This window comes from Mastigoproctus giganteus, chromosome 10 (assembly GCF_048544385.1).
Source record: "Mastigoproctus giganteus isolate SK-2022 chromosome 10, ASM4854438v1, whole genome shotgun sequence".
In the NCBI taxonomy this organism is placed as follows: Eukaryota; Metazoa; Arthropoda; class Arachnida; order Uropygi; family Thelyphonidae; genus Mastigoproctus; species Mastigoproctus giganteus.
The window spans coordinates 35,706,145-35,772,185 of NC_143584.1; the positions used below are offsets into that span (position 1 = coordinate 35,706,145).

Here is a 66,041-nt window from a genome sequence, read left to right on the forward strand (position 1 = left end):
TTTCCATTCAAAGTTCATTTTAAGGGGCGGTCCATAAAGGATATGGGCTTCATCAATCGGCATGAAATGCCATAAGAATACTTTAAGTGGGTTTTGAAGTCTGAAAATGATCGGAGCTTCTGCTATAAATTTAATGGTGGAAGAGAAACTAGGGTCTGTGGAACAGTAATTGGACCTGAAATCTCCCTTGTGAGTGACCAACAAAATATGAGCTGAAAACTCGATGTTGATCAGACTTTTCTTTATCGAGTAATATCCAAAAAAAAGAGAATTTCTATTGATTCGACTTTAATGAAATTTATGCTGGTTGGACAACCCTTTCGAAAAAACCGAGATCTAAAAATTCAGGGAAAGTTTTCCTCTGGGAGTTGAGTTCGTTTCAAGAGCAGACATGCTGGAAACAATATATGCTGTACGAAGACCCATAAAAAGCAATATTTTTTTTCATTCCATTTCATTTTAATAATAAATATCGGAAAAATTGTTAGGGACCATACTCAGACAAAGCGCATTTCCAAAGTTCGAGATAGATCAAGAGGGAAGATGAATAATTACTTTCCATCTTTCTTCTTGTTCTCACAATAAACAGCAGAGACAGCTTTTCTTGTTAATGTGAAAAAAAATTCAGTATTATTAGTATATTTATTGGAAGCTTATGAGAAAATTAAAAAAACATTAATCTAAGGAATCGTGGCACAGGTTTTTTAGTAGAAAATTAATCAACATTAAAAATATCATTGGCTGATAAAATGGCACCAGACGCTATACTTTCTTAAGTACGCCTCTGGAGGCTACTTCTTTGGTATCTATGGTAGACGTTGGCGCAATATTTTATTTACTGTAGTGGAGGTAATTTACAATTTTTTCCATAATTCTCTTTTTGCATCTTTAAACATGCAAATAGAGAATTTAAAATTGCCTGCGTGTGCATTTTTTTATATAGGAACCATAACAAGAGAGTGAAGTTGCTGTTTTTAGTTTTATGTTCCATAATCTCGGGTGATAATTTTCGTGAAAGGAAGCAGACTATAATATTGTTTTTCTGCATGGGGAGTATCTGTTCTCTGTTTTTCTATTGATTGAAGAGACACAGCAGTTGTTTACGGTTTGGTGATGATGATGCTTCTGAAGGATCTGACTTCTTACCGTCCGCTGGAATCCATAATTTTGATTGAGTTTTTTTCTGTAGAGGCCGTATCCTTTTTTATATTAAAATGGTACAATTTTGATCGAAACTTAAGTTTACACTAAGAATGAGTCTCAAGTCTTTGTGAAGTGACATTTGGTACTGGCTTATGGTGGATTAAAATATCCAGCGAGTTCGCTTGTTGACTCTAGTAAGCAGATATACGCTTAATGGACAAGTCACGGGGTTACAGTGAGATTCTTTATGGTTTAATAGTAAAGATATCCTCGTTGGACTTGATAGCAATAAAACTTTTTATGTCATCTGCACAGGAGATAATGTTCGATTTGTTTTGAAGGAGCAACTCTATTGTTGCTGAAAAAATGCATACAGTATACTTTCTTGAGATACACCATTGGAAGCTACTTCTTTGGGATCTATGGTAGATGTTGGTACAATGTTTTATTTACTGTAGTTGAGATAATTTATGATTTTTCCATTACTCTTGAAATGCGCTTGCAGATTTTAAGGCTTTATTGAGGATAAAGTTGCCATAGCAGCCTGCACTTATATCAAAATATACCTCAGGCGGGTATCGCGTGGATTTTTTTCCCAGGAATTCGAGTTTTTCTTCTCTCAAATAGCGACTGCCTTCAGAGGAGTTCCACAGGTTTTGTCAGCAGCACTGTTTTCAGCTGCTTAGGAACCTCTGCTGGCAAATTTCCAAAACATAATATCGTACGCCGACGATCCACGATCTGAAGCTTTTGTCTGCGCGGTAGTACAGTGGTATCGTCACCGTCCTCCCCCACACCGGGTGGAAAAGCCCAGGTTCGAATCTCGTCGATGACGCGAGGAACTTTAATGGGCTTTTTTTCACTCCGTGGCTGAGGTAATCGGTCTCAGGCATAGATGGCAAGGTTTCCCCTCAGAAACTGGGGTTTTTCGTCCAGCAAAACAGACAAATCGACCAGAGAACCCACTCAATTTACAGACATAAGACACACAGCGCGGCAAATGAATTTAATTATTCGGGTGGCCTAAAAATAATAGTTTGTTTTTTTGGATCAGCCAGAACAAGCATTCTCAGTCCAAAGAGCTGCAACAAAACGAATCTCTGAAATAAACACCTTTTCTCAATACATTTGACTCGAGCTAAATGCAGAAAAATATGCCAGGATGACGTTCACAAAGAGGAGAATTCATCTTTGTAAACTGCTAGGCTTCTACGATCCCACAATAGGATTTCAGGACATCCTCATATTATCTCTATATTGCATTCGCTGCATGGAATGATCCCCTTAGAAACAAATCATCACCGCTGGCATTCTAATTACTCTCTACAAGGTTATTTCGAGTAGACTAGATGCTATGCTCCCAATATCGATAGCCTGATCATCTTTCCCAAGAATAACAGAAGAATAACTAACCACCAAACATCTCTGATCCAACCTTCCCTCAACCAAATCAACTCGCTCAGTCATATGTTCCCAGCAAACACGATTGGACTCCTGTGCGACCTAAATATTAACTCTGAGGAGATTTGCGTGGACAACGTCTGCAGATCTAAAATTTTATTGATACTTACATCATCTTGCGATCTTAGACGCTTCAATTCTCCTTCTGTGTTTGAGGACGACCTGCCCTCTTCTGTTCCGGACAGCTGTTGTTGTTGGGCTTTTAGAAGCATCGGCGACTAAGGCCATGTTGCTCCGTGTATATTGTCTGTAAATTGCATGTATTCTGCAGTCGATTTTCTGTTGTTGGACGAAAAACCCGAGTTTCCGGAAAAAAAATCATGTGCTGCCCTCGCCTGAGACCGATAAACTCCGCCTCGTTGTGAAAAAGGCCCATAAAAATTCCTCACGCCGTTGACGGGATTCCACTCATCTTTTCCACCCAGTGTGGGGAGGACGGTGATTATACCAACTGTGCTACCCACGAGGGTATACAACACCTAAATTACAGCATCACTCTTGAAAGCAGAACAGTTCCTACGATGGCAAAATGACCCTTGAAAACAGAACCGTTCCTACGTGGTACGAGTCTGATCGGTTGCGCTCAGACTCGTACCTAGATCATTATATCCTAAATGTCAATCAGTCAATGGTGGGAAAAACCCCTTCAAGCGTCCTCTCATTTGAATATAATTAAAACCTAGGCCTTTTCCTCACTGTTTAGAACGGCTGTGATTATAACTACCGTGCTGTTCCTGTGGACGTTTCTGAAATACTCATACAGTACTTCGATCAGAGGCTCGCATATATACACCTAAGTGCGTATTTATCATTAAATCTGCAACCATTGTCAATCCACTGGCCACCTCATCAAGCTATGTTGAGGGAATGAGCCATAATCTGCCACGCTGGTCTAGTATGGGTTGGCAGATCGATCGTATTTAGACAGCGGCTTGAACCACCCCGGTCCACTCACAGAGTGTGTATTGCGCCCACTCTTCACCACTCTGCTAAGGATTCTGTAAATTTATCAGGTGTGTTTGCCTATAAATTGAACATAGAAATTAGGCAATGATTTGCACACCATAGAACTTAAGTTCCAGGAACTAGTAGGGAAGCCACGTCTAGGACCTTCTCTAAGACGGAACAGCTGAATGCATCGCCAATGCCAAATATGGCCCTTCTTAAGGATGTGACCCATTTTCTGAAATTGGACATAGTGATAATGTGACTGGATTCATTAAGGTCTGAGACAAAGGACTGGTTCATTAATATTGGACAAATATCGTCTGTATTCGGGAATGACTACTTTAGGGTATGTGGATTACAGGACCTGGATTCTCTGTTTATAAATCAGCTCTGAGAAATAATTTTTAAGATGAAGACTTGTCTTTATGAACGTTTCTACTTATCTGTTGCATGCATATTGAGAGATTGATTTGACAACTCTTATGCAAATACGTTTTACAAATACGCCACCTTTACAACCATATTGCTATGCTAATTTCCGACAACTTTTCAGTGGACTGTTCTCTATCTTGTGATACGTATCATTGCGCACCTGTTGACTGGGAAAGGGTTGTTTGTGTGATTCTGTAAACCAACGTTGTCTCGTAAGTGAAAATACTGCAGAATATTAACGTGAAAAGTGATTCGAATTCATTCATAAAGATTCGAGCTGTAAGACTACAGGAAGAAATTTGTGAACCGAGAAGGATGTTTCTTTTAGTTGCTTGAAGATACTTGAAGAAACAACAGTTTAATTATGATGATTTGGATCTTGTAGTTGCGCGAACTTCAAAGGGGAGGTCGTTTGTGTGAGGTAAGTTTTAAGTTTGCCATTAAGCAAATTCATTTTCTAAGTTTATGTGCTGGAATATTTCCTACGAAATTCTAAATGGTTTTAACAGGAATTTGTTTAGATTTAATTAAAGCAAGGTGAGAGAAGTTTCAGTGAATTAATGTTTTAAGAATTGGACGTTTTCATTGCACTTAATGTTAGCGTAACACGAATATGGCCTCATACTTTGCGGGTATAAGGTACTCGACTTGAAATTAATTACTTCACGCAGGAAACAATTACTTCAATGACTTAAGATAAGCAGTTATTCTTCTAAATTAGAGGAAATATTTAAGACATCGTAATTTTAGTCAGTCAGGAATATTCAGGAAATTGTCTATTCTACCCACCGGCTGACAGTGGTTGAAAATTGCAGCGAATACGACTGTAAACAATCTGACATTCAATGTTTTTAATCAAGAGAATATGTGGTCTGGACTCTTCACGGAAAAATCGACCATTTTTGAATCAGCCCAACTTAATTACAACTTGTCTAATTCCCAAAGTAAATCGGCATTGTCCGTCTACTTAATGGATGCATCTGTTTTCACCAAGCAATTCAATTCTACATTAACGTAGCAAACTATTAGAAACGCATAGCAGTGATTGTGTGATATGAGTTCAACTGTCCAGTTGAATTCAAGTTCTAAAATGATTTGTTTCTTACTCTTTCGTAGGAGTCTTCTAGATGATCTCACAGATTCAACTACTTTGCATATAGTTGCGGCGCTCTGACCATTCCTGCACGTTACTTAGTTGCCATTGTCCAATTGCATTTAAACAATTTTGCATTTGCATTTTGATCAGTTTCCAGCGGATGGAGTTGAGCTATTTCGTTGGTAACTCGATTTCGTTGGTAACTAGTGAAAAAAAGTTAGTTTATGCCAATAATTCGGAATGGATTCAAGCAAAGGAAGCCACGCATGTCAAGTGGTATCCATGTTCTGCACAGTGGACGTGAGAAAAAGTACGATTCTGTATGGGAGAAGCTTTTATGAGAATTGCTATACCGTGGGCAAGTTCTCAATCGGCAACCTTGACCTATAAGATAATTCCTGGTGGAATCCTTGTCTATAGGTCAGTAGCGGTCAACCTTATGTTTATTTACCTTGAAATGTTTCTCAAAGACTTTCGCAACCCTCATTTTTTTTAAAGATCCCATACAAGAAAGTTCATTTTATGTTTATTATTACATGGAAAGCCATTTATGGTATAAATACGTATAAGAAGCACTTGATTGAGAAAAAAAAAAAAAACGACATTCGTTGTATCTCTTAATACCATCCATGGCATTTTCCCACCTTGCTTATGATGCTCATATTAGAATTTTGGAACCTGTAATTGAAGTTCAGTTTAATAAACCTTGATGGGGAGATATAATTGTTAACATTAATTTAATGATGAATCTATAAGTTAATCTTTGCCGAAGACATCATTACAATATTTAGATGATGCAGCCGAACTCGTTCAGCCTGAAATCCTCCCTCCATCATGTGGAGGGAGGATTCAAGACAACCACTAATGTATACTACGAAATCTGGTTCTATTTGAAGGATTAATGAAAGGAATATTTACTGCTCGGCTCTTTTACTGCTATGAGAATTGATAATCGGGAAAAACCTGCATGTTTTCAACCAGTCGATCACTTCATCAACGAAGTAACATCAATAAATCGAAAATAATACAACACGAATCTGAAAATAGGGTAACCACAGATTGATAGAAGTGGGAGGTTGGTAAGGTGGAAAAGACATGGAAAAATAATCGATAAAAAAGATGGGAAACATTCGAAAAGAAAAAAGGCTAAAATGACATACGTAAAAAGTGGGAACAGGTCGATAAGTAGGAAGGAAGAAGTGAATATAAGGGAAAGGGGGGGGGCGTGAGAGAATGGGAAAGCAGATATCCTGTGTAAGCGTGCAGGTCGCTCTGTCGGCTGTGGCATTACGTTTGCCTGGAACTCGGTAATCGCTCCCAAGACAGGAAGGTTGCCTTGCTACATTACTCCAGATGACGTGTGAAGGATGAGGACTACAGAAGATGGCCGTAATAGTCTGCAGCTGTGACCGCTAACTGCCTGCTACCTGTCATGGCATGCCGTCGAGCGGATACGCTCTCTCTTACCTCCACATACACAGGACACGGTATCGATCTAAGGGCATTCGAGCAACGGCGATTTGCAATGAGAACGTGGATATCACACGTGCACACGCGTGTCACCCTCCTATTAAAACGTGTTTATTTACCCCTTCCGACGTGGTTATCTGACAGTCTGATAATATCAAAGGAAAGAATTCTCATTTCGCTGTAGTTCTCCAAACTGGTATGCGTATCCTCCAAGATGCAAAAAATACCACTCCATGCCACTTGTATTATAAATCAATAAAATCTCTTAAAGACGTTCTTTGAAGCCTATTTTTTTCCTTTTTGCATCAGCACCTGTGTGATTCACCCTGCTTTAATTAAGGATGGAAAGGGCTTTTAATTAAAAACACTTGACGTTCAGAAATCTTTTTAATTAATTAAAAGAACTGAACGTTCAAACAGGCAAATAAAATGAACATTCAAGTATTTCTTATTATTTATCGAAGAGGTTTACACTAGAATGTAACCCTAGAATATATAATGAAGGAAAGATTGATGTGCAAATCCGCCCTACTACTGACCTTTCTTATTCAATCTTTGTTTATGTATCTTTCAAATTCGTATGACTTTGTGGTTGTCCTGTGGCATAAACAGAATATTTATTAGTTTGAGGTGCAAAATTCTTCATTATTCCCAAAAGACCCCTCCCTCCCCCATAGACACTCTTTTTCAATGGTATTTGAACTGCATTGTCAACTGCACAACTTTCGATTATTCCTCTGCTTATTCTTGGCTTTGCAATGAATTATATTATAACAGAAAAATGCATAAACAGACCCTAAAATTATCTATTTATAATGGCTAAATTATGCAACGAAGAAGACATTTTTATACATCTGCCAAAACATAAATGGCGTATTATAGCCATAGTTGCCGCTGCGCCCAAGAAATCTCTAAATTAACCAAACTAACCAAAACACAAAGAAAAGGGAAACAATTCTCATATATACCTTCCCCTTTACAAGACAGTGTATCCATTTTTGTAATCGATATGAGCACAGCGAATTTGAAGCAGAATGGTTGGTTCTAAATCGTTAATCACCCTTTCTACTTTAAAATCATCACCAAACTTTAACGCCCTCTGCATTTCCTTGTCAGTGTCATTAAGGAAGGTGAAAAAGCTGCCCCAACATTGATCTCTGAGGAACTCCACTCTAACGTGTCTATTTATTACTATTCTATTTCTTTTCTTTTAGCCAGCCCCTGATCCAATGAAGGATCTTACGAGCAATTTCAATTTTTTCCAGTTTATATAATAGTCTTCCATGACTGTTTTTATCAAAAGTTAAGTCAAGGTAAATGATGCAGAAATTTTCTTGCATCTAATTACTTTATGATTTATTCATAATAATTAACTAAATTCATCAGGTAAGATTTTCCATTAACTGTATCCTTAACTGCGGACTTCATCTTCCGATTAATGAAGTAAAGCTCACTGGTATATACTTGCTCTTCAATTCCTCTGCACTTCTTTTACGGAATGGGGAGACATCAGTGGAACGATCATCTCAAATTTGTCAATACAGGTGATCGTCCTGGAGTCTAATAATAATTCCATTGACAAACTAAAAAAAATTAATCTTAATGAAATTTAAAAATTTCATTCTTAGACATGTTTTGCGAATTTCTCCACCGAAAAAAAATCATTCGTGGCTTCCAGGATAAATCCCTTGAGTATTTGTAATAAGGAACTCGTATCCACCAGTGTAGTTCCCTTTCCAGTTAAAAGAACCCAAGATATGCCACAATCCATTATAGTCCTCTCCCTTGAAATTGAATCCTTTACTTGATCAGACAAATCTCTTTGGGTACTACTAATTTACGACATTGTGGTCGCTGTCCACCGTTGGTTCTGCATTGTCGGATTTTGGATGCAGTTTGGATCCTTGGTGAGAACCAAGTCGAGGACATCAGAGCATCTTTTACTTCAGTGATTGTTGAAATAAATAGCAATCATCCAGTAGGATCAATATGTTTGATCCACCTGAATGTGTTTCAAAAAAGTCTAATTACTTTGAGCTTTGATAAGCTGCATGGATACCCAGCCATTTCGACTCTCCCTAACTCTCCTGACTATAACTGTACTTGCTGCAAAAAGTTCTTCGTCTGCTATCTCCGATGGTACCATATTTCCCTTGGTCCTATTATATCAGCATTGGTTGACTTAATGAAGAACTAAAGGTTTTAATTTATTTACAATGGTATTAGTATTTGCTACATGACGTAAGAAAGCTTAAGTTTATGGTTCTGTAGAACCATCCAAAAAATTAATTTTCCTATCCTTTCCAGTAAGTTTTCCAAACCTCAAATTTGCTCAGTGTTCTCCATAACACCAGGTGTAAGATTATTCCAATGATTAACCATCCTTTGGAATATTTCCGCACATCTAATCTACTGCTATTCTTTTTAAATTTATGCCTCCTCACTTAACCTTTTTAGAGCTCTTTATGCTACGATTAGGTCATCACGCAGATTCCTAATTTCCAGAGACTAAATACTTCTGGAATTACTATATAGACAAATTAAAATTTTGTATATATACAAAAATATATATTTTAAACAATTATATGCAAGTACCATGTAGTTATTCTCATAATCAAATGTATATTGGAACCATGGACCAATGGTACATGCCATAATCAATTGCTTCGAATGTTGCATACCATGAAGTCACCGTGATCTTAGGTTTACACTTTGATAGGACAATGTGCGAGCTTAATAAATTCTCACTGTTTCTAAGGGTTGCACAGAAACATCTGAAGTTAATGTCTAACTAATAACGTACAAGGAATGACGTGCTTATATTTGCATTGGACACACTATTAGATTGGCTGAAAGAATGCATTACGCCACAAATCTATGGCGTCACTTTAGCTCCCAATGCTACAAAAATGACCCATAAGAGAAGAAAATGGGTTTTCTTCAATCCGATCGAAATAGTGATTGATATACAATATTTAATATATCCTTCAAAATCCGCATTATTGAATTTTTTAAATAGTCCCTCAACTTGCTTTATTTCTAACAATGTTCAAGTCTTATGCGCCATGGGTTTGATGTGTCCATCATATTTTGACCTTTATTCTGTCTGTCGATATACACTCTTGCGTCTCGAGAATCCCCATAATGTCTTTCTACCAGCATCAGAGATATTTTCTTACATCTTTTGACCCCAAGAGGTTATCATTTAGATGCAGGCATGCTCCTGTAAGAACGTTCCTATTGGGAATTGATTTATTTCATGAGATGCGAGTCGTTTCTGCAATATCGATTTTCTAGTTTTATGCTCCAAGTTTGGAAACAAGTTTCGATGTGAGGCCGGAGGAAAACCTGTTGGAGAAGAGTATGTGAATTCTATATTAAGAATTTCGGCTGGAAAAAGAAATGGTTAACTTTGTAACTGTTATAACTAGATTCTACTTCTATATTGAAAGGTTATATCTTTTTTTGATGTCCTTGAAATCATAAAAATAGGTTATGGTTAAGGCACAGCATAATTATTTTAAATGGTTACCTTTCTCACGCTTTTTTTATATATAAATTTAAGTGTTAAAATAACTTTTGATTCCTTTATAAAAATGCCTAAGCCCTTTGAATTTTCCGATTTAAATTTTACTCCAAGTGTTAGATTATTCCAATGATTGACCACTCTTTGGCTGAATGCAAATTTTCACACTTCAAATCTGCTACCATTCTTTTTATATTTATGCTCCATTGTGCGTTACAACTGAGCAAGGATAAAGGTGCCATCAGCATTCAGTTTAGTTAATCCTTTAAAATCCATTTATGCTTCAATTACACACTCTCTCGGAATCATCTCTCTGCTTCTAGATCGTTTCGTGTAATGTAGATGCATAAACCCCTTGGTTGCCGTTCGCTAAAAAGATGCCAATGATTTTGCGCAGTCAGGATTATAATCGTCAGTTCCTGTTTTGAAGTTTCTTCTTCCCACTTGGCTTGCGCTCCTGTTACTGTGGGCGTTTCTCTTGTCGACATCTATTGATTTAAAGATCATTAACATGGAACATGCTGATCCTCAATCCACAATCATGCCTCCACTGAACTTCGTGATATTACTTGCTCTTTCCATAAAGTAAAATATTAAAGTGTAAAGTTTTTGATGTCTAACAGCACCAGGGGTTTGCCCCATCTCCGTGTTGTATGCATTGTAGGTGTAGCACAGAGGTCTGTGAAAGCCAGAGATTTACAAAAAAGTATATGGGCAGTGTCCTTTTGTGTAATGTCATAGTATGTTGTATCTCTGACCATTTAGCCGTTGGGCCACTAGTGGGACCGCCCGTTGCCCACACTTGCCCCGTGGGGGCAGGTCATTGTACCCAGTAGATTTATATTCAGCACTCTGGCAGGCTCTGCCACCTAGTTTCCGGAGATTTTATTGGCTAGGACCTAAAAAAAAATGCGTCGGACATCGCTTTACTAGACCTACGCCGAAAGGATTAAAAGATTGATTTGAATTTTGATATCGAGTTAAATTTGGACTGAGGGCAGAGTTGCAAAAGTTAGTGGAGGGAGGTTGAAGACTGGGGGGGGTGATAGGCAGAAGTATGGGGACAATAGGGAAGACGTTCCCAGGTTGAGAGAGTGGGTAGAATCCACCAGAGAGAGGATGGGTTAGCAGGGTGCGAGGCGACATGTCTCGTCCCCCTGCCAGGGAGGGGAGTTAAAGAGAGCCGGGCTAGGGTGCTCAGCTCATGCCCCCAAAAGGCAGCTGTCCGTCCTTTGTTCAGTTCTTTTTTCAGTCTTCATAGTTACCCGGTGGATCGTCGTTGGTGTTGCTTATCACTGTCACTATTGGTCGTGATGTGGTTTGTGCGTGTTCAGGTCACGTCGTCTTCTGTACAGGTCTTCGGCGAACTTTGAGAAGGCTATATATTCCTGCCTTCCATCGAGGAGGTGTTGTTCTCTATCTCTGGGCAAGAAGATGATCCAGGTGATGAGCTGACAGTGGAGGTCATCATAGAGCTGGCATCCATGCATAAGATGGTTCCAACTCTCTACAGCAGCAGGTTGGGTCATCTGTAATGCTCCGGGTTGTGATTTGGCCTTGAAGGCACCATGTCCCGTTAACTGGAAAGTGGAGTAGAAACCTGGTGCAAATCATGTCAGTACCATTGGGTATAGTTTGTCGACATTTGGAAAGAATAAGGCGCACTATAGCCCCAGCAGCTTATGCGCCATTAAACCTCCATAACACACACACACACACATTTGGGAAGAATCGTTTGGTGATTTCATCCTTTGGAGAGTTCGCCCATCTGGTCTGCATGAGATGAATGGTGAGTCTTTTTTCTCAGTCGAGCGGTTGGCAGTAGGGTCCGCGTCAAAGCTAATGAAGGAGCAGGCAATCCCTGTGGAGAGTTCATGAAGGACTCCACGTCTAGCCACCTCGAGGTCCAATGGTAGAGATCCGGCCAACACCTGCAAGGCGTGGATGCTCACTGTGCTGCAGGCCCAGGCGAGCAGCATAGCTCTGTGAATGGAATCGAGGATTTTGTCGTTTACAGCCATAGTTACCTTGGTGTACCATGCTCCTGAAGCATACGTGGCTATCGGCACGAAGGCAGCTTTGTAAAAGAGCTTGAGGGTCTTGTTATTTAGCCCCAGTTCCTTGTTGCAACTCTGGTGACAAGGGCTGTATAGCCCAGTATCTTTTTCCTGATGTATTTTAGGGGAGAGAGAGAGAGAGAGAGAGAGAGAGAGAGAGAGAGAGAGAGAGAGAGAGCGAGCGGGGTCCTGGATTATTCCCAGGTATCTTAGTTCTTTGGATAGTCGCAGTGTAGCACCGTCAATCTTGATCTGTGGGACCTCTTCTAATCTGGGGCAGCCTTGAGGAGAATACAGTCCGTTTTTGTTGCAGAGATCCTTAGGAAGTGGGTATTGGTCCAGTCCTATAGAATTTGTAGGGCGTGATTTGCCTTTCTTTCCAGCTGAATTCTGTTGTTTGCCTCTATCATCAGAATAAGGTCGTCTGCAAAGGCTTGCAAAGATACCTCTCCAATGTCTGTGTTTAGAACTCGTCCATAACGATGTTCCATAGTGTCGGTCCTAATATGGAACCTTGCGGACAGCCTGTGTTCAGTCTTTTGGTGAGTATTTTATAAGGAGCGTTCACCATCATGAGTCTGCAGGAGAAGTGGCTTTGGAGTACCCTGTACAGATTATCCGGAATCCCTGTCCTCTGGAGCCGGGCCAGGACGCTCGGCCACCGCAGGGTGTCAAACGCGCCAGCAAAGTCGATAAAGATAGTCATGAAGTATTTGTTGTCCGTGGCAGCTGCACGCGCAAGGAGATTCCTCAAGGCATTCACAGTCGACGTTCATTGTCTGAAGCCGTATTGATTTGGAGACATAAGGTTAGCCTGTAGGTAGTGAGCATGTATTCTTGTTAATAGGAGGCATTACAGGAGTTTTCTGCAGACTGATAATAGGGTTATTGGTCTGTAGGAAGTAAAACATAATCACACTAAGGCACTTATAGGTGCAAATTAAGTTCTGCGTCTTTCTTTCTGGACAATCCAGAAAGAATTGTCGAACATCTTCTCAAAGGTTACGTCAAACTTGAAATGGACTCCAAAGTTGACTCTAAACTATTTAAAATAGTTAGAATAGCTTCAGATTATTATTACATTCACCCTTTTTTCAACAGGTTGTAGCAGGCGAATATATTTCTTGCATTTTTCAGGATATTGTCTTAGTTCTGAGGAAATTATTCTAAAATTTCACTAGGAATAAACAGCTCTGCAACTTTTTAAGCGTAGGATGCGTCACAAGGGGCAAGCTAGTTTCAGACTTCCTTATTGTCAGAATTACCCTCTAAGATAGCGATGGAAGACGCCTACTCCGAAGTATACTTAATCACTGTTGTCACTTTCAGGAGTTGGAGCATGTGGAAGTACAAGTAATAACGCTTTCTTAGAAAGGAGCTATTAATCATGGTCGGTTGCACAACTGTAAACAGATGGAAGTTTTGGAAGATAAGCTTAGGAGAAGTTAAGATATTGTTTCCCCTTTTATCAAGAATTTTTTCTTGAGAATCAGCGATGCAAGTAATACAATTGCCCAATAAGTCGGGATATTCAAGAAAGCGAATTAACCAGCTAAGATGTTCACCCGATAATCCAGGTCGGTTATCATGTTCAGTTCATGATAATGAACTTCTTTCATATGTTCGGGTTAATAATCCGAATAGTTTTGCGTTTAATTAGGTTTATTAAACCTAATTTCATACCCAGACAATCCACCATTGTACGATGAAATTGAACACGACTGGTTATCCGTCTCTCTCATTCTCCAAGACTCTTACAATTATTTTTTTCAAGGGATTACACGAAGTATTTATGGACTTAACGTCAGCAAAAGTTTTGACGTTGAAACAATAAGTGATGTGTTAAATGGCGTGATGTTTTTTCATGGATTGCCCGTTGATTAGTCTTTTTGTGGTGGTGGATGTCCAATAAAATAGAAAATACACAAAAACCGAAGATAATTTTATTACAGTAACAACCTCTACATATTTGTGAAACTTCATTTAAAGTTCACGTTCAAAGGGAAGGCGTGATATGTTTGATTCAATTCTTTGACGAGTCTATGTTCAGTATCATGAACATCTGGTCAATTACAGCAACACAACTTTTAATTAACATAGAAAACGGTATTATTATTAAACCATGGTGCACACAATCCAGTATTCTCTATGAATATTTTTTAAAGTGCCAACCTGCAGTTAAAATATTGATGGCTCTTTGTTACAAGGATCTGCTGGAATCTAATTTAGATTATTTAGTTTAGCTAACAAAAGTATATAATTATATATCTTTTAAACACATCGTCTCCAGGCTGAATTAGTCCTAGCTAGGCCTACTTATATATAATACAAATAATTCTGTAACTTAATAATCATAGGTTGACTTTTTCCTTTCTTCAACTTATGTGGATGTTTCTGAATTACTAACTTTAACAGCTGTGAGTTTTCTTAGAAATACTTCAGTGAAATGGATACAAGGTGTTTTATAAACTATTTTCAGGTTGCGTTTTCATGTCGTAATAAAATCGAATTGCGCGAGCAGCGAATGAACAGATTTTTATTTTGTTAATAGAAAAGAATTTTTCCAAGGCTTCATAAAGTCCAAGCTCCTTGAGTAATTATAAAAATACCTTCAATCATAGCATAAATTTATAGCTGAAAAAGGCAGCATAGTGGTAAATATTTTTTTATGAAATTTCTGATGATCTCTGCACAACATCAGATGCACATTTTATTACTCGACCTTATCAGAAACGACACGAATGAACATCACAATAGTCAGAGTTCATGTATTCAATTGTTTTGAATTCAAACATTTTTTTCAGTGTTAAAGGCAATCCCAGGAAGATTAAGGCTATATAACTAATCAAAATATGATTGCAATTCTGGATGTACACAAAGAAATAACACTAGTATTTGAAAACACAGATTAGTAATCGGTTTAAAAGTAGTGTTCTACTAACTGGAAGGGTCTGTAACATTCATAGAATTATCACTTAGATAAATAGAGGTGGGATCGTTATTAAATCAGTCTGATACAGATAAGAACAACAATTTATGGTATGTACATAGTTAAACACTACATATCGTAGAAAATTGAGTTTTTATTATTGCAATGGGGATTGATATTCCGATAATTGAAGATGGTGCGATAAAGAGAATTTAAACAAAGCACCTATACAAGTATGAGAATAAACTGGAGGGTGAAGAATAGTAAAATAAACGTACATGAGCAGATTAACAACATCTTGGAAGCACATGTGACAGTATTATAATTCATTTTCGTCTCCCTATGGATTTAAAATTGAAGGCATCTTTGGATTAACAGTAAGAGTGCCTGTGAAAGAAGAGTATTAGTCTAACTAGAGATATAGGATTGTTTAAATTATTATGTGGATCTTCTGAAATTGGATATTACGATGGCATGAATGAGTTTAGCGATATGAAGATGGAATTAAAGATTTACTTAATCGGAATTTTGTTAGACTGATGGTGTAAAATTTTCTGTACTTAGAAATCACGAATTATTCTAAAACAAGTTTTTAATATGTCATTACTCGTACTCCTGTTATCATTTGCTAGTAGGGAAGAATATAACAGCTATTGCAATATATTTACACAGATTTCTTCTTGAATTTGGAAATCTGAAAGGTACAAAACCACGTAGTAAAATTCCCCTTTCTTTAGACACCGATGAAAGATAGCTTATAGTTCAGATAATCTCGAATACATTTTCTAAACAGAAGTGACATCTTTTAAAAGTGAAGGATGGCGTGTCTTGTCTAAAGACGATGTCTGCACCACCCTTTCCTTGTCGTCAATTTGAACCATCAGCTGTAAGCCACTTGTCCTCTCCGAACCAGGGATTGATGTTCTGGTCCTCCGAAATCGCTGTATATTTGATCCCAGTAGAATTAGAATAATGGCTGCATAGAATACAATGACCACCTACAGAAAATAAAAATGTATTATTGGATATAAAAATAGCAAATAATTACTTTAAATACCGTATTTTACGAGAAATAAGACGCTAAAGAACTGAAATATTTTGCTGAATTATGCTAAACTTAGGTTTCATTTTATTATATCCCTTTTAACAACGAATTCTCCATCCAGGTTTTGTTAAATACACAGTATCTAACAAAAACTGGTGTTGAAATATCAGATGGAACGTAAATTAGTATCAATCCAAACACAGTTGAAATATCAGATGGAACGTAAATTAGTATCAATCCAAACCCAGTTACATCGACATGTTATTTCTATCTCATGCCGGCCAACTGCATTTAAGAACTCATGTGCAAAATCAGATATAGATAAAATCCAATAATATGAATAAAATACATGATTATTAGAATCAAAAGATGGTAATATTCGTATCAAAATTGCACATCGGGTTAGCCACATGATCTCATGCAACGATTGATATTCCCCTAATTATCATACTCCATTCCCCTAATTATCATACTCCAATGTGGCTATTTATTTTCTATTCACTCATCCAGGTTTCCATCTGGTTTTATCGCAACCAGTATTGAAAGATTCAAGACGGATTACGTGCTGTGTTTATTAAACATCTCTTAATTTGCATATGCATGGCTTCCAACCAAGTCGACATTGTTGGTCACCTTCACAAATAGCCAGAATACTTATGCAATACAATATTCAATGCAGACATTTACCAGCTAGAAAATTACAGGCCATATTTCTTCCAATTAAACCTCCCAACCCATAAATGTTCAGCAATGGAGCAATTCACAAAATTAATTGTTTAGAATGTAATGCGAGCTGCATCTGAGAAGCGAAAAGGCGTCTCAAAGATCGATCGGGAACCCACGTAAATGCAGATTTTAGTTCGCTGCAGCTGAACATGTTTGACAACAAGGTAGGAAAAACCTGAATCCTCTCTCTCGGAGTGTTGGCAAAAGAGAAGGAATAATTCTATCAGGACTTCATCTTTTCTTCTTTCTTGATAGATATCCCTAAATTAAAAAATAATTTAACGTTCAAATTCTTAGCTAATGCAACTGTGGCATATCTGAAGCTTCTTATCCACGACTTACCCTAACCTCACATATCTTTAGGTTCTATGCCCTCAAGAATTAATACCAAGAGTACTAAAAAAGCAAATGTACTGCACTTAATTTTTTTGGTATTCTCAACCTCTTTTTGCTTAAAAAAGACTGAATTTTTAGAACTATTCCATTCAGTTAAAGTTTAACTGAATGGAATAGTTCTAATGATGGAATGGATTCAGTACTGCTCAAGATATGTTTAACTGTTAAACATATCTTAAGCAGTACTGAATAAACGTAATGATGTAACATCAACATAATTCTATCATTATTGAAATTTTATGATGTCATTTGAACACGTAAAAGATCCTAATGACTGTACCTATAAGGAATCGGATGAATAATATTGAAATAAATAAATCTGAAGAGCTCATGCGAATACAGCGATGACAAACCAAACATTGAGTTGGGAAGAGCACCTTGTCTACCTTTTTTAGTGATTAGAGTTCAGTTAAAATAGAACCACCCTGTTTACCAATTTTTATTAAAGTATTTTCTATCGTGTATAAAAATCAAAAAGCTGCAATAATATTTAAAAATATTAAAGGAATTTCTAGTATTCGAAAAAGGTGTAGAAGAATCCTGAATGTGTGTAGAACGTTGTAGATGATTCTAAAGTATTCTAGAAAGTGGAGTATTGTTTCTATATTATAGAAGATTCTAGAGTTTTGAAATATAAATTGAGGAGTAAGTGCTGTAACTTATAAAAATCGAACACGAGTCATTCAGAAAGAGTGTTTGATGTAAGTTTTAATAAGGGAGTAAGTGTAGAAAAAAGAAGTGTCATTATAATATTGTATAAAGAAAGTTATTCCATGAGAAGTATTGGCTAAAAACCTGGTTTTTCGAGCACAAACTACCATTCGATGATTCAAGGAGATTTGCATTTTAAAGGACAATCCACGAGCAGGACGATAGCTCTTAACAACAGAAATACCACAAGCTAAAACCATAATGATTTTTAAACGAAATCGACGATTTACTGCACTTGAAATCCGAGTTGAGTTCAATAGGAAGAGAGAAACTTCCGTGTCTACATCCACTGGAAAACTTCGTCTTAAACAAGCAGGATTTCGTAGTTAAAACCAGAAAAGAGAAATATACGGTTGGCTTGGGCAAAAGGCCATCAATATTGCACAACTGAAGAGTGGAAAAACAATGAACGAATGAATTCAAATTTGAAATTTAGATCCAAGCGTACAGTTTGTAAGATGATCAACTGAAGAAAAATGTTGCCACGTTTAGTGCCTACAGTCAAGCACGGTGGTGGTGGTGGTTCCATGGGGTGCTTCTATTTTTCTGGAGTGGGTGATATCGACAGAATTGAAGGAATTTTAAGAAAAGGCTATAAAAAACGTTCTTGAACATAGTGCGATAACTTCTGGAATTAAGACTTTTTTGGAAGAAATGTTATGTTACAATAAGACAATGACCCGAAACACAGCTCTAAGCTGTGCAGGGACTTTCAAGCAACTAAACAACAGGAAGGTATTGCAGATTATAGTGTGGCCATCCCAATCGCCTGACTTAAACCACATACGGCTTTTATGGGATCGCCTAGAGTACTAGACCATTAAGTCAGTGAAATCGCCCATCTTCGCAAAATTTATGGGGACCTTGCAAATCGCTTGGAATAATATTAGCTAAGGCACTATTATAAAACTAATCACTAGAATGCCACGTCTGGTGTGAGCCAGTGATAAAATCTCACGGATGATATCTAATTAAAAATCAGGATAGTTGTTAATATTAATCATTTTAATATTTTTTGCTGTAAATCTTTCAATGCTTAATAAAAAAATCTCAAACATTGTCACAGCTAATTTTAAAAAAATGCATATAACGAGGACTGTTGTCATAAGCTGCGATTCGTAACTTTCAGGAAGCCAAAAATCAAGAGGAAGAAGAGTTTTATATCCAGGATATTATTTCTTCTTGCAACCTTAAAAAATATGCAATCTTCACATAAGACAATATGTGAGCTAGTATTGTCATCTTCACATAAGACAATACTAGCTCAAGTGACTTGCTATTAGTAAATTAAGGATCAAAAAAGACATTTGTATGTCCAAAGACACCCCTTGCAATTAAGATTATTTTAATTAAATTTTATAATATAATAATCACAGCTAGTTTATAAAATTATAAAGCTTATGGTTCTGACTGGACCAGGGATTACATATCACTGTTAAGAATATGCAAGATCTCAGATTGGGTTCGATTTCCAGGGCGCCAAGCTTGAATAGTTCGACGAGGGCGATCAGCAACTATTGAGTCTAAAGAGGATTTTGCTGTCTTTCAGGAGTTTGCTGTTCTAAAAATCTACGTAAACTAAGTAACGATCAGGCTGGACGAATTCCTGTATGTTTACAAATAAATCAAACGCTATTTCAATTAAAATATCTTAGGAGTAAGCATTGATGAGAGGTGAAGCGAAAAGTTGGACAGTTTTTGTATTGGCGATTTCATGTTGTGAATTCCGATACTGGTTTGCTTTGGAGAAATTTTTGGAGGCGGGTCTCTCACAGTCGTTAGAGTACCCTGGTGAAATTTGATCCTGTCCTATTTGCATCGTGGCTTTGGTAGTGTAACCGGGCTGCCATACAACTTGGGAAAGTAAACAATTGGTCTAAAAAAGTTAGTTCACTAATGATGGAAAGATTGTCTGCTTCTTGTGGAAGTTTTGCCAGATTCCGGATGGTGGTTCGTTTTGCTGCCTTAGCAACTGATCTTAGATGGTGATTATTGTGCTGCTTTGGCTTTTGATTCTAGATAGCGGTTCGCTGTACGAGGGGGAGGATGACAAAGGTTGGCTGGAAACGTCTAAACACAAATGTGATACCCAATAAATATCATTCCTTCTATTTTATTTATACACATTTACACGGATATAATTTGGCGCATTAAAAGGTTTTTAAGTACAGTTGGTCCGAGTGAGATAAGATTAACATGAATCGTGTGCCAGACCTCAGAGGTTTCTTTCAACAACTACATCGATATGCAGAATTAGCTATGGTCATACACGCATAATTCAGATGCAGGGTCGAGAAGCTACGTTTACAGGGGCATGACCATTCGGATAAAAATTATTTATGCTTGTTTCATTAAAATCATGCCGTTTTCTATAATTAATTATAGAAGATGACTTTAATATCTGTAAATAATAATTTACTTAATATTAATTTTAATTTATGAACTTTTTGTAATTTCATTTCTTCAACGATAATTATTTTATTAAACATTTTTAATTTCCTAGAATTTAACTAAGGAATGCTCATTTATCCGGAAAAAAAAAAAAAAAATGGGTAATTTACATTTCGGTTATCGGTCTTCTCCAATTATTAATTTAATTTAATATCCTGATGGAAGCACTGGAATTTTTGCTGTATTTTTAGTTTGTTAGGTGAAAAACAGAACTTATTATAAATTAAAAAATAAAACAAGTTTATTAATTATATTCAATGTTTAAAAATATTAAAAATTCTTTGTATCAATTCCATTCAATTCTGAAGAATCAAAATATTCTGAGAATATACCTCTTTCAAGTACTTACAGTTACGTAAATGACTGCATCGGTGGATTCTTCTGGAAAGATAACCCTCACTTTCTTGCTAGTATCTTCTTTGTCCCCTTGGAGAGCACTGGCAACGAGCGTATCATTACAGAGACTTCCGAAGAGTAATCTGAAAGGCAACCCGTTCTTTTTACTGGCTATAAAGAGTGAAAGTACATCTTATAGAGAGAAGGTGAAAAGAGAACAGAAAGTCATTGGTGAAAAGTAAAATGATACTGTTGCCTCAGACTTTTATGTCTCGCAATAAGAAGTTTTATTTCCTTTGATTTTTCTGTTTCTTTCAGTGATTACCAGCACATTTAGTTCAGTTGGTGTACACAAAACAATAGAAAGGCTAGTGTTCCAATTGCTGCCTTCTCCCCTTCTTGGTGATCCAGGAGATGATATCTTGAAAATGATAATGTCATCCCCTGGACAATGAGGTAATTTTTGTTAGGGTATCCAATATAAACTATTACGCATCATCTACAGCTGCTGAGGATATTCGAAAGACAAAGTTGTTTGCATGTCTAACAAAATAGTAACCAACTATGATGCACATTAGGCGGTTAAACTGTTGAATGTAAATACAGAGATTTTCAGAAGTTTTTCCTGTTACTGATATGAAGCGTTTCTCTTGAACTCCAAAATTGGAGTTGTTCAGGAGAAACGCATGGTTTGTGCTGCGATACTATTCTCTAACCATTAATGCTGAGACTATAATATATTGGATGATCCACTCAGTGTGTCTTGTGAATATCTGGTCATTCAGGATGATCGTAACTACGTAAACTAATTGGTCTGTACAATCCACTCCTTCATTTACTTAATTGAAATAAATTTTGCATAGTACAGCACTAATTAAATAGGCCGGTTAAATTATTCTGCTATTCCACCAGCTCAACTACTAGCAGGAGTATCGACACTTAAATTCAATTCAACTGACTCAGTAAGTGAACGCGTTTGTGGATAAGCTAATGCCAATAACCAATGTTTGTAGCTACTTTAGGCAATTTTAAAATAAATTTCTTAGTTATTTGAAAAGAGCACGATAGGAAAAATCGAAAGTAATATAAAGAAAAGACGCACACACCACATGCAATTCTAAGTACCTTTCTGGAACAGTTGCAAGAGTACGAGAAAACCACCACAACATAAGTATTTAACAAGCTGATGTTTCGAAAGTAAACTGGCCTTCTCAGCTGGCTAATGCCATCAGGTCGAATGTGTGATAACAAAGTTAGAATTAAAATTACAATAATAAAATAAATTTAGAAATGGATTGCAAATTATGATTAGGATTGAATAAAGGCATTTTAATACTGAAGAAAATAGCATTATAAGTTAATGCAAAAGTACATTACAAATGTGCAGAAATTTTAAAGATATGTACAAAGGAACTGACTTTAAAGATCAGCCAGGAAAGGATTATCGACGAAACACCCAAGTGGTGGACACAGCAGTGGCGTGCGTCCATCTTCATGTGTAGAGAAATTGCTTCCAAAACAACATGAACTTAGGAATCTAAAATTTATAGACAAGAACAAATAACGCCGGGCAGGGATGAAGTAGACAACACCATGTCTACACACTCGGGTATAACTAGGATACCGAACAGTATACAGGAAAATTATAAGGAACAAAAGATTTGCTAACCAAAATAACTTTCCTGGAAAGTAAAGTGGCGTGAAGGGAAAAGCAGCCTGGAACAGGGAAGACTAGAGAACGGGGGCGGAATGGGAGGGTGTAGTAACAGTATTTCCTTGAAGTCGGGACTTTAAGTCACTGTCATCATTTTTCGGGTTCGCATTCATTTTGGACTTCCACCTTTGTCTAAACGTTCCATTTTATAGAGGTGGTCCCCTGCCAACTCGCCAATTTTCTCTGTATTTCAGAATCGATCACACAACTATCTAACATTGTTACTGCATCCTCCCACCCCCGTTCCCTCTAGCAGTTTTACTTCTCCATGATTGTACATCAAGTTACCTCATTATTACTTTCACTCATCTCTGTGCAGTTTTGCGATTTTCAATTTCCACTCTGCTGTCATCGGTGCTGTTTTCAACTACGATGCCATATTTCATCTCTTCTTAATTGCATCCCTTGGGAGTTTGCAACCCCCCCTCCCCTTCCAGTATCTGAGTTCTCAGACACTTCCTTCTAGACGATCAGCCGTCACTGGCCAGTTGCATCTCTGCTTTGCCAATTTTGATACTTTGTTCTAAGCAACAATTTTTGCCCAGTTTTGTTTTATGCCCTAGGGGTTCTTGACTGTGAGCACAAAGGCGGAAAACCCCAATGGTGTTCGTCTACCATCTTCTGGTGTTTCGTCACGGTGCGATTTCATTCGCATTCATCGATAACCTCCTTCTAACTGATCTTTAACTTCAATTCTTTTATACATCTTTGTTATTTCTACACATTTTGTAATATCCCTCTGTATCAACTTCCAATACATTATTTTCTTCAGCATTAAAATGCTTTAATCAATCTTGTCGTAATTCACAATACATTTGTGAACTTAAATTGTATTCTGTTATTGTGATTCACTGTTTTAAATTTAAATCGGTCCTTTTGAACAGAAGGAACCCGTATGGACATTTTTTTTTAAAAATACTGTTGCAGAGTTGATCTCCAGCAAAGATTGAGTGATTTTCCTCCCACAAAATCTGGTTTTTCATCCAGAAAAACAGGCACATCGACGGTTGAACACATCCAGTTTAAAAAAAAAAACGATGTACTGGAGACTCCTATCTTTAGTAGCGCTTCTTTTTAGCACGCATAATCCGTCTTAATTGTCCACTTTTAATTTCAGCTAGTGTAGACCCAGATTAATCGATTATGTTGTCCGTAGGGAAATCAGTGCTCCCATTTCGATTCTTTTTCGGCGATAGACCCGCATGATAAGTCAACCATGAATATTAGTTCAGCAGAGTGGAAACGAGTAGTTGGCATTCAGATCGGTTATTTTTTTTTTCTTCTTTACTAGGTTGCTTTGGGAGTTTTAATACCCAACACTTTTCTCCCTAATAGCTTCCGGAATCGTCCACTTTGTGAACCCCTGGATTAATAAGTCATCCAAATTTGTCATTTGCCTTACTTCGGTTTTATTATTTACGAGCGAACCAAAACTTTTTAATATCTTCCTTGATCTCAATTTCATCCAATTCGCTCGCCTACAGTTTCAAATTCTCTCTGTACGAGTTGTTGTAATTCGCTTCTTGTAATTTATAAAACTTTATTGTTTAAACCTCACTGATTGAAAAACTTTTAACGATTTATGTGGCTGAGCGCAGAAATTTGATTCCATTGATGTGGTATCTTGTATATGTTCCATCCATTTAAAGTTTTTCACCAGAAAAACTTCTTGGCTTCTTCACGCTGGATGATTGCCAAATTAACTTAGCTTTTATTTTCATCCATGCATCTTTGCATAAAAGATGCTTATTTGATTAGTCTGCGTGTTATTTTCAATTTAGTACAGCATTAAACGTGTGGTCTGCATCAGTAGGGTCGGTGGGTGACTGTTTTCACCGAACACCCTTGTTAACTTGTGCTAATCAAGTCAGTTTCGATTGGCATCCATCTTCTTACGTTAAATATTGTTCTTATTTTTTACACGAGAACTAATCGAAAAGCCTTTGCTAGAATTTTTTTTATTTGAGAGATTTTGTAGTTTTAGAATATACAAATTAAAGATAATCTCTTGATATCCTTTTTATCATGTTTTTTCCGGTAGGTGGCGACATAACTGGCTGTTGCGTCATTCCAAAGATGGAATCTGTCCTGTCTTGTGTCCACGCTAAAAGAAGCAAAGAAGTGTTGTACGAGGTTTTTTTTTAGTCCCAGAATGTTACATCCAGTTATACTTATCTGCGGATGACAAACCGGTACTGAGAGAAAGTGAAAGATGAACAGGTCGATATCAAAGATACGGAAAGGTCCGGCCAACCAAGAACGTGAACTTCGAACAGTATTGCTGCTGTTCAAAACAGCAGGCGAGTGATCATCAAAGATATTGCTGTATTAAGCCTGGAACACCTGTAGTGCTATCATCCTGAGAGAAATGGTTTTTGCATCTTCAGAGATGAAAGCCAGGTTCACCATTACACCCTAGAACAATAGGTACAGAGTATTGTGTGGAAAGGCCTTCCTCTCTTCCGCCAAAACGTTATACTGAAGTTCATTAGCGAGAAAAGTGATGATGTGTTCTTGGAACATCAGAGGACTCATTGAAGCTGATATTTGGTAAGGGCTGCAACTTCAGTGTCGAATCATATGGAGATACATTGCAGCGTTTGTGTGCTGCCATCCGGGGGAACTCTCCGCCTCTGATGAAATCCGGGTATTGATTGAAAAAGTGCTGCACCTTGTGGTGTATTGCAAGTAACAGTACATTTAGACTGGAGGTTTCATGTTTCACAGTTAAGTTAAACGTCTACAATTTAATTCACTGACTTTCAATAGGTTTCTTTGAACTTGGAAGTAATTTTTCAAAATGATAATGACGGTTGTGATTATATAGAGTCAAAAGAAGCTTTGGGATCTAACAAAATGTTTAATGAAATATGGATTCTAACGTAACCAATCTTCCAATGGTGCGAAGATAAATGATAGGTGCTAAAATTATAGGAAAATTACAACTAACGAGAAATACACGGAAGAGAACCAAATAGGATGCACTCCAGCATATTTGTTGAGAAAAATTAGCTGTTATGGAGGTGGAGTCCGTTTATTGGGACGGTTTTTATACAATATTACTGGCTGCCTTACTTTATTGGTAGACTCGCTTTACAGTCTTTTTATTCCATCTCGGTAGGTGATTCCCCTTTGGAACCATCGCTTCTCACCATCCAAGTCGACATAACAGCATTTTGTTTCGTTTTTCCAACATTTGCTAGCTGATGTCTGCAAAAGATTTAAAGATCTAGAGAGAAATCAATTGATCTGAATTGCAAATATGTATGGGCAAGGATTATTTGTTGGACGAAGCCGAATAATACGTCACTCAACTCAATACTGATAACAGCAAGCAAGCTCTGTAGATTTTACTCAAGACATCCCAGCAATCTTTGAGTGATTTTTGAATATTTCTTATGCAATAAGCACGATTTTGATAAGGCCTCTCTGGATCGTGGTAGGAACTTCAGTATGCATATCAGTTTTGATTGGCATCCCACTTCCATGTTGCGGTTGTCACAACACATGCAAATAGGCGTTTATATTCGTCGTTTAATATTGATATGGACCTCACTGAACTGAGTTTTGGATTACTAACTCAACTATCTGTCGATTATCATTTGAGGCTAATCAAGTATATTAGTTATATTTTCTACAGAAATCATCATTTTTTTTATCTTTAGCAAGACCCTCTTTATGAAGATTGGAGTCACTTCACGGGGTCTCGTTTTTGTACAAGCTGGTGAAGTTTTCATATAGATTCGCCTGCATGGATCTTCCATTTTTTGCTTTTTGCAGTACTGAGGCTTAATACTAACTTAATTCTTAACTCCAATTGATGAGACCCTATACACTGTACTAAAAATGCATGTACGTATTCAGCGCAAGAGAAATCGATAAGGAACAAAATATTTAAACCCTTTCCCCTCCTTAGCGAATCACTTAAAATAGCGTACTTTTGAGATTAGAAACATTTGTCCAATACTGCTCCAATTCCACTCCTCCATGCAGGCAGTTTTGTTTTGTTAGTACCACTGTGCTTCATGTTATGGACTACTTCTTTCAAGTAGAGCATTTCTGCTATTCTTGTCATCACTCGACCAAAGAGTCTTCTTTTTCTCTCCACCCGCCCACGATATCTCTCAACTCTTCTTAAAGTGTTATTTGAAACGAGGAGAAACAGAAATAAACGTTATATTTGCTGTACACACGCTCAAACAATATTGGAACTAGAACTCTGTGGGCTATTTCGATCAGTCCACACTCTAAAAGCAACCAGCCTATCGATGCACATTATGCGAATATTAAGTAATTTATTTCCCAAAAGTGGCTTTGAACGCATGAATATATTTCAGATGTTCCCTATTCACCTTTCATTAATTAAAGTGCATAGTTTTGGTGCTTACATGGCTTCGTATGAGATCAATATTACATTCCAATGGCCCGCCTTATTATTTTTAACTGCCATATTACAGAGATATGTATATTGCGCTCATTAAGGTCATCCATTAAGCCCAAAATATTTGGCTGCGATGCCAGTAGGAAAAATAACACGATTAATATTTCTTGGTAAAAAAAAAAGCATAGCTATTTTAATTCCTACGCTTTTTCGCAGAATATAAAGTTTTAATTAAATGGATAATTTATTATAAAAAATTTGAGTACTTTGAATAAACATTTTCACTTTTCTTTTAGGAAATAAAATAGATTGAAAAAAGCGAAAAGGAGAATGAGAGAATAAAAGAGCATTGGGTTTGTTTTAAGCTGTCCTCGCCCCGTTAGTGGAGCTGTGGTTCGGACTCGACGATCGAATATTATCTTTAGATTTAATAATGTCTGCTTTCCTCCTGGAGTTAGGAAATGAGTTGAACGACATCGGTGGGTCTTTTTGAGAGAGAAAAAACAATCAAAGAACTCTCAGTTGAACCTCGCCCCTTGTCTTTACCTTCCAAGATCTCTGGTTCTTTGTAGATGCAGTGGTAAAAGATGGGTTGCCGATTTCTGAATTCGTGTACATTTTGGAAATTAACTGGATTCTATATTTGGGGACTTCACTTCGACTCATTTTATGCTCGCCACTCATGGTTGGAGATTTCTTTTTTACATATTTCTCTTCTATTCAGAATATTAAATAACTTCCACTTACCAGCTTCAAGACAGATACCCTCCATTATAAATCGAGAGCAAATCTTACAGCAAGAATAAAAAATAGCTGTTCTAAGGACTTGCATGACCCCTCTTCCTGCGATGGCAAAAAATAAAATTGTCAAATTCCCATTTCTTTCACGTTGAGTCTTTCAGTTAGGTCTCTGCCCAAACAAATGCAAGCATGAAATTCCCTTTTCCAATCGTCAAAAAAGGAGATCATGACATAAGCGAACCGTTGATCTGTTAGGAATTATAGTTACATCAATATAAATATTCAGTTTCCATGATTGATATCTTACATCAGTTTTTAGTCGCATTCTGTCATTTCAAACTCAACTAAAATCATTTGCTGAAGGTTGACATATCGATCGAATTAATTTGATCTGATCATTTCAAAGTTTTTGAATTCGTTCTTCGTGACTTCTCTTGTCGGAACAACACATTACTACGGACTGCATGACTTGGCAGTGTGAATTATAGAATAATCTGAGTAGAAACACAAACACTAATGAAGTTAGAATAAATTGGGCTAAAATATCTCGAATCTCACAAACACTCAAATTCCCATAGCCTAGCTGTTGGTTTCCACACAGCTCTTCTTTAAGTCCTCTGCTTTTTATGTATTCACGAATGATCTGGCTGCATAATCCAATGGTCGTAAAGAACACAAAATTACAAACTTAACTATTCCCCTCGGTAATAAAATTTGCTCATGACTCTTCCACCTCTCCATAGACTCATCAATTCATGTATTTAAATGTTATCTCTGTCGTTAAAATGAGTTCACTTCCCCAAAAGAATTCAATGAAGAATTTAAGGGTCTGCACTTTGACTAATACGGGGCAGCCATAATTAAACTTCCCATAAGCCTTTGCTTGCTAAGAAACGGGCGACTGGTATTCAAGTTTGGAATCGAAATGTATCAAAGGATATGGAAAAAGCTTAGGGAGAAAATGAATTCTAAACCTCCGCACACGGAGGGACTAAGAAAAGTTTTTCAATTTCACAATATGCTGGAAGCAAAGGACAAAATTTGACGTTCGTTTTATCCCTTGCACTGTTTTTAATATGTGGATGGTGTCGTCGTGCATAAACAGTTGTGTGAAAATATTCAAGCAGTTGCAGTGCTGGAAAGACCTTATGTAAAATACATGGTAGTGCTGATATCTTTTTTTGTTAATAAAGAAGATAGTCTTCAAAGGGTCTTTCCAGCACTTTTATTGCTCCAGACATTATGAATAATTTAATATCTTAAAGAAGGTATGGGACATCTTCTCGATCTTGCAAATTCTTTAAAGAATTGCAACTGTTTCGACCTTTTAGGATATCGAGGAAATCTGAATCAGCACTGGTGCTATTATTACGTGGGGGACTGTAGACAAAGAATTTACCAAGTGCAATTAGAACGTGGTTCTTTTGATGCATTAAAGTCCACACGGGTACTCGAGGTAGAACTCGCCCTGTGTATTTTTCGGGAGCAAATATTTCCCCTTAAATCGCTGCATTATACATTAAACACTTGCCCATTAACATGCAGAATATAAACAAATTTTATGTAGCTGAACAAGGTGGCTCATAAATCTGGATGTCCTCAGTGCAACTTGGTGTGTTTGCGGTGTTCTTAATTAGAGTTTTTTTTTTTTTGGCCTGGAAAAGGCCACTTCGTTAAATCATTGCACGTTTTGTTTTAAAAGTTTAGCGCTGTTTTCGACGAAGTTTTCCAGCAGTGGAATAAATGGACTGTGCACATTTTATCATTTCTGCAGCTGCTAAAAACATTCTTGGATTTTTTCCACGAACAAGAGAAATGGAAAGAAATTAAATTTTTGACATTTTAATTCCTTTTGGTTTATACGCGATTATTCAAGAAAGTTCATTCGTAAAACTTTCAGTTTGGTTTAATGAGCAAATAAATCTCCACTTATATTTAACGCAACTTATTAAAAACAAAATATTTTATTTTTGGTAAAAATATTTTACTCTTTTAAACAGTTATTTTTAACAGTGAGCCGTATTTTGACTTGGAAGACTTGGAGTTGTAAAGTATGCAATTTGAATTAAAAACCAAGAGAGAGTCGTCTAGATCGGCGATTCTCAAGATTTTTAATTATCCCTCCCCATAAATAGAAACAAGGACATGAAACTCACCATATGCAGTATATTTCAATGGAAAATCAAACGTTTAATTCCTTGCAGCCCTCGCTTTACCCCCCCCCCCCCAAGTAATTTTAAATTCTTTTGAGCCGATGAAAGATCTGGGAGGATGGAGAGCTCACGCGTGATGTTCTTTTTTCTTCCTGGTGTCCAAGTCCACTTTGTCTTTTGATTTCAAGCATCTTCTTTTTAGATTTTACATGATTCTTTTAAATCATCTACAAAAATTCTTAATCATATTCTACGATCCAAAATATGAAAAAAAGTTTAAACATGTGTCCAAAAAACCCTCGTTTTTTAAAGTTCTCTTTCTGATTTTACAGCTATTGTTGGAAGAGGTCTTTGCACTTGAATATACACCTCAGCTCTCCAAGGTGTGCAGGTGTGCATTCATAAACATTCCTTCAGTGGTATGGATTGTTTCACAGCCATCGTTTTCCCATACACCAGGCTTTCGAAATGACTCCACAGAAATACTCAAACGTTGGTTGGGTATGTTGACTAAGCAACAGGATCTCCTGAACAAAGAAACGATATCAGTATTTCATTTACTATTCTTTTCGCAGATTCATGCTTCCATCCCTTCGTCCAAGGATAACGAAGGCTTTGTTGTCCTATAACACGGACAACAGATTGATGAATTCCGAAATAGTGTTTTCGGGTACATTTTCATACGATTTGTCTTAATTTTAGACCATAGAATATTTCGCACGTACCTTTGAAACATCCTGTATATTACTTAATGCGTTATTTCAACATCTAAGGGCACATTCGTTGATGATGGCGCTAACCAATCCTGACAAATAACCTGTTATCAATGTTATCCAGTTTTATCAGTCACTTAGCAAACTTACCAATACAAAACACTTTATAAGCCGAGCATGGTAAATATTTTTCCGAAGCTTTTCTTTAATGAGATATTGACTTTGGTGACTGGCATTTCAGGGATTATTTTTTCTGTCCATGGCTTGATTGGAGCAGCTACAAGTCACGACATCGTATCTGCGTCCGAAATAACGTTGTTTTTAAGAAACGTAGGATGATTAGTACTGTCATCTATTCTCCCTTGTATCCATCCAATGAGCACGTAATCTAATGATATATCCACACGCTATTTCTTCACTACCTCTGCCTCCAAAGCGGGACGCGAAACCGCGTTGTTCCTTTGACTGGGATCGCTTTTAAAGCAGTCTGATTTCTTTCATTTTACGCGAACTGAGAGGAATTTAGATGCATTAGGGATTTAAAGCTTTCAGAAATGCCATCTGGCTCGAGATGTATTTCAAATGTCGCTGTCAACATTTGAAACCTCCAGAAAGGTCATGGAGGTTGTTCCATAAAGTGAAACAGCAAAGGTAGCGAACCACGCTGGATTCACAAGGCTTCATACAAAGTTAACCCCTGTCCTAAAGAGATTCGATCATTTTAAAATACCTGGTAATCAATTCGCGCGTTTATTCTGAAATAAATAAATAGCGCGTGCAGTTTTAGGCATTACAGAAAACCCAAGTGATAATGAAAATCCTTTTATCTCAAAAGATTAAAGGTTGGTCTCGTCCCTCTAAGAGCCTGTATAAGCGGTTTACTTGGATTAGCACCAGATTCCGGTGTTACCTGGTGATAAGCGCATTTACGTAGTCACTTCTAGTTGCTGTCAGAGGTCTGGCTTCGTTGAATACGACGAACTACATCTTTTTCCACCCACATCTCTTTATTAAGCGATGTGCTTGACCTTTTGCTTCTCACCTTATAATACCTCGTGTAATCGGTTTATATCTGTGACGCATGTGCAGTATGTATCTGTTCAAAGGCTGAACGTTTCAAAAATGTTATAGAAATCTTGGACGATTTATAACCGAAGAGCGAAGACGATTATTTACCCACAGAGGGTGGGTGGTGCCTACGTTCCACTCACCAATGGCCTTTGGTACTTGTTTTCCCCAAGGGTTTGACCAAGGGCGATACAGAATGGGAGGATTTGTTTGAAAAGGATTGCTTTTTTGAGCTTGCTTTTGGGTGTGGTGTTGGGCTGATGAATTTTGGACAATGCATCCTCAATGTATTATTTTTGTTCTTGTTCAATCTTGTTTCTGTTTTATGTAATTGCAATGCACTTGTTGATACAGATACCTCTGCCTCCTACTTTGCTAGGAGCGAAGGGAAAAGCCAAACTAACCAGGGTAGAAAATAATTCGCTCGAGAACGTATCTACAAGAATACCGAGGAGTGGAGAGATCGTGTTGGGTGTATTGCGTCAAGCCAAGTGAGTGGAAATAATACAATGTACACTCTGAGATTAGTTTTAAATATTATCCTTTTCTTTGCCCAAGATTAATTTATAGTTTAGTAAGTGTGACGTCACTATAGATTTTCCGTTTACTGGGTGGAAGTAGACCCATCTAGGTTTCTTGTCTGATCCTGTCTTATTCGGTTTATTAAATTGCTGGAGGTTTACACCACAGCGTAAGATGCAAATGAATTCGCTTGTCTTGAATAATATCTAGATTAGTATAATTACATGTAGGAATTACAAGCAGGACGTATGCTGGAGGATAGTTGACAGGATAACTAGACCATGGAGATTAATAACATTTACTATCGTGTTAATTTCTAATTGATGTACGCAGGGCGCTCTTGTTTGGGCACGTGAGACGAGACGTGAATACCCAGTTGGATTAATTTAGCGTGAGAATTGTCAGTTTGCATTGAACGTTTTCAGGGGGGCTGTTTCCCGAAATGTTCCATTCTACTGAGTTGTGCAATTCGAGAAACTGTCTTATTTTGAGGTTTGTTTGACGAAGTATAACCCCTCGATTACTTTTGAAATGTGTCAAAGTTAAATGAATGTTTATGCAATTAGTGATGTTGTATTATACAATCTGACATAACCCGAAGTGTTAGGCTCTTTCATATGGATTTTTTTAAAAAGGGAAAATTTATAATTCTTAAAAATTACCAGCACATATTCTGGAGTGCTGATTACAGTCAAATTTTTAAAAATCTTTTATTACTGAATAAAAGATGAGAGTAATAGAAAGGTCAAAAATAAGGTTTAGTTTAACGTTCAGTGGTCCTCTCTCTCATTCATTTATATAATTTCTAGTTAAATTTTTCTACCAAAAGAATCAAGGTATAATTAGGAGCAAAATACCGACAAAGAAGAAAAAAGGAAGAGTTGTAAAGAGCAATCCATGGAAAATTTTTCAGAGGAGAATCTAGAAAGTACTAAGTTAGTGACAGCATTCTCTTCTGGCTCTTAGTGTTTTTATTGCCTCCGACGTCACCAGTAGCAGGTTTGATGGACTTCGTAAGCATGAGGGTTTAACCCATCCTTTTATTTCATTCAACGGTCTGCAAAATAAATCTCGCTGTGGTGGAAGACATATTCTCAAACATCTGCAGAATCCCACGAAGGCGCCAGGAATATTTGCATCAGAGCTTTAAATAGCATCTCGCAGAGAAAATATGCCCTTCTGAGAACGATACTCCCTCTCAGGTGATCATTTGTAGCTTGGTGTGGTATTCAATTCAACCATAAAATCCAAACAAATCGAAGTTTCATTAGATATCACCTACCCTTTTATGAAATGGAACGCTCTTTCATTAACAGCATCGAGTGTTTCTGCATACGATATAATAAAGGTGGAGAGATGCTGTAGGTGTGAAAATCAATGCAAGAATAGGCAACACGGAATATCTCTGGCGTAGTTCTTGTACAACTGCTTCTCGGGCGCATCGAGATTGTACCAATAACTAAATAACACCCAGCTAATGGCGATCCCGAGGTCCCGAACAACTCATGGATGCAAAAGATCAATGGAAGCGGATAAGGCTTGTTCAGAGTAACAGAAAGGGTATTGGATTGTCATTTGGCTTTCTGTATCCCAGTACAATACTGCTTGACGTCTGCTTGACGAATCCCGATGGCAAAAACAGTGAGCGGATCCATCCTGCAGGTGTCAACAGTTCTGACTGGTAGTGGTGGTATTAATGGTTGTGGGGAAGGGGAATAATGTGGCATCCAAATTAGCATTTGGATGCCACCGGTGCATCCCTTCATGTCTGAATTTCACAAGGTCATAATTGTATGAAACTGATTCCAGTAATGAGTGAATTCATCCTACTGTGGGGGCCTCCTCAGTTACCAGATCTCGGCTGAACCGTTATTTTAAGTTGTTACCTTTCTCTATTCCTCCTCTCTTGATTAGATGACACCAATAACTAACTTTCTTAAGAGGTTGTGTTCACCTACCCCCACTAGAAAGAATCTAAAATTGGTTGAGGAGTCAGGATTTTTTGCAGAACTCATTACTGGACCGCCTCTTTATTCTAAAGGCTTGTAGGATGCTTTCACTTCCAAAGGGATTGTCAATTAGGATCAATCAATTTGGGACCAATTGTTTCCAACGCACATAGTTTTGTCTATCAGAAAAATACATGCAAGAGGAGACAATCTAAATTCAATTTTTTTTTTTCAGTATTTTACAACAAATTTCGTCAATATACACTGTTACCAAGAATTTAAGAAACTGAAAATATAATTCATTTTAGGCAGATATAAAGGAAACATTGGGAAACGAGGCGAACTTGAATAAGTGATGAGACGCTGTAGAACTTGACTTAAGACATTTCGAGCTCAGTATTCTAGAGGGATCTGTCTCAAACATTGTTAATCGAAACACACCCTCTGAATTTCCACAGTTCGATTTTTAACTGCTTTTTTGTTGAGAGAATGATAGACGGAGAGGTTTTCTCAGAGCGCTGATCTTAGCCCAATAGAAGAGCTCTAATGGATTAAAGGACGGCAGGAAGGGCTTTTATAGACGTCATTTGTTCGCTTAAACACTACTCGGGTCAAACCAGGTGTAAATCGTATTCCACGAAGACTAATCGCTATATTACAGCTGAAAGGAAGCCCTGCAGGCTTAAATATCTCTAAACTGTTCTGTTTTTCTCCAAGTGTTCAAATAATTTTTACAATATGTCTTCTATTAGAAGTGATGTTAAGTTTAAAAATTACGCAGTTCCTGCGAGGTATGGACGCCATGCTCGATGGGATTGATATCTGTGGAATGTGGAGGCCAGGGCAATACCTGGAAGTCTTCCTCACGTTCTAAGAACCAGTCTTGAACAACCCGGGCGGTGGGAAATGGCGTATTATCCTGCTGAAAGACTGCACCGCCAGAGGGGGAAAACCGTTGCCATGAAAGTGTGTATCTGGTCAGCAGTGATGCTTAGGTAGGTAGTAGACGTCAGAGTGACCGGCACATGAATGACTGGACCCAGGGTATCCCAGCAGAACATCGCCCAAAGCACGACACCGGCTTGTTTTCGTACCACGGTGCATCCAGGCGCAGGTAAACGACGCACACGTACCCGGCCGTCCACATAGAGAAACAGGAAACGTGATTCATCGGACCAGACGATCTTCTTCCAATCACTCAAGGTTCAGTTTCGACGCTCGCGTGCCCATTGTAAGCGCTGTTGCTGGTGAACCGTGGTTAGCATGGGCACTCAGAAGGCCTGCTGCTACGCAGTCCCATTTTCAGCAGGGTTCGATGTACTGTGTGTTGTGACACGTTGCTCCCGTCACCAGCATTCAAATTACCGGCGAGTTGCGCCACAGTCGCCCTTCTGTTGCCACGTACCATCCGGGAGAGCCTTCGCTCACCTCGAGCATCGATGAGCTGTGGTCGTCCAACACCTCGCCGGCGGTTCGTGGGTTCCCCCTCCTCGGACCACTTTCGGTAAGTACTAACCACGGCTGACCGTGAGCATCCCACCAGCCGTGCCGTTTCGGATATGCTCAGACCCAGTCGTCTGGCCATTACAATTTGGGCTTTGTCAAACTCGCTTGTCCTCTGCCTTTCCCATCTGAAGAATAAGAGTAACACTTGTTAACGGAGTTCCGTATCAGATTTTTTATACTGTCCTAATTCGCGCACGCGCAGTAGTTCACCTGCAGTTGCTTCGATTTGCATAACGACTCACTGGTCATAATGTTTTGGCTCATCGGTGTAGCTAGCCACCTACTTGTAATTTTTTTTATAATTTAAACGAAGAAACTGTCTCAGAATTAAAAATATTCGTCAAGGTATCTTATTGCCAACTAGAAATGCTGTCTGTTTTCGCTCTGAATTCTTCTGTAATGTTTAAAACTTTTTTCTTTAATGCTGAAAATTCTTGTTGTCTAATTACTTTTTTTTTAACTGTAAGGAAACAAAATGAATGTGGCGAATTTGTGATGTCTTGCAATAAAAATGCGTTTAATGTAGATAATATCTTCACGAGAGAAGGAACAATGTGTTGTTCGGTTTATAAAACGTCTCATAAGACTCAGATTACCATTTTCTGCTCTTACCATTAAAGATTCTTAAAGCGAACCTTTAATGGTAAGAGAAGAAAATCTCCATCAGACTTAATTACATTATTTATCTGTGAAAAAAAAATACAATATTAGATAATTCTAAAGACAGAAACCAAGAAGAATAAAAATGGGCCATAGAAGGAAATTAAGAGGGCTGTTCAAAAAGCAGTGGCAGCAACATATCTCTTATATATATAAAAAAGAGGGATGACTACTTCTTGTAATATATTGTTGTTTAGAAACAGATCATTTAGTAGGTCCTGGTCTAACAAATCAATCATAAGGCCTCGTGTCTGGAATGTTCAACATTGGAGTGTTCAACTGTTCTTCCACTCATCGGTGTGGTTAGATATTCACAGCAAATTCAATTGTTAAGGAGAGAGAGTCAATTTCGCAACTCCAATCACTTTTGGACGGTCGTTAACAAAAACATGAGCTGGACCTTATGTGGACCTCCTTTATGTTCATTTGCACACATTTTCGTCAACATTGAATGGACTTCGTAGAGATAAATAGTATCAATGTTTGTTTATGACGTGCAACTCAACTTTATTCAGCAGTCAAATCGATGCAGATAATCTTCGGGTTGCCATAAATTCTTTCTCGAATTGGGTTGTTTTAAATGGTGTTAATATCAATCCCAGAAAGTGCTGATTGGTTAATTTCAGAAAGCTAATTTTTTAGAAATATTGTTTCAACTCGTGATCTCTTGAGTTTTTGAAGCAGAAGATCTGGATGTCGTATTTATTGTGGGATATGACTTTGATAAATATGTCCAGAATACAATTGAACCAAGAAAAAATGGTTTCCTCAAAGACACTGATCCATGAATGTTATAAGAAAATTCAACTGTCTTTTCTAAATGCAATTTCCTGTTTTACCATGAAATCTTTTATCCCAATTATTCTAATTGCAATAATTTCAACTGCCTGGATTTCAACTGCCTTAACCTTTCGTGTGGTACTTTCTTTTATCTACCAGGAGATTGCCTTTCCCATCTATAGATTAAGGTTAGACATATCCACAAGCTTCTTTCAAATAACTATGGAATTTATAAAGAAATGTGACTTTAGCTGTGGACAATAAGCCTTTTTATAAAACTTCCACCATCCATTAAGATAATGTAGATTATCTTAATGGATGGTGGAACCTAAGTAAAGCTGTTATAATATGATACATGTATCCTAGTTATCTCTGATTTGTATCCTTTTCCTCTTACTGGACTGATTTTCTGACAGAACGTCAATATCTTTGAAATATTACTTTGACATGAACATGGATATCTACCGAAAGAGCAAACTTACAAGAAATAAAAAGGCAGCAATTTAGGTCCTTCCGACAAGTTAAATCCTAATTTAAAGTTGCGAAGACAAACTTGTTTTTTGAACACATAAATCTACTGTGGATCATTTAGGCTGCAGTTTTACTGCTGAGGACTTGGTAACCAAAATACTGCCCAACGCCTTGCGGTGGGATCAATGTCCAACCAGTTTAACGATCCCATAAACCCAAGAGGCAATGGCGTTCATACGAGTATTTAAGCCTCGCCTCTCCATGGAAGTATTAAATAATACAGAGATGGAGAGAAGCAGCGTTCGCTCCTTCAAGTCGTATAATTCCCTTTAAAACGCCCAGGTAATAAAATAATACTTTAAACTGTGTAACACGCAAGAGCAATAAAGAAAGTGCATCGTGGAGTTTTATAGTTCGTAGTGCCCTCTTCACTTTCACCATACACTTTATTCCTAAAGTTGTAACGTTATATTTCTTAGTGTCTAACTTCATTTCGGCTTAGTGCTTCTTTTTTTCGATCCATATGAATAAATGGATCGAAGTTGATAGTAATATTATTATAAGATGTTTTGTAAAATCCCTTTTGGAGTTGATCCATGAATATTATCTGTGCGAGGGCTGTGAACAAAGTAGTGCCAACAATAGTTCTTTCCATTATAAGAGAAAAAAATTCATGTATTCGATAACAACTTTAATAAGGGGAGGGGAAGCACCTACTCACTCAATGTGAGAGACTAATCACAGTGTCGACTGAAAAAGTCCTCGACTTTCCGACGAGATTTTAATCCCAAGACATTGTCTTGTTTAAAGTTTCGAAACGTCATACAAATAACAGCTGCAATTTCAAGTTGACCTTCTTTCTCCTGAAATATTTCAACATTTTTATAGTTCCACGTTCTTCACCAAATTCTGAATACCTTTCTCAGTCACAGCACCCTTGTCTAAAAGTAATTGCATTTTCTTTCATTTCAGCCACGATATCGGCCACGAGTTTTAAATCTACAAAGATAAATTACATATTATAATTACATTTTAGCAAGGACGTGGATCTCCTGGAGGGAGTGCAGAGTTGGGCAGCTAGATTGGTGAGGGGAATAAAAGGGTGCTCTTACCAAGAAATGCTTTAGTTCAAAGTGCAGCGTCCGGAGACTAGGCACTTGCGGGGGCATCTGATTTGAGGCGTTTAAGCCTGGAATGGATTAAGTTCAATGTCGATGGAATTCTTCCTCTTTCTCGGACTACACACACGAGGGCATAAATTCAAATTGAGAAGGATGATTGGAGGATAGAAGTGTGGAGGTTTTCCTTCAGCCAGCGGGTGGTTGATCGTTGAAAGAGGCTTCCTTCTGTTGTTGTGGAAGTGGATAGCTTAATAAATTCAAGAAAGACCTAGAAAAATTATTGGAGGAGATGGACATATGTGGAAAGTTTTTTTTTGGCTGATAATCTGTTACTTTCTTGCATAATTTTCCACTAATACTAAAAGGTTCTACGGATAAGTTAAAGATTGGGATTCAAGAGAACCTTGTTCGCAGTTTAATTTCTCTTTTGTAAGTTGCGTTTTTTTTTTAAAGAAATACACATGGGGTGGGTTGTCCAGAGACGAAAAGTAGAGATCATTTATGGATGCCGGCTGTGTAATGCGCATCTTCTGACGTTGGATTTACAACCCGCACTATAGTTCTTATTGAAAGGAGTTGGTAATTAGGCTTGTACCGTGGTTGGGTTATAAGGGTAGGCGGATAAGCTTCCAAGGAGTTTGCATAAATGAGATTCTTCTAATTTCGCAACCTTCAAAAGTCACTGATGTTTTCACAGAAATGTGTTTCTCAAATATGTTTCTGAATCATTTTCTAATGCTGGTTTCAAAAATGACTTCCGTTTGTTTCCATCACGTTGGGGTTCTTAAAAATCAATCTGATTATTAAGAAACTGATTTTTCACAAATTTTTATTAATTTTTGGCATAATATGTGCACTGAAATTATAACAAAATCCTACTTTTATATTTAAATACATGTTGAAACACTTAAAAAGGGCAGTGTGGTAAAGTCCACTAATTAAAGTCCTCTAATTTTAAACACTGATCTACGTGGGTCAAATTTCCTTTCTTGCAAATCCTACTTTATAGTCCCTCTTCAGCATCCAGCAATAGTTAGCCATCATGTTGACATTCTACCTTCCCTAGTACCTTACTCTGTCTTTAATTTCCTGGTGAAACCTCTCACATTGTTGTTCACTTCTTAGATTTTCTGAGTAGTAGTCGATGTGGGAGTATAAAAAATGAACCTTTACAACTCATGTTGCAGCCCAGGTTCTTGAAGTTTGCCAACTTATTTTCAACTATATTCTTGTAGTATGGATCCTTGTTGTTCCCTAAGAAGTTCTCAACAACAGATCTGAAGCTAATCCATGTCTGTTTCTCTTTTCACAAAGTGTTTTTATCAAAACCCAGTTTTATGTGCAAAAGTTAAAGGAGGACAGTTTGGAGTCTATCAGTGGTTAATGAACTATATTCTTTGATCTAGGCAACAAACTTCCCCCTCTTTAGCTAGACCTTGGTATTCCAGTGCAAGGCATTTTTGTGTGGCCAGATTGCTGTCCAAGTAACATATCACTTTAAAGCAGCACAGACCAACCAACCAACCATGTTCTTCATACTTAATATTTATCAATAACCTCAAGTTCTCATATTTCTTTCAAATGCACAGAGTGAACTTTTGGAATTTGTCCACATTTATTTCTATTGTGGAGCAACACACTTTGAGACTTCTCTTTGATGAGTCAAAAAGTCTCCACTGTGTAGGACTGTAAACTAATTCCTAAACGGTTCATTAAGGCATTCATATTATTGCAAAACACATCAAAAGTGAGGGATAGTTCTCGTACTCTGTGTTTGTACCATTAGAAAAACATACCATGTGCTAGGAGATTTTTAGACTTAAGTCAAGGAGTTCTGCAGATTCCTTTGGTAAATTTAAATCCCTTACCAGATATTGAGTTTATACTGCACAAACGGTTGAGGGCTGTATTTAATGTCTCGATGCATAGACTTCAGTTTCACTTTCAGATGCAAGCATCACTTTCATCACTCTTGCTGCTACATTCTCCAATATAAGTGGAGGGAATAGAATCCAAGGTTCTTCATGTTTGACTAGTCTAATGGCAAATTGAATATTAGAATACACAATGCCTTCTTACTCTTTGCATTGTATCTCTGCATTAACTGAGTAAAATTAATAGTCATCACAGTGATTTGTAGGCTCCCACCAAATCATGGGAATTGCAAATGGCATAGCCTTCCACATTCTCAATGCTTCAACAGGGATTCAGCAACTTTGTGGAGTGCATTGTTTATCCTGATCACTGAGTTTCACTCCAATATTTTTTACCACAAATATAAAAAAAGTTCGGATTGTTCAAACGCTTGAAGACGCCTTACTCGGTTTTCAGCACAAGTTTGGCACGATAATCTCAAAACTTAACTAAGTTCACACTGATAAGCACTGCTGGATGGAACTCTCAAGGTCAAGAAACATGAATAAACGAAGTGTTGCCAACATGTGAAGATTTAGTTTACAAACTCCCAGCATCCTAACTTAATACATTCAGTAATAAAACTCCTGAGAGCAAAAAAAACTACATTACAACCCGCCTACAAGGCTATTAGATCATTTAAACTGCTTCGGACCTCATAAAGGTCATCTTAAAGAATTCACTGTCGATAGAAGGAAATTCCAAACTTTTTTTTTTTTCAATGCAGACGATGGTTGGTAGATGGTGGTCGTCTGCCGAGACTGTTATTCTGACGAGAACATTCATGATACGACTGAGTGCAGACTGAGCCTATTTTCCAAAATTAAACAGCTTGACGTCACTTAGATTCCCTAAGGAAGAGGTTTCACTCTTCTATCAGCGACTTTGTTCACTGCACCAAGAAAGCAGGTGACATCGCGTGTGTTTCGACATCTCGCGTTTCCTTAATCGTCAAACGACACTACTCAGTCCACCGCAGATGACACCGCCCTGTTATAGAAGCGACATTCCTACGATTCCGTAGATAACGTTCCGCAAACTTCCTGAACTTTTCTGCTGTAGTTCTGTGTCAATATCGAGAAACATGTAATTGGAATACTTTGGGAGGAGTCAGAAACGCAGGGAGATATGGGCAACGGCAGAAATTCTAGTAGCTCGGATAAAGAAAGGGAACGCTGGGTGGAAACAGATGGGAAAAAACAAAAAAATCTTCTAGAGATTGGTGAATAGTTATTGATAGTATGTAAGAGAAAAATTGCAGTTTTAAGCAGAAAAAATAGAAGAAAACAAATCCTAAACACTATTTCAATAGAGTTATTCAAAAAGGAGTGACAACCCGGCTGCAGTAAAAAAACTCAAATGTAATCTGTCAATCAGATACATTAAGGGAATGTATCGGTAAAATACTTTGCAGCAGCCACGTTGCCACTACTTTTTCAACAGCCCCATAGTCGCGGATAGACAGCAATTAGAAAATTCAGACTCCTAGATTTAAAATTGAAGTTTATTAGAGTTACAAACATTAAAAAAAAACAGTCTTTTAAAATTAAAGTGAGCGAAAAGCATTTTCCGTTTCCACAAGACTGGTCTAAAGATCCAGCATATTTATTCACATTTCAGAAGAAAGAAACTCGGGAATGGGAATGTGCATCGCAGATGGTGTTCCTCCAGACTGACAAGAGGATAATTTCTCTCTACATCTGCAAAACATGCTGCTCCCCCGGCGAATTAACGTAATTTCTTAAGCGAGGGCTTCGCTCCTCTTTGTTTTGACAAGGGTTACATGTCACGCTCACAGCATAAGGCAATTTTGCAGCTGCAGAAGCTAACTAGTTGAACGAATACGTCAGAGCCCTTCACATTTCGCTACACTTACATCGCACTGCCGTGTTTGCTCTCTGAATTATGAGCAACACAGTAACGTGTTCATTATTAACAGAACTCAGAGACACTCTATTCAACTAATTTTCTCCTCTAAAAAAGAAAGGTGAGCAGGGGAAAAAAAGACTCGGATGGCATGAATTAGAGATAAAGGATGGAGCGGACAAAACCCAGAAACTGCAGACGCATTTCTGATGCGGACATGATCTCAGTATGTGCATGGTGGAGAAACAGAGCTTGTCTAGTTGCTCTATAGAAAACAGTTGAGGCAGAAATCTATTCTTATTTTTGAATAGCGCAGTTTCTTGAACTTGAATAACAAACATCTTTCTTTAGAGAAAGGAAGAAAGTAACGTTCTTAGAGACAAAAACTGTAATTTACTATCTTTGTATTATTAATTCTTTATTTAAAAGAATTAGTGCACATAATGAAAGATAATATCAATGCACATATAAGAAGGGCTTCAAAAAAGATGGGTACTCGCTCAGCAGTAGTTGTTAGAAGATTGAAACAACCACCATGTATCACATTTTTCAACATAGTCACCAGACAAAATGACACTTTCAATACACTTTCGGAGGCTAGCTTCTAGATCTGAGCAGACTTCAGATCCTTCTGGTAAAGGATCTGAAGTCTTGGAACCCATCTAGCAGACACATTACTCATATGCAACTGTTGATATATGATGTTCTCTAGAGATTCAACACTAATTTGGATCTCTGCAGTTAGTTCTTTGACGCTAATACTGCAATCTCTTTTACAGCAGTTTCTGTGCGTTCTGGAATTTCTTCCTCATGCGCCAAGGTTCCTCCACATTTGAATTGTTTATACCAATGTGCAACATCACTGTAACCTGATCATTCTTCTCCATAAATAGTGACCGTTTCGGGTGTTTTCCCTTGCAGAAAGAGGAATTAAATCACTGATCTGTATTCTATTTATCCATTGTGACTTTCTAGTTGTCCTTGATAACGATGGTTGTTTTTTTAGCAAACAATCATTCCATTTTTCGTTATATAAGTCGTTCTGTCTAGCATCAAATGAATTCTACCTAATGGAAAAACGTTTTATTTTTAAATTTTAAGAATGTCTTTCGCATGGTCCACAATGTACATCCATCAAATACTGCCAGTTGCGTATTTGAATACTTCGCAACTTGCTCAAGGGTAGGTGAATTTAATTTGGGACATTCTGTATTTAGAATTAAGAAAATGCTGAGAAGAAAAGCGTCAAGGAAGGAATGTGTGCCTGTTTTGCAATAATTTTATTCGGTTTGAGATTGTTTAAGGAAGGTCCGAGAGGTTTGAAGATCTTCATCAAAACGTGGCCATTTTCAATAAAACAATTTTTATATTCGTTGATGAGATAGAAAGAGTGAAAGAGAAAATATGCAAAGATCTTTCTGTATTTCGAAATAAATTTTATTTCGAGACAGGGAAATGTATGTTAAGGGATACAAAGCGTAATTTGGAGCTATTTACCATCCATCTACTGAAGACGTGCAAATAAGAATACTTTCCTCATTTTAATAGCCAATCAGTATGCCGACTCTTCCTTCAGCTCTGGAAAGGCTTTTCCGCTGCATTTAAGCGTCTCAAGGCAGTAGTGAATGCTAAGTTATCAGTCCATCGGGGAAGCAGAGCTTATCACGCGCCGACAAAGGCTGCTATTAAAAGATTACATGAAAGGACCAGAAGAACGAATTAGAGAGAATCTCTAGTGGCGATAGGCGAAGAACACTGGATTAATGGAGCACAGAGGAATGGCCAGTATTGAACAGAATATTCAGTTATGAGCCAAATGAAGAACCAGTAGATGGAACATTTGCAGAGATTGTCGACCAGTTGTAAATCTCCCAATGTGTGGTCACAGACATTGAGAACTATCACGTGGATTGCTTCATTAAAAAGAATTTCTCCCATTTTCTAGCTACCGAAAAATGTCCACTCCCCCATAGGTATTCAAAATAAACGACAGAAAGGTGAAAAAATGAATGATTCCATTTCTACACGAAAGCTTGATTGCGATTTATTTCCTATTGACTTAATTAAACGTTTATTTGATGTTTTGTTTGGGATCATGGAAACAACTGTCTCTGTGGGCGAATAAGTTATCTTTCCTTTTGGGTTTTAAATGCGGCTATCAAGCTGATTGGTATCAGCCATCAGGGAAATTAAAATGTTCATGTTTCGTTGCTGCTGCACGGAGTTTAATGGAAGGATAGATGAAGATGCCAATAGATTCAGATAAAGATAGAAGCAATCCGTAATAATAAAAGGGAAAGTCAAATTAAAAAATGGAAAAAAAAAAAAACAGGCCGAAGAATTAAAAATAAAGACATCTTAGAAGTGAAAGAGGACATAAAGGAGAAAACAAATTAGCGAGTAATTTTGGAGTGGCGTTGAGATAATTTGTTTGGTCTCTTTAAAAGTGAAAAAAAATCTTTTTTTTTCCCTTTTGTATCCGACGTAATTGACGATTGAGTGTCAGTTAGGTCAGGTATGACTGAAGAGAGCTTGGGAGATCGTACAGACATTAAGCGTGGGGCTAATTTGTCACTACGACTTTCTTCATTACATTCTCGATTGACCAATTAATTTTTTAACCATGGAAGTATTCTGAAGCGCTCCTATTTTCGGTGTTTCCTGAAATTTATTTGCCACTAAAATCTCCTTCGAACGTGTCCTGTCTTAGTAGTAGTTAACCCACCGCAATAAAAACACGAGCGTGCCTTTGTGGAAGAAAGTAGCTGTGAAAATTATGGACTTAATTAGTCCATTAATCTTCTCGATAAAAACTAAGGTAATTATCAAAGGTTTTTTTAGGGCCCACAGCTGAAAACGATAGAAGACATGTTACCAACTTCAGTGAAAAATTTACCCTTTTTTTTTAAATTACAAAGATAAGGATTAGAATGTAGTTCGCGTGCACAGATTTTGGAACTTATTCTTTGGAATGCCAGTATGGTGACAATTGATACGTAGCAATTGTGTCAAACTGCCCTTGGCTATTTCCTTAATGTCGGGAGGCTGTTGTATCCATGGTTACCGTTTGGGGGTTACGAAAAGTATCAGCGACAACTCGTTCATGTGTGCTCAGATGCAGTTTGCAACAGCCAGCGTAATTTAAAACAAAAGTTAGCTCGCGAAACAAGGAATGATAAACGAACCAGTTTTCCAACTTGATTTTCTTATTTTCTGTCTGTCACGAGAGTGATTCGCTACTGGAATATTTTTCGCTGAAGTTGTCTGGCTCTTGTATTTCTTTAGTTAAATCCGCGCACGTATTTTCCGGTCGTGGTTTCTTTTTGATTTTTTTTTCTCCGCTTTGAAATCTCTATTGACACTCAAGGTTACTTTTTTAAAAATTGCTTCGAAGGGAAAACTTCAAGTCGTGCATGGAATGTATTTCCCATGAAAGCTAGTATCTCAGAGCCAAAATGCAGAAATATCTAGAAGAAAAGAGAAACTAAAATGGAAAAGAGGAAACGGTCAACACGGACTGTGGACCAACGGAAAAGTCAAGATGAAGCAGGATGAGAACACACGCAGAGCGAGCAGAAACGAAAGTGAAATTAATGGAGTGGAAGGAGAAGAAATGGACATAGAACAGAACTATTCAGTTACAACTTCACCAAACTGTACTTTTTTTAAAGGAATCTCATCTATCTGTTTTTCGAACTACTAATTATCTGATTCACCATAATTACTCATCCCTTGATTTCTGTTCAATTTTAAAACTACTGCACAATTACCACCACTCTACTGCACAAATAAATTCAGAGGCCAAAAGGAGGAAATACTTAGTCTCCTGCATTGGTGCAGTCTTCCTCCCTTCCTGCAATTGTCTCAGATTTTTGAAAATCTTTCGTCTCCTTCCCTTTATCTCAACTTCTTTTGGTCTAACTTTCTTAAAAGTGAAATAATTTTCCTTGGTTGACTCTAACGCTTTTAATTCCAGCTGGTTCCCTTTCCAATTATATTGATAAAACTGGCTATTATTTAATGACCATTCCCAAATTATGTCTACTTGAATACTGTACAAACCTATCTGCATACACCAGACCGTCCATCTTAAGTCTTCATTCTTGATAGTACAGTGGCTTGAATCGCTTTGGATAATTAAAGTTCTTGAAGACCTCTTCAGTCAGGGGCTACAGTTCAATTTCAGACGGAGGAAATGTTTTTTTTTTCCACAGTTATGGTGGATTTAAGTTCGCACATTGTGTAGACTTCATACACGATAAGAAATCACAACTAGTACCTTATAAATGAATATGACAATTTATATTCCAGTTTTTGGTTGTAACACTGTTTTAAATCTCCTAATCTTAATATTTCCTTACAGTGCATCACTAAACTTTCACTCCTACCATTTTCTGGTAGGAGTGAGTGAAATTCTGTATTTCTTTTCCACCCTAACTTTTTTGATATTTGGATTTCCAGAATTAGACTTCATCTCTTTGGGACACAAATCTTACCATTAACTACTGTAAAAATTCTTCAGATTCCTATTCTATTGCGGTCAAACTCTTGATAATTCTAAGCAAGTTATTTAATAAATCCAAAGATGTTCAATCTTTGGATTTATTAAAGAGTACCTGTCAGTACGCTTGCTTTTTATCATCTTGTAGTCCTAGAGAAACAAATACCGACTTAACCATACCGTACCAACTCAACTTATTAAGAATTAATTAGTTGTATTAAATTAAATTAAATTAATAATTAAGAATTAATAATTAAGAATAAGTATAAATTAAGAATTAATAAAAATTAATAACTGTATTAAGAATTTGCAGATAAAGGGACCATTAGGTGGCAGTGATCACATTGTACTGATGTGCGATTTACTTAAAGATTTAATTACCATCAGGGGTAAAGGAAAGGGTTTTTGCTTCCGTAAAGGCGAGTACAGTGGTCTCCGACAGTTTTTAAGTTCTATACAGTGGGATCAACTGACGATGTTACCAACAGTAAATTCTAAGTGGGAAGCATTCAAGGAATTAATCGTGGATGCTACTAAAAGATTCATACCTATTAAGAAATATTGTTCAAGGTTTAGGCCTAAATGGTTATCTAATGAACTAATGAGACTCGTAATAGAGAAGAAAAATGCATGGGATGCATATAAATTATCAAGTGACTCAGAAGCCTATGGCAGATATAAGCTAGTCTGTAATCAGGTCATAAAGAAGGTTAGGCAGGCGAAGGCGGATTACGAGAAATCCTTGGCAAAAGATGCTAAGAAAAACAGCAAGGATTTCTTTACTTATATAAACTCTAAAAGGAAGGGGATGAATATGATTGGTCCACTTGACATCGATGGTTCGACTGTTGATGATCCTGCTCAGATAGCAAACAAACTGAATGAGTATTTTGCATCTACATTCACACATGAGGAATTATTAAGGTTTGAAAATGGCAGAAGGTTATCAAATGGTAGCAGGGTGCTTAATGATTTTGTAATAACTGAAGAGCAAAGTGGAGGAGAAATTGTTGAAGTTAAACATAAGAAAAGCAAAGTGGAGGAGAAATTGTTGAAGTTAAACATAAGAAAAGCAAAGTGGAGGAGAAATTGTTGAAGTTAAACATAAGAAAAGCACCTGGGGTGGATGGGATCTATCCAGTTATATTAAAGGAGGCGGCAAAGCAACTAAGCAAACCCTTAGCCATAATTATGAGAGCATCCTTGGACTCAGGGGAGGTTCCCACGGACTGGAGATGTGCAAATGTATCCCCAATTCACAAAGGGGGATCGAAGGGTGACACGAGTAATTACAGACCAGTTAGTTTAACTTCTGTTCCCGGTAAAATAATGGAGTCACTGGTTAAAGATGCATTGCAGGATCATCTAGACAAGACTGCAGCAATAATTCAGACACAGCATGGGTTTGTTAAGGGAAAGTCTTGTCTGACATATTTGATAGGATATTATGATGTGGTTTCAAAGAAACTGGATGCAAAAAATAATTTTTATATCATATATTTGGATTTCAGGAAAGCTTTTGACACTGTTGCGCATGGAAGACTATTGTACAAATTGGAGCAGAATGGTATTAAGGGTAAGTTGCTACAATGGATAAAAGGATAGGTGAGTGGGAGAAGACAAGAGGTTGGTAATCAATGGGTGCTGCTCTTCTTGGACTAATGTTATTAGTGGAGTCCCACAGGGTTCGGTGTTAGGTCCACTGTTGTTTTGTATATTTATCAATGATATTGATGAAGGTATATCAGGCTTAATGTCGAAGTTTGCAGATGATACAAAGGTTGGCAGGGTTGTTAATGACAGTAATGGCAGTGTGCTACTGCAACAGGATCTAGATAATTTGGGCAGATGGGCTAAGAAGTGGCAACTGAAGTTTAACCTTGACAAATGCAAAGTACTGCATATGGGTAGAAGTAACCCCAGAGAAACGTACCAACTGTGTGGTACTACACTTAAGGTGGTAGAAAATAAAAAAGACCTGGCAGTAATTGTGCAGTCAGATATGAAGTTTTCTGAGCAATGCAGACAGGCTGCCAGGGCAGGTCATGGGGTTTTGTCAATGATATATAGGAATTTTGCTAGCAGGGAGAAGGAGGTGATTGTCCCTCTGTATAAGGCAATGGTCAGGCCACGCCTTGAGTACTGCGTACAGGTCTGGAGGCCTCATTTTAGGAAGGATGTAGATTTACTTGAGCGTGTACAGAGAAGGGCAACGAGATTGGTGAGGGGAATGAAGGGATCCTCTTACCAAGAGAGGCTTAAGTTCTGCAAATTGCAGTGGCTGGAGACTAGGCACCTGCGCGGTGATCTGATTGAGGTGTATAAGGCCTTGAATGGGTTGAGCACGCTGAATTCTGATGGGATTCTTCCACTTGTTCAGATTGCGAACCTAAGGGGGCATAAATTCAAATTAAGAAAAGACAGATGTAGAATGAAATTTGCCTTTAGCCAGCGGGTGGTTAATTGCTGGAACAAACTTCCATCTGTCGTTGTGGAAGTTGATAGGTTGAATAAATTTAAGGAGGAACTGGACAGGCATTTGGAGGGAATGGTGTGATTTTTTTTTTTTTTCTTTTTTTTTTTTTTTTTTGGCTGATGCTGCATAAGCTCATACACTTGCTTTCTTGCATCACATGCCACTACTGCTACTACTTAACCTTCCATACCGAGTCAACTTTGTTTTTTATTTGATTCCGGAGCAGGTGTCATGTTCCTGATTAATCTCTCAACTTTGCATCACATTTTTTTAGAAACCACTTCACTGGCAGGCCCTCATTAAGTTGATGAGATTACATGACAAAACATCCGATTCATAGCATCATTACAAACTTTCTTAAGAACAAACCCCCTTGTATAATGACCTCCTCCATAAATAATCTTATTGTTAAATATTTCAAAGATATAACATTTTTCAAACAAATACTTCAGAGCAAAAATTCACTTTTTCTGATGGTGTATCCTAACTGTAAATGCTGGCTAAAAGAAACTGGTACAACTCCACTTCCTTGTGATACTGCAATTAAATTAAACGTATCAAACGGAAATACTCGTATATTCTGTTAAAGTGACGTATTGTTTAAGTCTTTTGCCACAGGTATACTGCAATCTTGTAAGCAGAATCGTGTTTACTTGTGCCTCCAGGAAAACGGTTCTCTTCGATTTCACAAATCCAGAAAATGATGGGATGAAAATCCTTACAAAGTTACTTGTAAATTCAAAGTTTGCACCAATTACATTGGGCTAATCGTGGGAAACTTTACCGCTTAATCCGCATGAGTCGATTTAATGAAGAAAGAATAAGATTATTGAACAATTTGATTTCTTTGCCTGTTTATTACCACTTTGAGTAACTATTTCTGACCTATCAGTATAAAAATTGTATTATTGATGCGGAATATTTTTTCGGAATATAAAGGGGAGATTGTGACGTAGAGGAGATTGTAGGAGACCTGAGTAAATTACAAATAGGCATGGTACGCTGTGAGTGCAAATGGAAACGTCTTATGGGCAATGTTTGAAGGGATACGAGTATTTGCTCGTATAGTAAGGTACTCGAAAAGCGCCATAGGTCCTCTCATTCGCATATGACATCCAAAAAAGTGACTGACTGAAAAGTTGAGCAAATACTGAGTTGAGACTTATGATGTATGCAAGCAGCAATACTGAGTTTCACCTAAAACGTATTGTCGTATATGGGAAACGCGTGAAGAGCAGGAAACATGTTTCTATGCAGTTTACTGTTCTAATCCCAACGCGCTCATTTGTGTGGTGTCCTAGGGCTGGAAAGGCCACGTTTTTCCATTTATGAAGACATTTGTCGCTGTGACAAACTTATCTGAGAGGACAGGTATGTTGAATTTCAATTTTACACGCAGCTTTTCGTACTTGAAGCACATGGTAAAATATTCCTCGAAAGAGAACATGCAAGTTCAAAGGTATTTCATGAAATAATCCATGCCACGTTTAGATACAGGAAGATGTCATCACGATGGGTGCCAAAACAATTGACTGAGCAACATAAATTATGCGCATAAAAACTATGCAAAACTCTTTAGAATATCTTATCTGGTACGATATAACCAAAGGGGCGTCCACGAACATAATCATTCCCATCGATGAAAACATGGTCCATTGTGTCAATCCAGGGTCAAAAGTGGGGTACATGATATGGAAGCATACCATCAACCAAAAATATTATACACAGTCCCATCTGCGGAGAAAAAAATACGCAAAATAATCTTTTGGGTTGCTTAAGGCCTCTTATTCGTGAACCTTCTCCCAAAGGACGAGACCGTAATGAAGAACATTAAATAAACTTTCGGAAAAAGTTCGTCGAAAGAGACACCAGGAAAGATTTGATATGGTGTTATCATGCTCCACAAAATAAAATTCCGCACACGGCTTCGTTGTCCAATAATGGGTTGGACAACCAAGTCATCAAAGATATTTTCAGATTGCATGCATGATAAGGCCATTTAGCTACATTGATTCTCGTCTTTAGTTTTCAAAATTTGGAAGGAAATCGGGCAGTTTGTGACTGCCAACCACAGACCTTGCTTCTCATCTAATTGGAAATAAACATGTTCATATATTTGAAATTGGTTTCATCTAAATGAGATTGTCGGTACATCTTTTTTTAATATACAGAGTGCTACAATTAATAGGCATCGAGGGGTGTGTGTGCGCGCGTGTATATATATATATATATATATATATATATATAGGATATTTGTCATCTGGATGTTTTTGTCATTTTTTGAGATTGATGTTAAAATTTCGCTAAGTACATAAATTGTTCACCTAAATATGAAATTTAATTAAAATGATTTGCTGCAGTTATAAAAGCAACTCAATTAGTTTCTCATGAGGTTAGGAGCCTTGATACCAGCAGGTATTGCGATAGTGCAGCATGAAAATGACGACAGTGCATGAGAAAGGAATGTTCGTGATGTGGCTGTGGGATACCAAATCTCCAGTGACTGTAAAAACACGTTTCAACCCAAATTCCATAAAGATCCACTTAAAGAACAATCAATGAGGCGATGATTGAAACAGTAACAAGAAACCAGCTGTGTATGCTGCACCAGAAAGGAGCAAGTAGGCCTAGTGTATCTCCAGATAAAGTTTCGGAAATTCAGGAGATGTTTACCTGAATTCCTCAAAATCTGTCTGTAACTGCAAATACCGTGATCAACATTGTAAATGGTGATTAGTAAGAGATTAAACTTTATGCTTACAAAGAACAAATCGTCCAGAAAATTTAAGCCTCTCGACAAACCACAATGAAAGGAACTCTGTTGTTCGTATTCTCAACCGAAGACGATGATGTGCACTTTCTGTAAAATATCGTTTTCAGTGATGAAGCGCGAGATTCCACCTGTCTGGTAAAGTTAACAGATCCAATTGTCGCATATTGGGGATCCTAAAATCCTCGCTTAGTTCATGAACACGAGCGTGATAGTCCCAAGGTAAACGTCCTTCAACTACACGATTGGGCCATTTTTCTTCATGAAAAGAAGTGTGAACTCCGCAAATTGCCTAGATATGCTCGAATTGTATTCCGGACCTCAGCTGGAAAATATGCTGCCACACGCGTTCTCTCAGCATGATGAGGTACCACCACACTGGGGCTTACATGTGCGCGATTTCCCTCAATAAAGAATTTCGGGGAACGAGGACGCCCATTCCACGGCCTTCTCGTTCCTCGGATATCACACCTGTGGCCTTCTTTTTATGGGGATGCGTAAAGGCCAAGTCGTATTCAAAAAAGTTTAAGTTACAGAGTTAAAAGACCGGATTGGACAGGAACTAACTTCAATTTCTCAAGAGATATTGCAAAATACTTGGAATATGAAATCGGCTATCGCCTTGACATTCTACGTACTACCAAAGGTGCCCACGTGGAGCTATACCGAAGCGCAAACCGATACTATTTGAAGAAAAGAAAAAAAAAGGACATTACATAATACAGCTATTTTTTTTCCTTCAAATAAAGTCTGTTCACTTTCAGAAGTATACTGAATGGACAGGATTCATGGGGTTCCTGGGCAACGCGACGCAGTCACCCCTCTCGCTAGTGGATGAACCCACCGCTTGGCAGGTATATAGGTACACTGCATTCACGTAGACGGTAATTCGTTGTCAGTATGGATAAACGTCGTATCAACTGGCTTTGAAAAAGGTGATAGTGGGTGCCCGACGCCATGAGTCACTATCGCGGAGGTGGTAGAGAAATTGCACTGTCCCCGTTCGACAGTATTAAGGGTGCATTGGGAATACGCCATTTGTGGGCAGAGAATGGTGGTGGATGAACGTGGCTGTCAACGTCTGTCTTGCATTGTTTCAGCCAACCAGAGAGAGAAGCAGTGGCACAAATTGCCGCCGACTTCAACGAGGGATGTGCCAGAAACTTCTCCAACAAGACCATCAGGTGATCATTAGCGGCAATAGGTTATGTGAGCCGCCGACAATTCCCTACCAGAACAAAGCACTCTACGCCTCAACTGGGCGAAAGAACTTTGGCACCGGACCTTGGATGATTGGAGACCGAGGTCGCCTGTCCGATGAGTCCCGTTTCCAGTTATTTAGAGCGGACAGGAGGGTGTTTATCTGGTGGAAACCGCACGAAGCTATGCATCCATCATGTCAACAAGGAACTGTTCAGGCAGGTGGACGGCCGGTAATGGTCTGCGGCGTGTTCAGCACGCGTTGGGACCTCTAGTACGTATAGATTCATCTCTGGACCGTTCCTTGCAGAAAATCTGCATCCCTTCATGCACCGTGCACCCACAGTGCAATGGACTCTTTCATCAGGTCAATGTACCTTCCCACCGAGCCATGGTAACTAGAACATGGTTCTAAGAGCATTTCTCAGATTTTGCCACCATAAAATGGCCTCCCCATTCACCAGATATGAACCCTGTGGAGCATCTTTGGGATGCTGTGGAAAGGTTCGTTCGAGCTTTGGATCCTCCACCCAGGAATACGACGGAATTATGGACAGCGGTGCAGCAAGCATGAATGGAAATACCTGTGGAACGCTTTCATCAAAAATGGACTCAATGCCTTGCCCTGTGACTGCCCTTATCCGGGCGAAAGGCTAAACGGAGGAGAGGAAACAACTTTCCCATTCAGAAAAGGTTGAAGCAAATTTTAAACGTGTTAATCATAACAGCGAACAAAATGGTAATGCTGCTTAGTCCAGTTTTCAAAATGAAATTCAAAATTTCAGCCCAAACGTAACAAAATAGGTCTAAGCATTACCAATCCTATAAAGTAAGCGAGACAGAGCCCAACACTTTTTTAATTAAAATATTCTGTACGAGTTACGTCTAATATAGATCAAGGATTCGAGAGATACCCTTGGACAGTAGTTTAGTGCTAATAGTTTGTATCCGTCTTTGTAAATGTAACGATTATCTTCTAATTATTGGTTAAACATTCATCTTGATTTCCTCAGCGAATCCTCAGTTTTTGTAACAGTGCCATTTTGTTTCGTTTCAACTCCTGACTGCAATGAGAGTATCGTAGTTTGCATGGTTCCTTCAGACAGCCAATAAATGTTTTGATAAATAGTAACCAGAAACAGTAATGGGACGTTACACTGCATAGCTGGAGAAATGCATCTGGAAAGAGGTTTTGCAGAGAAACAGTCAAGTCTACATTTGGTTTCCTGCATTCAACTATAAATTGGAAAGAGAAATGTTTTTGTTTCGATCACTTATATATAAATTAAATTGTATTAATTGACAAGGGAATCGATTCAGATTCGAAATTGATAATTTATTCAGATAAGGAAAGAGGATTTATACGATGTGGTGTGGATCTTTCTTAAGATTCTGAAGCATATTTATTTCTGAAACTTTCAAATTCTTTTGAGAGTTGTATGTACACAACACTTGTGAATGCAGTTCACCGGAGAATATCATCTCTAATTAAGCGTGAAGGGCTTATTGTCTGTTATTCAGAGCTGTCTTCAACGGCTCTGAATGTATAGCGCTGATTACCAGCCCGATACAAAAGCTCTCGACTGGCTGTCCAAAGGAGAACTTGTTCTCTTGACAACTCAAGCTACGCCACTGTGTTACTAATTCGCCTGCTGTGTCAAGGAGTGACATCAGCACGACCCTTCAGCAATAAAGAAAATCAGATCAATTGAAGTTGGATCGCAACCAAACAGGGACAAAACTCTCGCTTAAATCACAAAGCACGGTTATCTGAAAATGTGCAGTTGAACGTGATGGCTAGAAAGATTATACTTTTATGTAGAGGGTGGAACTTAACGTGTGGGTGGGTTACAATACTCGTAATACGAAGTAGAATCGGAATAATTGGGTAATTGAGTCCAACAGCGAAGGACGATGTTACGTGTACACTCAATTACATTTGGTCCTTAGTCACAGGAGTTCGTAGGGGCTCATTTCATGGCCTTTGACCTTTATTTATATGAAGGGTATTTCTTACTTTCCAGTATTGTAGAGGTCACTTATATTAATAAAGAAGAGTAATATTGTTGGAAATAGATTCGATCAGTTAATTTTTTATGTAATGGCATGAGACAAGATATTTGAAGGATATTTTCTGGATGGTTAGCCATCCGACAGCAAGATGAATATTGCGTGACAAAACACACATTCCTTATAACAGATGATGGAAATTTACCGCAGAGGTGGTGTCATCGGGGCCCTAAATTAGATAACCACTTAGGTGCTCTATATTAATGATATTATTAAAGATTCATAATATTAAATGATAGTATTCATCGAATATTCCAAATGTTCTGTATGATTTGATCGATATCCATTTAAAGTTCAAGGATGGGTTAACAAATTCGTTTTAGGTTGGACTGCTCTGGTATATAGCATAAACTCAGCGCTACTAGTGATGAATTTTCATGTCGTTGTAATACTTAGAGGTCACTCTATTCTGCTTCCTTATTTTGCATTGGATGTTTCTATGTGCCCCTGTAAATGTTGCATTCACGCATAGATGTTGTGCAATGCGGTGAACTGCTTAAAGGAGGAACATTGCGTTCTAGTGAAGTCTGTTTATTAAAGATTTTAAGAGAAGTACCAATTTAAATATTTAATATTTTCTAAATAAGCATTCTTCACAAGAATACTTAGTTGAAAAACATATTTTTTTCTAAATAAGTATATTTTTTCAAGAAGTTATATTTTTTCAGAAATAAAGAAACTTTCACAGAAGAAATTGCTCATTATAACTATCAATATCTATTTTATTAACGCTATTGATATCAACGTGATATTTCGATTTCATATTTTCAATAAGAAACCTTTCTCATTACAGCATTTCGTTTTAAAAATTCTAGGCAAGAATACATCAATATTTAGGAATAATTTGATAGAAGAAAAAACTCAATGATGTAGTGATTAGCATTCTAATGCTCCGATAAAAACTTCAAAAACAAAATCACGAAAACAACCAAAACAAACCATTAGGAGGTGCAGCACTAGAAATCAATACCGCGCCTACTCAGCAAATCCTGTGCATTTTTCCAAACGCTCTGTTGCAACGTGCGATTGACAATGCCAATTACAGAGAAGCCCTGCAACAAGGATTATTTAAAATAAACAGACAGTGCGCATAGCCAAGTGCATCCCTATCTGTGCTCTTTAGCCACAAACTCATTTTATCCCAACAAAATTCTCCCATTTATATTTATATTTCATCTGCATTTTGGTGTCTTTTAAAATTAAATGCATTTTCCATATAAACAGCATTCCAACGTAATTTAATTATTATCTAAATAGGAAGGAAACTGAATTTATAATTCAATTTCTTTTACACTTTCTGTATATTCGCTAATTCCAGGCTCTGTTTGCACGTTTTATCTTCTTAGACAGGTTTAGTAATTGAATCCGTTTTCTTAGTTTGAGAATTACAATACGTCAATGTACTAAGCTGTTAGTGTGCGTGGATACTGGATGAGTTATTGCTGCAATAAACAGGCAGAAGTATTCAAGAAAGATTTCTTTCTCATTTATCACGCTACCTGTTTAGTCCTGGCAATAAATCCAGCTTTTACGTGCATCTAAACCAGCATCTTTATGCAACGGCTGGGCCTTGTAACTGCTTATCGAATAACCACAGGGAATTAAGCGTATAAAACCTGGAATTACTTGAATCTTCCTCATCCAGAGCCTTTCTAAATTCATTAGCCGAACTGCAAGTTCCAGTAATTCAAATTCCATGGGTACCTTCAAGAGCAGTTTTGATTTTCATGGTCCTCTAGATATCAGATGAATAAATTTATTAGTTTCAGGTTTTCTTGGAAAACTTATGTTAAATTCCTCGCTCTTTTCTTTATTTCAACAACCACTTGAGAATAAAACTAGCAAGACAATTTTCTATTGCAACAGAATGGAATCTTAGATTTAGATTCAAGAATAACCCTGAGGTCTACGTAATTTGCGCAATGCCCATAGACGTGGGGAAAAACAAATTACAAAAATTGAAAAATTGCCACTTTTTCTGAAATAAACCAACATATGCATCATCAAGTCCCTGCTTTTGCTTACATAAGAAATGAAATAGAAAAGTGATGGAAAGATTTTTTCTTCAATCTCAGCATTCAGAAATACTTTCATTGAATTGAAAAAGATGATGCTTTCTTTCTAATTTACCTTATTCGAAATCCCTCGTTCAATGTACTGATTGAACGAGGATTTTGAATGCAAAATTCTGTTTCATCTATAAGTGATATATAAATAAATATAGAAAATATTTAAAGCAAGGAAAATAGCGCAAAATCTACAATAAGATTATAAATAATTAAAAGAAAGACATAAGTTATAATTTTAGAATTTCTTCAGCAAAAAAGCCATTTTTATTGGAATTCAAGTTAGCCCAGTTTTGTTGCTTATCTCAGGAGACGATAAAAATTAATTTGAGTTAATACTCCCAGAAATAGTCCCTGACATTGCTTAAATATTTATTTATTTTTTAAATTCGTTAAAATTCATTAAGAAATTCAATGTGCTAAATTCTTTACGCAAGTCATCGGACGTTGCTTAAGATTTTAGGTTCGTTACAGATCCTCTAAGAGATGTGAATATCTTAGAGGAACGGAGTACAAGATTTGCAGCGTAATTCACTTATTAGCTACACGAGACAAATTTCCCAGGTATATTAGGGCCATCTCACCTGTTTCCTCTACACAAGCGTTCCCGAGCAGTTTCCATATAGAGATACGGCATTCTGGAGTTGCACGCAGGAAAACGATGAACGCTCTTTCACAAAGACAGTAATGGAATTTTGGCGCGAGGCTGAGAGACAGCAATGAAGGGATTTAATATCGCATTAACTGGATGCTTCTCCATTGAAATTCGGGGATGCTACATCAGCTGGCTGATTCCTCGTGGTGCCTTGCTGCTTGCCAAGTACACAGGTTACAAAGTGGCCAGTGAGAAGCGAGTATCACGTGATAATGGAAGAGAGCGACATCTGCTGTTGAAAATGTTAGAATTCCGGGTAGAAACATTTTTCGCAGAAAAATCCGCGTGAGTTAATAAAGAGATTTAAATAAAAATATTTAAAAATGACTTCCACTTTATAGTGATTTAAATTAATGCACTTACAAGTACCGTGATTAAGTGGAAGTTAATATAACTTAATTGTAATATGTGACTTTAAAGAAACATTAAAATTTTACCTTCTATCGTATATTCGAGAAATATTTTGTTTCCAATTTATCCATCTTTACATCTTACAAGATTCTGAAGACATTGTACAGCGTAGTTAATGAAAAGATGATTATTAGTTCACGCACAGTTCTAACTGTTGTTCAAATTCTCTCGCGGATAGCACGATGGGTATGAGTTCGGAACGGATGAGGCAAGAGAAGTATTTGTGTGGACTTTACCAGCCGAGTAAGTATAAATCAGGCAAACCGACCATTAATGCACGCAGTTTACAGAACATACACTGGCACCTCTTGACCTTAAAACAAGAAATGTTGGATTGACCAAAGAATTAGTAGAATCTATATTATTGATAGAATCTGAGTTGCTCAAATAATTGGTATTTGCTTCAATGCCCGCAGTCGAAAAGAGGCGATTTTTGGACTCTGATTGTACACTTAAAGGCAATTACTCCTAAGGATGACCAGAAGCAAGAAAAGGATTGAGCGAAGATAGCTAACTGAAACGTCCACTACGCTTAAAAAGACAAAAAATCAATAGAAAGCTTAATAACATGGGAAAGAAATCGGCTCGTGGGATGGAAACTGTTGTGCATCCACCGAAAAGAACGTAATGAACCTTGGCGACCATTTGATTGATTTTCTCAAATAATAGTACGATACAACATTTCGGGGTTCTGTACATTTATGGACAGTTTACGTTTTTTGTTCGATCTCAAGATGTTCATTATTCGTGAAATACATTATTTTTATTCCAAATCATAATTTGAACAGTTTTTTATTTATTTACGTAAAATCTCTTCGATTTGACTTCATAAATGTGATTAATGATGTTAAATTACTTTATGCTAATAAAATTAAGTTTTTCTTTAACTTAACATTGCTTTTATTTAATTTGGTCTCCCTTTTACTCCTATATACTCAGAACCATATTAAATATACCCCCTTTGCAACTGAAAACATCATTATGCAAACACCTAGTTAAGATTTCGGAGGACAGTTCTCAGTCATATGTTTCAAGGATGACCCATGGTAAGCTTCTTGCTGTTCTAGACTTTGCTTTAGGTTATAGAAAGTAGGAGTGAGAGAGAAGCTTGAATTTTCACAGCATTGGAGACGTGGAAGGGTTGGATGTTGGAACACTGCAAAAATGGGATAATTGTCCGGATCAAAATAAGTTCCGGGTATGGAGTAGAAGCTACTGGAAAGAGATGACGTGAAGTTGAAGTTAATCCCCTTGTGACAGGCCTTGATTTATGATTCCAAGGACAAAGGAATGCAATATTGGCGAAGAGTAATTAACTTGGAAGTTAATCTCTGTACACAAGGTAAAAGACTCTTTGGTACTTATAATTATCTAGGATATATTATTGTCCACTTCAGAGCATCTGGTATTGGCGTTATATAAATTTATACGAGGGTTGATAGGTCGCAATTTGTATTGGCAATTTGTGATAAGTACTGTACATCGAAAAGAACGAAGTTGCTAGGGGCCTGCGTTGGAAATCGCTTATTGTTGTTAATGAACACAACAACTACTAGAATAAGATCTAGAAGTGACGAATCATAACTAGCTGGAATTTTGATATCAAACAGTGGGGACAGAAGAATCTTCTCCATTGTCTCAAGCTTGCTTCGCATGTTGCATATGGATCAGGTGCATAACGTGGATTTTCAGAAATTCTGATTTCTATATTGGATTATTTCTACCTATGGGCTTTCTAGCTCTGTTGGTAATGTAGTCTCAATGTCAGGACTGAGGTACCCGAGAGTGTGGGGATATAGGTTCCTGAGTCATGTTTCAGGGTTGCTTTTAAAGGGTTCTGGAGCAGCAGTTACTGGACATGATTTGAGCTTCTTTTTGGGTTGATAATATGGCTAGATAAATGGCCACAGGTAAGACTTTGCTGCAGAGTCGAAATTCTGAGAATCGTACTGAACTTTGAAAGATACGTTGGCGGTGCTATTTTGAGTAATGACACATACGTTGCAATGAAGCTTCGGTTTGATATTTCATTAAGCTCATATGCAGTGCCAAATGACCCCGAATCTCGATGAAGGGTTCTTTGAAGTGAAGAGTGGGTGATGAATTTAGCACTGACTACAGATTAGGTGTGGCTGGCGTGCCCAATTTAAAAGATGGCATTATTTTTGGCTCAGCTGCGAGTCCTAAATTTTCTATTGCAGGATGGTAAGACTTGTTTTGGCGATTCCGAATTGTAATAGGCGAGATGAAGTGAAAACCAACAGCTTGATTATCACTGGAGGCACACATTTCCTGATAATCCTGGCTTTGATGTTTAGACGGTTCTGAGGCCATTCAAGGTTAGATTCCGAATCCACATTGAGAGAGAACTTCTTGGGCTGGGAAAGTGAAACATTCGTTGGTCAGGTGGTATACGGGTATTTCATTAGCAATCGTAATCTCATGAAGCCTGCTTTGGGTCTGACATATCTTGCGTATGCTTGTACTCTTGGTTAGATTACACTGGTCTGAAATATTAGTTGGTAGAGCATTGGCTAGATCTGTCAGCATTATATCTCTAGGGGTTTCATCCATGACAGTTTCAATTATTATGAAATATAAGTAGTTATTAATAGTGGAAAGTATGGAATGTCCAATATCTTCAGTAACTAGCGATATTTATAGTTCATGGATCAAAGAGCCTGAGAGGAGGAGGAGCTGGAAGACTGATTCAGTGTACCTAAGATATCTAGTTAACTACATTGTTATGTTTGGTTTGAGGCAGGGTTTCTTTCGAAACCAAAAGGTACTGGGTGTACAGTAGAATAATGTAGTTTCCTTTTAAAGTTGCTACAGTGGTCCTGAACCGGATACACTTGGAAAGTTAGTTTATAAAGGAGTAAGGTGCACATAATAAGCCGGCATTCTCGTTGCTTAAATGTGCATTCTTGATGTAGCATATGCAGCATCTTCACTTTCGGCCCAGTCACTGAGAGAACACGAATCATAATTGATGAGTAACCATTGTGCTCTAAAGATGGCTTTTACCTTAGCAGGTTTAGCGGAGGGTGTTAACTCTGCCATGTGTCAAGAAAGTTAAATGGGCCATTATTTTCTGAGTTGGAACTTCGAAAGTGTCAGTCCGTATTGGACGAAGAGCCCACACCATTAACTCAATGGTTATAATCACTATTCTTTCACATCGTGAAGAAAAGTTTAGATTCCGTCGAAGTGGAAATTTTTTATAGGCTTTTGTCTCATGGCTGAATTTGTCTTGGACGAGGACTACATGGTATTATCTCCTGGAAAGAGTCTGATTGAAAAACCAGTTTCCAGGAGATAAAACAAGAATGCGACTATGGACTACGTGTACTGAAGTATCATGACCTTGTTTAAATTCACTCCTGGAAGTTTTTGCTCCCAAAATTCGGGTGTTTCATTAAGCAAAGCGCACTGACCAGGTTTAGAATAGACCAGAGTGCGCCGCTGATGTCATGAACACATTTGACTATGAAAAATATAATTTTATTAACAGCCTTCTGTTTCGTAAATTTTCTATTCGACCCATGATTTACCAAATGAAGCGCAAATTCGAAACAAGCAAACCTTTTTCGTCTAATACATAGTGCTTAATTGAGCTTCTCTAAAGAAATTGTTCCCTATACATTCATTTATTACAGTCAAGCAAGCTTAAATTTATCAGAACATTTAATTCCAGCTAAAGACTGATTAGGAAAATTTATAAATTAGTAAAATTGTATAATTATTCATTATGTTTACACACAGTATTCTTAATTCGTACGAAATCATTTTCTGGAGTATTAAGTACGAAGTTATTAATTCAGGAATGCAGAGTGCGCTGTTGCGCTCAGCTAATCGATACTTAATCGATCAACTGCCCTAATCGATAATCCGTAAAACGCCATCACCTCTCTCCCATCGATCTGTCACTTCGGAAAGTTTTCTTTTTTTTTGTCGTGAGAAAAGTAGCTTCTTTATCCCTCGCAGGTAACCTCAGGTCTCGCAGTAGATAGCTTGGTAATGATCGAACTTCTGTCGCCAGTCAAAGGTCATTGATGTAGGCAGGCGGCTGTCAGCGGCGATGTGATAACTTCGACCCTGTGTGTCCCTAGAGAACAATCCACAAGCCATTAGATTCCTTGAGAGGTTGCGCACCCCTTCGCTCTAATGTAGTAAATAGCCCTTCAGGGTGTTGGGAGAAGAGAAAGATGTTTATCTCTAATAATGTAACTCTGCTTCTCCAGAATGTTTTATGGCATAACTTAAGAAATATATTTCTAACAGTTGCACCCTCTGGCTATTTATGGAACCATTAACATACTTCCAGAAATAGCTACAATCGAGCTATCAAGGGTGATGGAAGGTTGGCATTCAACGCAATTATTTTTCGCTTCTTTTCTGAGATGTTACGCTAAGCGTGATCCACAATGTCCAATGGCTGCTAATAAAACTACAATTCTATAGCCGATCCTTTTTATGTCACGGATGACAATAAAATGATTTATTATGTCCTATCTTTTTTTTTCAGATAGTGGATTGATATCATTGATGGATGTTGCTTTATCAATGAATATTTCTGTTCAAGAAAATCTTTTCCAAATAAATCCTTGCATTTTCTGCTTTTCGCATTCATTAATGGCAAATAGCCTTGTCTTTAAAAAAATATTTAGATGTTTTAAATCGTGACGTCCAAGCATCTTTTCAAGTGTGTACAGCCAAAGAGAAAAATAATGACTCCCTGTAGATGGTAGCGAATTCCCTGCCATCTAGAAATATAGTTCCACTGGGCAATTTCAAGGTAACCTACGTCTTCATTTCCACTAAGCGTGTAATGGGAGAAAGTATTCCGCGTTCAGTGAATCCATTGAAATCGAATGCTTCCTGATATCGAATTCACTGTAGTTAGTTCCACTTTGTGATCTTTGCGAAGGAATCGTTGCTTACCAATATAATTAGAATAGTTCACATTTCTTCAGTGGCAGTTCTATTTTATAAATTCGAGCTTTGTGTTTCCTTTGGAGCATGAACAGACAATATCAGCCCGCATCAAGATACTTATTGAGCGATAAGTCACTATAACCGTAAGAAAATCCATAATCACAATTCTGCAGGCATAGCTGACCAAATCGATATTTTTACATAGGCTTGATTCTTTCAAAAGTATTACCACGCATAAGCAGTCCATATTTTCCTTCTTTTTTCACCATTTAAATCAGCCATTTCAGTTTTATAGGAGATTTGTGTATTGCAGTTTGAAATTGCCTATACATCAAATCCTAATCTGATTTATAACCGAAAAGCATTCAAGTTTGTACGTTATTTCGTGTCCTTATATTTTAAATATCACAAATCACAGGGTTTGCTCTACAGAGATGTTCCATTTCTTTTATTACTTCCAATGCTCTCGTTGCTGGTTCTGGACATGGAACAAAACATCTCCTCTCGGTTCGCGTGAAAAAGTCAATTTTAAAACTTTCTACTGCTCTCGATAAATATTTATACACAGAAGCCAATAGCACCGGGCCTACAAATAAATAAAGATTCTCAAAACGTAATGTTTTCCTCCTTCTAAACAACCTATATAAATGCATATTCGTATATTTCATAAAAGTACTGATACTTTAAAATTTCCATTTTGCAATACAGTTTAAAAGACTCGTTTTTATCCATTTAGAGAGCACGTTTTTCCTAAGCAGTTTTTGATGGTAAATAAATAGATGATTGCAGAAAACTGCTTTTACAGCGATTAAGGATTAAATTACTCTTTCAGTGATTCTAAAGCAATAAAAATCGAGCAGTTTATTGTATAAATAACCATCTGTTCTTTTATTCTTCTTAAACTAATATTCGGATAGCTCTTTTTGCGTGGGTTTCTGATGAATAGTTCAAATCGTTTTCTGTAGCGCAGTATGGACCATCTTTAATTATCTAGTTAAGAGTTAACCTCAGAAAATTGGCAATAATTTTAGATGCTTCAGGAGTGAAGATAAACAAAGAAACTTCATAATAAAAAGAAGAATTTGTAGCGATATACGCTTGGTACTACACACATAGGCTAAAAAATTATGTACAATCTTTATTCTACATCAAATCGGGTCGCCTTTGTTTCGAGAAACAGCAACTTTTTGTGGCATGCCATGGATTCTATAAGATGTTCTAGTGCGTTTTTTTGGTCAAATTATAATCTTTCTTCCAGCAAAGACAAATTTGAAGGAAGAGTACTTCGTTTCCGAATCAATTCTCAATAGCATTGAGATCAGGTGAATGTGGAGGATGGAGATGATGATGATGGAAATCCGTGTCATGTTCTCCAAATCATTCTTGCATGATTTTGGTACGATGTTGTATCGTCATCCATAAAGTGACCATCGCCTTCAGTATAAAAGTCTAACATTGCAGAGTGCAGTAGACCTCTTTACAAACTTCAGGTAATCCCTGGATGACAATCGATCTTCTACCAATATCAACGGATCCAGTCCGTGCCAACAAAACGTTCCCTATTTCATGATACCACATCCGGATAAAGCAAGGATGATGATTAGAGCGAGTGTTAATTAAATACTAGTAACTGTAATGATTATTATGAACAAAGTTCAGTACAAAAATTTATATTTAAAACACTGAAAATTGCAATCAAGTATCACTTCGGCACTTTGATTAGAGACCTTCCTAAGATTGCGTCCAGTAGGTGAGGCTGGTTTGAAATTTTTAATGACGTTATGATTTATGGAATAGTAGTCTGTTATAATACATTAATTTATTTTTGCTATAGTTGATGTGTTTAAAATTTCGAAAAATAAATTTCAACTTTTGGAGTCCTCAAATATTGTAGTCCTAGGTGTGCCCCTATGCATAAATGGGCCAATTAGAAAACTATTTGCTTATTATGCTTGGACTATACACAAGAAATTTAACTTTAAACACGAGCATAATTCTGATACTTTTTGAACAGGCCTACATACTCAGCAGATGGTATGAAATGCCTAAACAATCTAATAATTTGTTGAGCCTCCTTGGCTGTGGAAACTCGTTGTTGCATTGATATCTCCAGATTATGACCACATTGGTGATGGAGTCTCAAAGAAAATCCAGTTCGATCTTATCCCACAGATACTTGCTGAAAGATACTTGTTGAGAGAAGTTTGAGGGAGCATAGTCTTCTGAGTTTTCTGCAGACTTCTGATCCCGCAGTTTCAGAAATAATTGGGTACCCCAATCTGAATTTTTTTATTATCTTAAGTTTCCAAAAACAAGAAAAAGAGAGAGGGAAAATGTACGTTACTGGGCTTAACCAAAGCTGTTTGATATCGACTGGATCAGTTATTAGCCCATCATGACAGACAAGTCAATGTCCTGGAAATAGTTATCATTCGAGGTGAAAAACGTAGAGTTTAGCGTTGAATGCGCGGAAGAGAAATCCAGTGGAGTAGTAAGTCACGATATGATGAACTTGAAGGAAATTTATCCAAAATTATCGGAAGTATCAGTCCAGGGAAGAACTGGTTGAAGAGCTTGAGGTGATTTTTTGCAGCTACTGATTCTATCCTGAGAGTAGGGAACTAAGTGCGTTATATGCATCCATTCCAAATATTTGGGGTGCAGTGAG

At 37.5% G+C, this 66,041-nt stretch overlaps 1 protein-coding gene across 1 annotated transcript; it reads right to left on the reverse strand.

Moving 5' to 3' along the window:
- Positions 1–14,727: 14,727 nt before the first annotated feature.
- Positions 14,728–58,190, reverse strand: LOC150078972 (uncharacterized). The gene is made up of 3 exons (XM_090383418.1): positions 57,954–58,190; positions 20,741–20,870; positions 14,728–16,060 (listed from the first exon to the last, which is right to left on the reverse strand). Exons 1-3 carry the CDS (start codon positions 58,004–58,006, stop codon positions 15,848–15,850), a joined length of 396 nt encoding a protein of 131 aa, XP_090239544.1. The 5' UTR covers positions 58,007–58,190; the 3' UTR covers positions 14,728–15,847.
- Positions 58,191–66,041: the final 7,851 nt, after the last annotated feature.

Excerpts from the sequence above, each read along its gene's own strand:
- LOC150078972 (XM_090383418.1), bottom strand. The coding sequence starts at position 58,006 with ATGCCGTATCTCTATATGGAAACTGCTCGGGAACGCTTGTGTAGAGGA. Across the intron at positions 20,871-57,953 it reads CGCTTGTGTAGAGGAAACAG|ATTACTCTTCGGAAGTCTCT; the intron begins GTGAGATGGCCC and ends GTTGCCTTTCAG. Across the intron at positions 16,061-20,740 it reads ATGCAGTCATTTACGTAACT|GTGGTCATTGTATTCTATGC; the intron begins GTAAGTACTTGA and ends TATTTTCTGTAG.